Source organism: Poecilia reticulata, chromosome 20 (assembly GCF_904066995.2).
Source record: "Poecilia reticulata chromosome 20, P_reticulata-male-v2, whole genome shotgun sequence".
Lineage (NCBI taxonomy): Eukaryota > Metazoa > Chordata > Actinopteri > Cyprinodontiformes > Poeciliidae > Poecilia > Poecilia reticulata.
The window spans coordinates 7,053,307-7,125,395 of NC_088849.1; the positions used below are offsets into that span (position 1 = coordinate 7,053,307).

The following is a 72,089-nucleotide window of genomic DNA, read 5'->3' on the forward strand; positions in this document are numbered from 1 at the left end:
AGAGTTACTTCCCGATTAAATCAAAGATTTTCCAAGTGCCAAAAATATTACCGGCTGAACTGTGTTCCTCGAGTTCAGGATGACGCTCCGTTTCGTCTTCCAGGTAACGCCTGCGTGCTTCGTGTCTCCGCCGTATGATAACAGACGCGGCCTATTCATACACCGAGGCAAAACTGTTAGGCAGTTCTGTCTCTGAGGGACCAATGAATGGCTTGAGTGCTGACAGTATTTCTTTCTCACTGTCTTTTCTTTCTTCCAAGGCCTTCCAAATGTCCCACAGAACTGCCTAACCAATCTGTCAGCTGCCATGGTGAAGGTCCAGAGGAGAATTGTATGCATAATTGAGCGTCTAGGATAGAAGAACAAACCCTGAAAATCATTCATGTGATTTTTTTTTTCTTCTTGCCACAGGACGCTGCAGTCTGATGTGGTTGCTCCGTTTCCACATATACTCCAGCTTTACCTGACAGTAAACGGTTCTGTCTCTGTTGTCATCCCTTTGATCCCGATCACCCTTCAGAGCTTTGCAAAGAGTAGCTGGCTCCCACAGCCTAAACAAATATTGACGTTGAGGATTTGTGCTGTGCCGGTGGTGTTTGCTAGAGTGCAAAACCGACAGAGGTAATAGACGTAGGTACGTCGACCTTCCTTTAGGTGCACAAATTAGAGTTGCAGCGTTAAACAGTTGCATAATAATGTCAGTTCCAGCTGAAAGCTGCCTTCAAACTACTACCTGTGGGAACAACACAATGCAACAAGACCCTCTTGATTCATTTTAGAAACTCTAAAGGGCAGTACTGAAATTAACTGAGCTTTATATGTTATAAAGTTATTCCCTCATCAAAAACATACCTGGAGTGCTGCTGTGATTGAGAAATCATTTACTCTCCTGTGGAGACCCTTGGAGGGTACCTGAACACTTGCTCTAAGAAACCTCCTTCTTGGAGCTGCAGAGTCCAGCAAAGCTTCGCCTGCTCCACTCAGCTCCTCCAGACTAGGGGCAGCAGCAATTAGCTAACACCTGATGGAACTGCATCTGCTGAGCTTATCATACACCCTACTTTTCACGTGAATGCTCCCAAGAACAATGTTAAAGGCTTACTGGAGGAAGGTTCTTGTGTTGTCGTGCTGAAGCGGAGCGCCAGAGTTAGGAGCTTCTTAAGAAGACAGAGGCCAATTTCAATTGTGAAGTCAAATTTCTTTTAAGTCATGTTTGATACATACAGCATTTTTATCAAACTTGAAGGTAACAGCTGACTGTGATATAAAATGGCCCTATGCGCCGAAGATGCATCGTACTAACCATTAAAGCTTCACATATGCCCAACATGAGAGAGATATGTCTGTCTTCAATTCTGTGGATAAAGACGCTAACATGGAAGAACAAGCTTAAGTTATCAGATCATAATAAGGTAAGTAACTTATTTTATGAAAAGTTACTTGAAATTCATTTCAAAGCACATTTTCTCTTGACCTTTACACAAGTCTTGTTGGAAAGCGGTGCATTGCAGCATAATAATCCATCGTTAACATTAAATAAAAATTATATACACCAACTACTATTACTATTACTACTATTGAGCTGCACTGTAGATAAATCCCGAGAATAACTACAGGAAAAGGACGACGGCGACTTTCGTCCAGCCTCAGAGTAAAAACAGCCGTCACTTGTCTCCAGCTGCTCAGAGCCCATGAGTGACAGGAGATCTGCAGTGACGCGGTGGCGGCGTGTAAAGCTTTTATCTGCAGCCTACTGGGCATGTTCCTCCTTCACACATGGCTGAGTCCTGAAGGATGATGAAAGTGTGAGATACCTGACGGGGCGGACGGACGGGCACATCCGCAAGCGCGACCAACACAAGCGCGCAAGCGCTGGTATATGAAAACAAGTGTGGATGTCAGTCTTTCCGCTGGCCTCCAAGGGACACCTTTCATCAGAGAAAGCCTTCCTTCCCTCACACTGCACTGATGGAACTTCTCATTCCTGGAGCTTCCATTTTATGTGTGCTAGCTTGTAAACCGCCTCCAAGTGAGGAACTACGGCAGTGTGCAATATTTACAGTAAGGGCGCCTTTAACTGCTGCAGGACATATGCATTTTTTAATGCACACACTCTTTATGCATATTAACAGGGCCGTACATCTTGCATTGTCCTTTTTTGTGGCTTTATTGTGCAGCAGTCTCTGAGAGCAATAGTCTGCTTCAGGGGAAAAGGACAAAAAAAAAGGGATTTTTTTTTGTAGATTGTGTCTGTGCCACCTTGTACAGTATGGCGGCCCACAGCTACCACCCGGCAGAGGATGATTTATGAGGTACACAGCCACCAAATTACACTTAATGAATTGTATTGCTCCTCACTGAATTTAACACCCCTTTCATTCTGCTGCCTTTGTTAAACACGGGTCAACTGCCACAGGAATCGCAATCGATGCTGAAATGGTTAATGAGTAAACGGTGAGAAACAGAGAATATGAAGGATTGATCTGCTTTGGGGCCATAAAAGGAATTTACAGTGTGCGCTACCAAAAGGAGCCTTAAGTTAAGATAAACCCTGTGATCCTGGCAGCTGTTTTCCTGAAGGCCTGGAGTCTGTCTCACCGTGTCCAGACGTTCAGTTTGTGAACATTTAATAGTAGCAATTTAAAAAAAAGAAAAAAAAAAAAAGAAAAAGACTTAAAATGCATCTTTTGCGCTAATAGCATAATCTCACACTGGAAGAAAAGAAAACGCAAATTGGAGTACATTAATTCACTGGAAAATCTCCGGTTTAAAATGATTTTTTTTTTTAAACAAAATCGTTATTGGCAACTACCCTCTGAATCCTGAAAATTTAATTTAACCGGTGCATCTTGGTGTTCTATGTTTTACTTTTATGGGTTTATCAGTACTTTAATATGTAATTCATATCTTCTTGGATTAATGTTTCTTGGTGTCAGAATAACAGGAGACGGAGCGCCGTTACTCTTAGTCTTTCACATCAAAATGGGAAACGCTGGAGGACATAGTGATTGAAATTACGCAGACTTAGAGTTGGTATCAGGCACGTGCAGAGGGGAGGAGGGCTGGGGGGGCTTGAGCACCTGCCCCTTTTGCTCCTTGCCCCCAAGTGCCCTTTTGGTCATTTTTTTTTTGGTATTATTTTCTAAGCCCTCTTCTGACACATAATAACATGTACTAAAATGATTATTATTATTATTATTATACAACATAATAAGCCCTCTGGTCACCTTGTTACCTTTGACCTTTTGCCCGTAACGCATGACGCAGTTGCCTCTCACAGTGAGATAAGGCGGCTAACGGCGGAGCTCAACGTAGCGAATGTTCCAGATTACGGAACGGTTTTTGGTGAATTAAAAAAAACGTTTTTGGTGAATAAAGTGGAGTAGACTTGCTACTTGTCAGATTACGGAAAACGTTGAAATATCGTTTCTGCTTCAGCACGGAGTAGCGGTTTAAGCAGAGAGGTAATGAAATCGATTCAGTATTTTTATCATACAGACATTAGGATGTTGTTGATGTGCTATTAGCTAGCTGCTAGCGAACGACTTTTCTAGCAAAGCAAGACAACTAAAAAGTTTCTTCCCTGTGTACGAGGCACATTGCCCGTCCAAAACCGATCATCTCCATAATGGATACATGTCCGATCTTCTAATTTCCTTTGCTGCATAATGTACATAGCATTTATTCTGGCATTAGGTAAACATATCTTGAAAGAGAATAACACTTAAATAAAAATCCAACAAGGATATTCATGTAGAATTAAAAATAACTCACACTGAACTACGTGATAGATATAATGTATGTAATAAAAGTGTCATTAATGAAAGGGAAAAAACTCAACCCAGACTTTAAGTTTAGGGTCTGGTTTGCAGAGTATAAAGTTACATTTTTTCCCCCAATTATTCCATGGGGGGAAAAAAACTAACCTCAGTTAAGTAAAATAAAATTGTAATCAGAACTTTTGGAATTGTAATGATTTACTTTTTAAAACAAATCGTTTTGTTTAAAAAAGTTTTTTTTTTAAATTAAATAAATAACTAATTTTTGTCTCACAAACTTAAAAAGTTATTTGCCAAACAAACTTTTATTTGCACACATCAGAAATCTTTTGTTGTGATTTGGGCCCTGCCCACAATGTCATGTGAGAATCACAAGCAAAACTTTGAGTCAAACAAAAACTTGGAATATCAAGAAAAGATTTCTGATATGCACAAATAAGTTTGTTTTGCAAAAAAATCCACTTCAGGAGACAAATGTGTGATTTAAATGTTTAAAAAAGTTTTTTTAAGCAAAACTCAGTAGGCTTTTCTCATAGTGACATGCATTAACAATTCAATTTTTGCTTTTGTTTATTTCTTTTATCTGCAGTTCCACATTAAAGTTTGATGCAGCTCTGCTTTCCTGAATGGACTATCGTCATCTCCACTCCAAGTGCAGCAAACAGGCAGCTCTTTTTTATAGATTTCGGTCCACTAAAAGGTTGCATTGTGCCCTTGTTTATATTTTATTTTTAATAGTGTAATTCTGTAAAGACAAAATATGTCTGGTGGTCTAGCTCTGATTTACATATTTTGCTAAATTGCGGGTTTGAATATTGCAATACTTTCCTATAACAAAACAAACCTGCAGAAAGTAATTACTAATAAAATATCTTACATAGGCATAGCTATATGCTCTGAATAGAGATTTCCCTTAGCTTTGATTGTATATCTCACAATTTTGTAATTTATCATTGTTTATTAAACTCTGAAAGCTGTGTGGCTTTGTCAATATTCTGTCCTAGAATGTGGTAAGATGTGCCCTTTTCTTTTTTTTGAGCACCTGCCCCTTTAGTGGTCTCTGCACGGCCCTGGTTGGTATCCATAAATCTGAAACGGATACAAGAAAAATACCTATAGGCTAAGACCTACTCATATCTACAGTCAGAGTGTGGAAAATAGGCTGGACGAGAACGTAATCTGATTCTGTTCACCTACACTTCAAAACGACCACAAGACAAGACGGTATTATCCATTAATGTCAATGTTAGAGTTACTTGTACAGCACATTTACAACAGAAAAGACCTTATACAAATACATTCTACAGTAGCAAAAACAAATAATTTAAGAAAAAAAAAACAGCATTTAAAGAAAGCGTTCTCTGTAAGTTTGATTGTATTGTTTCAGTTGAAAGAATAAAAAATATAGCGGTATATTTCACGGTAGATGTACTTTAAATCATAATATCTCAATATCAACTGTTTGTTGGAAAGGTCCATCAATAAAGCCCTTTTCTGGTTATTAGTATCAAAATGAGTGTGATTTAAGCTTTTCTTCTGTACAATCTGTTTTGTTTGAATTTTCTTTGCTGCCATTTAGAATCTTAACCTGAGACATAGCTAAAGAAGTTCAGCAATCATATCCTAAAAGAAAGGTCTTGAGAAGACAGATGAGACTAAGAGAGTTTTTCCTCATACTAGGTTTGGAGTGAAGAGGATGAATGTGATGTACATTAAGATCTGAAGTTCTGGGAAGTTACAGTGGATGACAGCATTGTGAACAATTTGAAATATCAGATTTTAAAGTTTTCAAAAAGCACTGTATTTTTGTTTTTTTACAAACACCTGAAAGTGGGAAATTTGGTCTTTCAGTTGGTCAAATCAACACAACAATGGCTCAACAGACTCAAAGTTCACCTATTATACAAGGCAGTTTGCGGTCCCATTGTAAAGAGGGCTGTACAAAGCAGCATTGACTGCGGATTATTTCATCTCAATGTAAGATAAACTCACTTAAAAACTTTTGAAACATCTTTTAGCAGATATGCTAACATATTTGAGTTAGCATATATGAGTTAACACAACCTTCACTGATCAGAGGAAACACATTTACCTGGATTCAGCCACGCCGGAGGTCAGCGTTCCGTAAATATCCCGGCTCTCTGGTTACATGTCACGGCATTTAATTGGGTCGACAAACGGCCCACCTGGGACTCGTGGGAAAGGGAAGGGGGGCGCGTGATGAGCTCAAAAACAGGAACGAGGCCCCCTTTTTTGTCCTCGTCGTTATTTTTTCCTAAGTCTTTACGACTCAATTTAGCGAGTGGGAAATAAAACAAGCGGGGCGTTGGCGCTCCGGGGGCCTGAGATGAGTTAGTGGGGCTCCCCGAGCTGTCAGAGAGCTTGGCGTAGCGGCATGGGGGTTGCACATCAGAAGGTAGGCAAGGGTTGAGGAGGGGAGAGGGGGCGGCAGGCAGAGCCACCCTAATCAAGCAAGTTTATTCAGATCAATGTCAGTCTTTAGCTTCGCTTCAAATCCCAGCAACTTGAAACTTGAACTCTCGAGCTGTTAGCTTGTTTTTTCATTCTTCTTCTTCTTCTTCTCCTCCCTGGCTCTCACTCTGGCTCCTTTCAGCACGCTCTGATAGCGCCACGTGCTAATAGCCCCGTCTGCCTCCTCTTTCATTTTTCCTCTCCGTTTTATTCCCCCTACTGTTATTTTAGACCAAGTGGGAGCGTTCACGCCGGCAGAGGGAGGAGTGGGGCCTGTAATTAAAATTCTGTTCAGCATGACAACGCTGTTTCATGCCTCATTTTTCCGTGCGCGCGGGACGAATGCGGGATGAGCTCGCCTTTTAATAGGCGGGCGAACGGCGCTCCTGGAGCCCTGGGTTGGGCGCGCGCAGGTACGGAGGACGGGAGCCGATGCACGCGCACACGCGCACGCACACCGTCCCAGCCTATCAGCAGCAGCTGGTGGCGTGTGTTCGGGCTGCGGTGTTTTTCGTGTGTTTTAGGGGAGGAGAAAAAAAACTGCTGTGAATTTGTATCTGAGCACGCAGGCTTACTAGTGCAACACAGCTCTGCATGCTTGCTTGCATGTGCTGACTCTGTGATGTGTTTACTCAGTGGCGCAAAAAGTGGGTATGCAGGGTATGCAACGCATAGGGGCGCAGCACCAGAGGGGGCGCCAAAACCCCGTCTGGAGGGGGCGGCACGCCGATGTTCTCCCATACATTTCAGCGCGCCTTACCTCGCGCACATAACGAGGTAAATGTAGCGAGTTTTACCTTTCACGTATCGTCGCCTCGGGGGGGGGTGTTGAGTGAGCGTCGCTCCTTCACCCTGATGTTCCTTCCCTCTGGGGAAGGGGGGCGCCGATCTATGTTTTCGCATCCACCTGAATAATGTGTAGTTGCGCCACTGTGTTTACTCATTGAAAGGAGGATGTCGAGGGGAAGTATGGGGGGTGGGGGGGCAACCGAGAGCCTCCTGGGATTCCATCCATGGGGCTTGTCAGCTTCTGTCACTCAGTCATCAACCGGCAATATCCCATGCTACCCTGCTCTGTTGCCCTCTCTCTCTCTCTCTCTCCCTCCGACTGCAAAACAAAGACAGTGGCAGGGGCCACAGCTGCTGCATCCAAAGGGACCATCACTCGCCCAGTCTTTAACCTCTGCTCCCTCCTCTTCCTCCTCATCCTCTCTCCTGCTTCTCCTTCATCAAAGCATTTCTGGCTATTTTGTTTCGCAGCTCTGCCTAGAGTTATTGCTCATGACAACGATCACGGTCGTTTATTTTCTCTCCGCAGCTCGGGCCCCTGCATGCACGCCCGGCTAGTGTTACCCTATGATATTCAAGCGCTCTCTTATTAAATATGCATGAACCCTGGAGATGAAAATTAATTTTGGGAATGTCGCCTCCCCACACCCCCCCCCCCCCCCACCCCCGGTTTTCTCTCCCTCCGCTCTCCCGTCCTTTGAATGCTCAAAATATGCCTTCGTCTGCCTTTGTGTCGAACCGTGAATTCATTATTTCATTCGCCGGTGATGGTGTAACACAACACCATGTGCTCGGAGGTGGAGGGGTGGTGGCGGCGTTGTAGTAGTTGTACAGATGGATGTTGCGATACCGATCCCCGCTCAAGCAGGAGGCGACGACAGAAAAACAGGGCCCAGTTAAAAAACAAACACGAGAAAAGAAAGAAGCGGGGAGTTTTCACGGAATCTTCCAAGTTCGGGTAAAGTTTGCCCTGAGCTCTTATCGCTCATGAATATTTAGGGGCGGTAAAAATGGGAAAATATTACTTTGAATTATGCATGGAAGAAAACGATGGAAATCTGCAGTAGGACACTGCACAGCTTCTTTTCCCCGCCGTCTGCTTTTTCTCACTACGCGATCATCTGGGGCGAAGCCGGTCCTCCTCGCTCAACCCCAGCAACCTCCAGAATGTGGGCGCGCGATGGACCGATACCAGCCGAGCTACTCCATAAATGGCAGTATTCCTCTGTAAGGAGAGTGAGAACTTCAAACGACGCTGCAGACGCTGACAAACACTCGCGTTGAGCGGGGCTGTGTAGGAGGTGACGCCGACTCTAGGATGAAGGGTGAAACAAGAACTGCTTTAAGAAACTGCTGGGAGTGGAGGAACGGAGCTCGGGAAAGCTTTTGAGTTATAGACGTACTGCTGGAGTCAGACTGTCTCATCATTGTCGCAATCAAAAACAAAGAAACTTAGTTGTTGCTGTATTCTTCTGTATTTATTGACAGAAGATAGTTGACAAGTGAACGTTTTTAGGCCGCCTCAGCCTCCGTTGCTTTGTTGGAAAGGTCAGAAATACGTTTTCACAGTGCTGTGAAGAAGCAACATACTACACTAGTGTCAACCAGTAAATATATGGAATCTCTGAATGAAATGTCTTTTTGAAAACAAGGCAAGGTTATAAAACCAGCTGTGTTCTTTATAGTTGTTTTGTTTTACAGATGATTTTAGTGGCCACTTAGCTTGGTCATTGCCTTCCAATGCAATTCCACTCGATTCTAACCTGTGCTCCATCTGGGATTTCTCCCATTGAGCTGGATTTCTTCAGCAGAATTTTAATATATATGTACTTGCTGTAACAGTAATTGCCCATTGGGACCTCGAATCTGAACCCAAAGCAGGAAAATCAGCGAATTGAAGGAACAGTTGTGAACGATGACGTTTTTCTGTGCGGTTTTGGAATCGTAGTCTGCCTGTAGTTTTAGCAACTACAACAGAAAAAGAGAACGAAGCCGTTCAGTCCGTGTTGGCCACGCTTCCGAACATTGAATTGTCATTAACAGTCTCTTTGTTCGGATCTGCATTTGTCTCTATGCAGTGGGGGATAGTTGCTTACGGCGCAGACAATTTCCGGTAAGCTCATAGCCTCAAACTGGCGCATTACATATGTCATGGACAAATGCTAGCAACGGGCTAAAATTTCAAACTTACTGACTTTTATAACATTTTAATTGTATGTTTTTCCTCTTGGCCAGGTCTACCCTGAAAAAGAGATTTTATCTCATGAGATTCTCATAAAATAAAGGTAGAAAAAGACATGAGAACTATCTATTTGAATTGTGGGTATAATTTCTGTTGAACATTAAGTCAAATTATTTGCAGAAATTCTTGGTATTTTCTTATGGAGCATGTCTAAAATATTCAAAAGAAAATGCAGTTTCTGAAGCTGAAAGCAGAGACACAATGTTACGTGACATACTATTGGCTGCCGTTTCCAAAGGAGGCAATCCAAGAGTAGAATGTAGATATTAGCTTCTGCGGTAGTGCTACAATGCTTCAAACTGTACATATTAATTAAGGTATGTTAGGCACTTGAACTATTAAAATGGGCAGTTCTTTTAGTCACTCTTGTCACTCCCTAGTGCAAGAGTGACACATATTTGCAAGTACTGTAAGAATGCTAGTAGAGGCTAACGGTTAGCTGCTGAGAAACACCATCTGCTATATAGCTTCCTGTCAGTGCTGAAGGCCTTTTACAGTTTTGAGTGGATGAAATTGTATTCAATTATCCCATGTTCAAAAATTAAACACGCTGATCCAAATGGATCATTCCACACTGAACAAAAACTCTTTAAAATCGAATATGAGATGTGAGATCTTCCCCAAAAGTACAACTAAATTCTTAATCTCGTCTAACTAGGATAGTTGTACTGTCAAATCCTAACATTTCCCTCGTCTGCATTTTTAAAAAATATATTTGCTCATGATTTATCTTTTAAACAAGAGACTCATCAAAATCTAAATGCTAAACTGCCTCAAGGTGTTAAAATATTGCTCTACAGATATGAATGTTGAATAATGTAACTGTAAGGTGGGTGTCAAACACACTGGGTACAGTCACTGGCGTTTGATTGGCACACTCTCTGACTAACGCAATGAACTGCTGATGATTTAAGATCGTCTTGAGAAAACAGTTTTTATTTACATTGGTGTACTTAAAATCAGGACTTAAGGTAGTTCAAATTTCCGTGACAAACTAGCGACCTGTCCGAAGTGTACCAAACCTCTTGAAAAGATGGACAGCAAACAACAAAGTACCAATGGAGCGGTGCAAAGTTAAAGTGAAAGATGCTCACTTCAAACCCCTGACTAACTTTATCCACCGATTTAAAACTGTCCCCAGATACAGACATATCTCTAGAAGTGATTATCAAGAATCCAACTGGATTAACTCTGATTTCCTTCTGTAGTGTCCTCACAGCGGCTCTGCTGAACTGCAGTAATTTAGATTTTAGCTCAAAGATAGCCAAGATGATGAATCACTGAGCTTTTGGTTCATTAAAGCTGATTAGAAATTATTAGTTTTAAAATCCAATTTGAAACATTAGGTAATTATATTTATATGCAATGAATTGTAACCATTGTTTTCCCCGTAATGAAATAAGAATGCATAATTTCTTTTCCAGGTCTAAAACTGACACCTTTTAATAGTTTTAAACGCTTAAGCCAATAAAGGATTTGTAAGACATTTGTTGCCAACAGATGCATATCATGCAAGTACGGTGGCGTAGTGAGGCCATTGTAGAAAGAAGTAAACTTGAAATTTTGAGATCAATCTCAGAAATTTTCTAGAAAGAAAAAAAACATGGAAAGAAAGTTTGAAAATTTTCTGAAAAAAACTTGGAAGTTTCTAAAGCTGAAAATTTGACATGGATATTATCTCTGTTTCAACTGGCTTGAAACTCGGACATTTTTAGATAAATCTAAATTTTCTGGGATGTTTTTCTAGAAAAAACATTCTCAACATTTTTTGTTTTTAGGGAGGAATTTTCTATTTACAAAGAAGTTTTCTATCCTCAGTGGCCCTAATACACTGTTCTTTACCCCCCAACGTGAGTATGAATAGACTACAATGAAAAGATATTCCTAGGTACCATTAGTGTATGCCCTAGCAGTCGGGCTTACACAAATGGATCCGTCCACCAGCAAATCTCTACCTAGTTATTTCCTTTGTAGCAGTTATGCAAGAGTTCCCCCCCCCCATCAGATAGCCACCTGCAAGCGACTGAACAGCAGACAGTCATCTCCTTCTCTCAAAGTTCTTTTCTTTCTGGCAAATCTTTGCAATTTTCATCCCCAAAGGAACCCTGAGTTTTTTTAGTTCTTAGTTCTTACACATTTCTGAAATGTAGACTTCTTATTTGGGTTTCCAACTCATGTGCCACAGAAAGAGGGCAGAGATAGAAAAGCAACCGAGAGTTTCATTAACCTGAAACCATGTGGGCTGTTGACCCTGGACAGACCTATGGCTGCTCACGGAGGCCAAACGTAGAACACCCACATAGGTGTGAGTCAGGGCTGTAAAGTTAGACGACGGGTGTTAATCATTGGCAAGCCTTCCACATACAAGGAGCTTGTGATCCACAGGTTTTGAGCACATATTAATATTCTTAGAGGTTCTGTTGAATGCCCAGAGTTTCTTTCAGTTTACCCTTTTGTTTCCCAGGAGTCAGACTTCCTCATGTTTTAAATTGAGCTTCGTCGACAGTAACATCCAGAAACTTTGGCTGTTTTTCCACACATTTCATGGTAATATGAAGGCATTCTGTGAAGCATGACTTAAAAAAAAAAAAAAGAAGACTCATCAATTTATCAACACTAGCTTAAGAGATTACAAGATACACTCACTCTTTAGAAGCAAAGTGTTTCAAAGATGACGGATGATGCAGGATCTGGGCACAAAGGCAGAAAAATATGATTATGCACCAGAAAGGAGCCGCCCACTGAACTTAAGTTATGGTTTGAATAGCTTTAACTTTAAAATGGAAATAGGGCGTCAGCAGCACTGAACCATGATGGGGCCTTTCTCCTTGATTCCAAATGTATGGGGATTTTTCTTTTTTGGTGGAATATTTTCAAACAAAACTAGCACTGTGCATTATTGTATTTCTGTGACTTTGTGTGACACCAGAAGGTTTGTGTCGCCTGGAAGAGCTGCCTGTTCAGCAGAGGGGGAAGCTTTCAGCTGCCCCACTCCAGCCCCCTGTGGCCTTTATTCAGTCACCCCAAATCCATCTGCATAACTGCATCTTTCATGAGCGCTGGTCAATGCCCGATCCATACTGTATGGCACCGCGTATGTGTATGTGTTCCGCAAGAGTGTGTGAAAGGCCGCATTTTATTTTTCCTTTTTCTTTTTTTTTTTCTTTTTTAGCTCTGCTGCATCTCAGTGTTTTTTTTTTTTTTTTTTCGTGTGTAAGATGCTGCGCAACTGAGCACCAATCCGATGTTTGTCCTTTGTTTTGGATTACGGTGTTTTGAGTCCGTCGTAGACTAATTGCTCAGGTCAGCGGATGAATGGTCCCCGTTTCGATTTGCTACAAATTAGCACTCTCACCTGTATCTCTTCATCACGTTCATGGTTTCTACTAGTGGCACCTTGTTTAAGCCCAGTCAATATTAGCAAAGAGGAATGCGGGTGCCAGTGGCTGGAAGACGACCCCTGTAGTTCTTATCAGGTAAAGTGGTTTTTGATTAGTGTTAATGGCTCGGACTAAATAGCCTTCAGCTTTTCCACTGGCTACACTTATTATGTGTGCGTGTTGCTGCTCTGCTCAAGGGCATGCCAGCGATTCATCAAGCTGAAAAAGCTGTATCTGCTTTGCAAGGATGAGCGGGGGGCGGCGGGGGAAGGTGGAGGTGGGGGGTGATCTCGCCAGTGCTTTGAAAAAACTATCCGCACCAATTGAGCTTTCACATTTAGTCATTCCTCGACCAAAAACGTCCATGGTTTTGTCGACCAACGTCAAATAGTGTGTTTATTGTATAGTGGAAGAAAAATGATTCATAGTTTTCCCATTTTTCTAATAAATGTAGCTGCACTGCAGCTCTGGATGTATTTTTTAAAGTCCTGCTGGAACTTTAAACAGTGCTTTGACCCCTGTCAAAGCACTGTAAAAAATACCGTTATCAAGACAAGTCAAAAAACACAAAATTAAGAGTTGTTCTTCTGACAGATTCCTCACAATTACAATTGTTACAATTACAGCAACAGGCAAAAGTTTCATAGTCGCACCTGGGGTGAAACTCAATACATGGGATGCAATAGCAACAGCAGTGGCAGCAACAAAAGTTGATAGTTTTTCAACTTTCGTGTCGGTTCCCCAGCCTGTGTGTCGATGTGTACGTGTATTGGCTTCAACACACAATGAGCGACAGACGACAGTGACGGGTGAAAGTTTCCACCGCTTGGGCTCAACCCCAACACACGGGATATGATAGTGATGACAGTGGCCAAAGTTGTACATCTAAATGCACCTTCTCTTGGCTGGAGGATGGGAAACAATTGCTGCCTGATTCTCCATTCTCCAACTTTCTAGTGTTGCTTCGCAAGCCTGCATGTGCACGTCTACGTGTACTGGCTTTGACACGGGGAACGACGGACGATAGTGTCAAGCTAAACCTTACACCACCTGGAGTGAAACCGAACCCATAGATGCAATAGCAACGGCAGATATTTAGCATTTAAGTTAGCTGGAGATAGGCACCAGCAACCCTCCCGACCCCACTAAATGACAAGGGTGTAAAAATAATGGCTGGATGGATGGATGGATGGATGGATGGATGGATGGATGGATACTTTGTGTTGCGTCGCTAGCCCCCCTGTATTTACATCTATGTCTACGTCTACATGCATGAATTTCGCTCGTTGCTTGGCTAGCAGAGAGAAAGAAATTGTCCCCTCGTGGCCCAAGTTCCAAAGGAAATTTATGGAGAAGAATCGACGTTGCCTCCAGTTTGTCAAGCCCTCAACTCTACTCCTTCGACTTCAACCAAACCCCTACAGCCAGCGTCTTCTTGCCTTTCCCTCATTCAAGAAAGCTGTATGGTCTCCCCACAGCCACGACGACAGGGGATTCTTAGTGTCAGCAAGCACACAGACATTTGCAAAGAGGCTTTTCTTGCTCTGCATACATCCAACCATCATCTAGTTGTGGCCCAGAAAGACAGACTGCAGCACCCGCTCTCCAAAACGCTCGGCATCTGGTGCAACAGACAGCCTTGCATGTTAATGCCGAGTTAATATTATTCTTATGAACTGCGAGTGACTTCGCATGTTAGTGAGCGCTCTGTCAAATTAATGTCACTTCCATTAATGCTGCCGTCTATTTCGTGTCATGGGCACGCTCGCGCCCGGCACCACAGTGGATATACACACGCGCACACACACACACATAGTTGCACAAGCTCAGGCAGAGATTTACACCCCTGCATCTCAACAGTGGACAGACACAGTATTTACACGCGCACTTGCGCGCACGCCACTCCTCTACAGATGCAACAGAGGAGAGGAAAATGAATGTCCCGACTCATTTATCACATAGCCTCAAAAATACAGATGAATCCTGTGATGAAAATCTGTCCTGAGAAATGTCAGGAAGATATTAACTCCAATACATCAAAGTGGAGCTGCAGTCTCTAAGCTGACTGCCAGCCCCTACCGCCCGCCTTTGGTTAAAGAGGGGGAAGCACACCGGCGCCAATGTAATTTTTGCCAACTCTGACCATTTGTCACACAGAAACGAGTAAATAAAGACACAAGTCACTTCCATCCCAAGATTAACATCCGAAATGGTGCAGAGCGAATTTCATTAGTGCGCAAATGCCATTCTTTAGATCTGTCCGATCTCAGCGAAGTGTGAGGGAGCAAAGAGAAAGAAAGGAAGACGGGGATGGGGGGGAAATTGCCTTTTCATGTAGATTCCACTAATCGCTTCCCTAACAAAATATGGCAGACTTGTACTAATAAGTAAGTTAAGGCTCAGTGGACAGAGAGAGTGAATCAGCACAGAGGCTAATGAAACTGAGAGCTTTCCATGCCTCCATGGGTGTCTTAATTGTCGAAAGGAGATTCTCAGATGAGCGTTTCGGCGAGCTGCTCGGGCCGCTGGATTTCGGGAGGGCCTTAAATTGGGAGAGCGGACTCACTGGAGTTGTTTTAAGTCTAAGCCTCTCTCATGTGCGCGGGCGGCTGGATCAAATCCCTCAATCCCAAGTCTGCAAACAGGTCCTGTAATTAACGCTTGTTTGTGCGCGTCTTTCAGTGCAGCCGACGGGGGACTGCAGTCGGCTCGTATCAAAAATCCATAACTTCTGCTGTTCTGTGCTTTCTCATCCTGCGGTATATTCATCATGCGCTCGTTTATTCTTGCATTCGGCCCTAGCGCTAATTTTCATCACATATGCAAGTAATCTGAGCTTGTTTCTTTTTTTCCCCCCCAATCACAGTCAGTCTGGATTTATTGGCTCTCATTGCTATTGTTAACAGGCTACCTTTATGGTGATCTATGTTAGCACTGCTGGCTCCTAACTAGTTATTACGGCTCTAGGAATACCAACCAGCGCGGTTCATTAGGAGGGAAATTAGAGTGCAGCGGAGTCCATGAGAGATACAGAACGCGCTTTTAATCTAAAAAGGTCAATGTGCACAAGCCATTTTAGAGATTCACTGCGAGCTTGTAATTGGGGGGCCTTGTCTGAAGACGGCGAAGAATTAAATGAAGACAAAGTTACCGAGCATGGGGTTGGCCTTTGATGAGAATCAGGAGGTGAGGATGCTTCATTTGCAACCTTTAATCAGTCCAGCGAGATCCGATTCATGTGTGATTGTAGAAGAAGAGAAAGTGTGTGAGGCGGGTGTGGGGGGGGGGAGAAATGAAATGGTAATTAGTATTGATTACCTATGTGCATATGACCCCGTGCTCTCCCCTTGCATTCCTAAATCAACCCAAATTATTGAATTTTCTAATTTCATGCTCAGAGAGGTAGCCAGCAACACAAAACTGCCTACATGGAGAACCAAGTAGTCATGGAGGAGGAGCGGCAGTGGTGGGGGTCTCAAGAAATTCAAGTGAAGAGACCAGTCTCCTTTCCAGTGTGGAGCCGTGTGAGTGAACCTGCATTAACCATACAGGGTCTAAGTCGGGGATAATAATTATTCTTGGGTAGTCTGTAGGGAGCAAAGGTGATTCGGGTAGCTTTTTCTTCAAATTACATTTCACATCACTCCACTGTCGCTAAGCGATGGCCTCAGCACAGCCATATATGTATGTAATTACTCCCAGTTAACACAGGCAAAAAAGAAAAAAAAAGTCAATTTAAGGAGTTAAAAAAAGGGAGCCCAATTACATGTATACACAATTAATACACCCATGGGAAATTGAAATTTTCTTTCAAATGATCAGATTAATTCCTAATTATGGCACTACACACACACACACACACACACACGGTTAATCTACTTTAGTAATAAGCCACCATACAGTGGAATTCTGAGAAAAGGTGGACAGCCAGTGACGGAGGGAATCCGTGTCACAGTGGACCCGGTGAACCGGGGGACTGCTGCGGACCCGACGGCGCTCTGCCGCCATCTACTGGATCATCTGGTTCACAACTAACTCGGTTAATCGCTGCACTTCTCAGTCCTCCCATCACGACAGTCAGGATGGAGGGAGAGGGTGACCTTCTGTTTCGGGTGAAAATTTCCAAGGTTAGCACTAAAATGGCTGATTGATTATGTAAGATGAAATTAAGCCGATGTTGTTTGTGTAATGATCCAAAACGGCCTGGAGCATCTATCCTCACTGAAGGATTGTGAGACAGCAGAAATCTGGGCAGAGAGAGAGAGAGAGAGAGAGAGAGAGAGAGCTACCCCCCCTCCTCCCACCAACACCACCTCTTCTCAGTGGGAAAACAACTAAAAGACTCCCAGAACGATAACTACACACAGAGCAGCACGGTGCTTTCTCCTGTTAGTTGCAGCTGTTTGGTGTCTTTTCATATTGTTTTTGTTGTAACCATTTCCAACTTTACTGATCATTTTAAAATGTTGTTTTGCATATTTTTGGACGTCTACAATTTGTAAAGCTGCTAAAGAGATGCAATTTTGACTGTTTAGTAAAACTGCATCTCTTTGTCAGTGATTTTCTTGTTGTCTCAGATCTTTTTGTCATTTAAAATCCTTTTTAGTCTTCACTGACCATCATTGTACTTGTTTTCTTCTTGTTCATCTTATATTGTGTTTCAGTTTATTTTTGATTGAAACTTTTTTTAGTTTTCCCTTCCGTAGGTCCATCCTTTATTTTGTTCTCTTTTGTTTGTCACTTTAAAGACTGTATTTTAGATTTTCTACCTGCTTTATGAATATTTGTGACCCCTTTAATATGAAGCAGTTTTTGTTTGTAAATGTAACGACATATTTGACTTATTTCGCAGCAAATTAAAAATAATAAAGAAACAAAATAATAAAAAGAAGCAATCAATAGGTTACACTTGTCAAGTCTGATTTTATTTTGTGGTAAACCTTACTCTCGTACACATATAACTCGTTGGATCAATGACGGACAACTATTCATTACAGCATCGCTTACAGTACAATGATTAATATAACTATGCTTACAAGCAAAATAAACAATGTTAAATATATAAATATTAGTTCTCTGTGTAAAGCACAGCACACAGTTGACTTGCAGCATCAGTCATAAATATGCTGGACCCCCACGTTTGTGCTAGTCAGAAACACGCTCTGGTTTTTCCTTTTCTTTTCTTTTTTTTTTCCTACTGCAGATAAAGTGTCTACTCTGTCCTCCTGCAGCTCTGCAATCAGAGCCTGTCTACGCAACCGGAGTCAGAGAAAAGTGCAATTAAAAAAAAAACAAAGAAAAAAAAAAAACACAACAACGACGCTAAACAACCAGGGCAACGGGAACACGCATATGCATGGCAAGACTGTTGTTACGTAACATCGGGAGTACTGGAAGGCTCGGTTAAAATTCATCAGTTGTGATCTGAGGGGAGATGATGGTGACAAGTCAAACGAACACGACGTGCGGTCAAGCAGAAGTCAGCTGTTTCGCTGAGCGTCCGTTACGACATCTGGACCATCAGCTCCAGAACTTACTAGTCTCTGTCTCACACACACACACACGCACGCGCGCACACACACACACACACACACACACAGAGAGGCTGGACTTCACGGGACAGCGGACAGCGAAGTGCCTTCACATGGCGACCGAAGCGTCCGAGTCTTTGGGTCGGCTGTGTATGACGTGCTCCACCTGTCCAGAGTCAGATACGTCGTAGCTCGTCTTGTATTTGGCCAAGATCTTCATCAGGGGACGCAGCTTCAGCCACCACTGCTCTTTGGGGATCCTGTGGCTGAACAGAAGACCGCAAAAAAAATATTCACCCAGCTCGTCACTGGTGCGCTTTTAGATTGGTTTGTTGTCTTCACTTTTAATTGATTTAAGTGTCGATTAATGGTTAGATTAAAAGTAGTTTCAATCCATTGACTAATAACGTCTGCTTAGACCCGCTTTTGGTGTTGTAGTTTGCCTGCCATCCAGCAGAGGGCACAGCTGGTCATTCTTAAGCAGAGACAGTTGATACAGAAATAAAGATGACGAGACCATACTAGAGCGGAAAAAAGAACCGGTCCAAACAGAGTGCGGTGTGGGGTGCAAATTGAACTTTATGTAGTGCGGATTTTAAATATAAACAAGTTCCTTAAGTTTCACCTTAAAGCTGCAGTATGTAACTTTTATAAAGAATATGTTTTTACATACTTGTTAAAACTGTCACTGTGTTGTGACACTGTAATATCAGACAGATAATCTATGGGAAAAAAATATATCCTCTGCCTTTTCCTAGTGCTAACTAAAACCCACCAATCAGAGCCAGTAGGCGGGTTTTAGCACTGCCAATCATGCCTATATGTACGCCACAAACATCTCTCTGTTCATGAGGAATTTCTTTTTTCTCTTATTTTCCATCTTTCAATTCAGCTAAATAATGTTAAAATGTTTCGATTTTTTTTTACATATGAAAAAATGTGCCCTTTATGTCACAGAAAGACGGTTGACGCTCTTCATACAAAAAATAACTTCCGGTCTTTTAAGAGAACGGTTGCTTGTCAATCACCAAGCTCAATCACCTTTAGACTGACACATTAACTGATATCTTGCATCCCTGATACTCACACAAAGTCGGTGTGATCCTTGAGCTGCACGACGGGCTGGAAGACCAGAGCCCTGGCGTGCATCCCCAGCAGACAGCAGGTGTCCTCGGTGTTGGCAAACACTCGGCCTGCCGGGGAAAACATCACGGCAATTACAGGACGCACACGAAGGAGCTTTAGCTTCATCCACGGCATACGAGGTGTCTTAACGAGAAATGATGGCGTTTACTCTACCAGCAACTAAAACAAAACACTAGCGAAATCTAATCAAAAAGAGGGGATCACGCAGAAATTAGAACCAACTTAAAAGGCTACAGACAGACACGATAGGGAAGAAGATTAGGACCCGCTGGAAAATAGAAAAAAATCTCACTTTACTCTCTGAATTCTGACGTTTTTCTTATGACTCTGACTTTAATCTTCAGACATTAACAGTCAAAATTCTGAGATTAAAATCAGAATTCAGAGATTAAAGTCATAACTGATGTTAAACTCTGAATTCTGAGAAAAAGTCTGAATTTTACCAAAAAAAGTTGGAATTTTACAAAAGAAAATTTTTAAGTCAGAATTGTGATTTAAAAAAAAAAATCAGAATTCAGAGTTTAAAGTCAGAATTCTGAGAAAAAAGTTGTTTTTTTGCCAATGGCCCTAATCCTCTTCTGTAACAAGGAGAGGTAGGGGGTAGAGGAGAGAAATCCAGCCCATGGTTACACATTTCCAGCTCGCTTTCAGATGAGTCATAATCTGGAAATAGAACTGCATGGCAGCTGCTGATAAACATGAAAGACATGGACACAAATGTGTGTCTGCACAGGAAGTGTGAATTTCTAAGCTACATGGCCACTAAATGGCAACACAGGGACATGGAGATTGTCGCGGAGCCAGCATAAAAAGCAAGATTTACCTTCATCTTAAGTCATCCGTGTGTAAGAGGGAAACAAAACATAAAAAACACAAACAGGAGCTTTAATTTTAACGGTACTTTGTGATGATTCACTTCAAACATGTTTTGCCTCGATAAACGGCAGCAGTTAAAAGAATAAAACGACAGAGATTCCATGACAGATCTGCGTCACAGCGGTCACGTCTCTGTAGGGAGGGAGGATCCTCAAGGGGTCCGCAGCTCTGGTTTTTATCTACCAGCAAACACAGCGACTGGTAAGCCTTACCTTTTCTGTAAGACTCCACCAGCTTCTGGGAAAGCCACTTCATGGCCTTGGCGGAGATCTTGGTCCCAAAGTTGCGGTCGAACGGCGACGGCGCTCCTCCCTTTCAAAGGAATTCTCAAGTTTAAACACTTTTCTTTGTCCTTTTCCGTACATGTTTATTATTCATATTTGCTGATGCAATTGACTTTTTTGCATTTTGTCATACGATGAAGCACAACTCCCTATAAAGTATTATATAGGTTTTATGTGATAGGCCGACACAAAGTCTAGTAGAATGCTGATAAAGAAAGAAAATTAAACATTTTTAGAATTTTTGGGGTATATTTCTGTCATCTTTATACACTGGAATAATTTTGTCACATCGCTCTTTTCATTGAGTTTTTTTTTTTTTTTTTTTACTCAAATTAGTAGAGGAGTTTGATCAATAAAAATGTTGATTTATAATTTTAGGGCCAAGAAATCTCGGTTAAATTTAGGTCTGGGATTTGACTAGGGCATTCTAACAAAAAACTGAGCTTTAAACCAGGGCTGCGTCGATTGCGTTTTCTTAGCCAATCACAATCTCTCAAGAAACCTGACCTGCCTGCATTTTGGCCAATGCTGATTTTTTTTTTGTCTGAAAAGTCGCAAAACATTGTAACAGGGTTGCTGAAGCAGAGCAAAAGTGGTCAGTGGCTCATTTTCAGACATTTGTGGAGGAGGATAAGATCAGTTTCATATTTAAGTATTGGCCAATCACAGACCACAGAGTTTTGCATTTAGGTGAGACATTAAAAATAGACTTTTTCATAAGCTTTCCCTTGTTTTAATCTTAACCACATCTTTACCTCTGACCTGCCTGCTGTGTTTCTTGTTCTTAGTGATCCTGTTTGCTCACCAATGTTCTCTAGGAACAATTGGATCTTATATTGTTACTACATTACACATAGATGAAGTGTATTTATTAGGTAAAAGCAATTCATTCCACTTGTTTGTCTTTAGGGCTATCCAGCTTAGAGGGTCTAAATAAAAATGCAGTCCACACTTTACAGATAGTAATACTGCCATGCAGGCTTGCTCTTCATTCCCCTTAACAATTATGAGCTATTTTGTTTTGTCTCATTACAATACATTAAAGGTTGTAGCTTTAAGGTAATAAAATGCAAAAAAGTTCAAGAAAAATAACTAATTTCTTTGGTTTTGTTTGTTTCTGCATATTATTAATTCTCCTATTTAAAAGTTATGTTTGATCCTGTTTTATCGGTGCTAATCTCCAGACGCACACAAATCAAAAGACCTCATTTGCAAACAGGGGATATGAATGCTTCCAACACAAAAACAAATCTTATCACATCCTCCCCGGTCTGTTCTCCCCTCTCCCCCACTGACTCCTAGAATAATCCACTCTGCGGCAGCAGAGCACGCAGGACGGGCCCGGCGGTACCTGCTGCATGTGTCCCAGCACGTTCTTCCTGCAGTCGAACACTCCTCTGCCTTCTTCCGTGTACAGCTGGTAGATGAAGTCGGTCGTGTAGTTCACGTTGGAGTTCTCGTTCCTAAACGGACCGAAGGAGGTGTTGTTATGGGTGTTGCATAATGTGAGCTCATGAGCGGTGGACAGCAACACGCGCTCTGTTTAGTGTATAAGCAGCTTAAGAGTCAAAAACCGAGGGACAGAAATACAGATTTATTCTCTAGTGCCAGCGAACAACAAACAAAAGTCACAATGAAAATAAAACTAAACTATCAGAACCCTGGTTCTTACCTGAGCACCAGTCCTCTTTGGATGCTGGTCTTCATTTTCTCTGTCAGATGTTCAACGTTAGCCTAAAGGAAGAAACATTGACCAGAATTGACTCCGTTATAAAAGGGGTAAAACGACAAGGTGGCCAGTCGGCCTCATCTTTACCTGTAGATCTTTGATGTCGAACGGCTCCTCGTAGATGTAAGCGGCGTCGGCGCCCGCCGCCAGCCCCCCCACGGTGGCCAGGTAGCCGCAGTAGCCCCCCATGGTCTCGATGATGAACACGCGCCTCTTGGTCCCGCTGGCTGACTGCTTGATGCGGTCGCAAGTCTGACACATGCACACCAGGCTCGCAGAGTCAGTACGTTAAAACATGGACGCAGGCTAACACATTCGCTTTAGTTCACAAGCCTGATCCTCTGACTGATAAATGCATTAAAGAGGATTGTTTTTTTAAACTCAAACCAGCAAGTATAAAAGAGGCAGTAATTAGCCATCAAAACTGTTAGCATACTGGAAGACATTCCACATGAGAAACGCAACACCAAAACTGCATGCTGGTCATTTGAAATGTTTCACAATTTCATCAGGCTAGATGCTGTTTTTTACCAGACTGACTGGAGTCCTGCAAAGAATGAGAGAGCACATTACATGTAAAAACATCAGAGGGTGTTTATGTTTGTTTGTTTGTTTACCCTTAGCTGGTGTGAACTTCCTGTTTAATGGCCCAGTCCTGATAATCAAGTATCAATTCGCTCTGCAGTCAGGTAATGGGGCTGTTTGCACCAACATGCACAGTTTGAAAGATTTTTGGAAAACTCTGAATGTGGGGACATTATTTTACACATTTATCTTCTTCTTTCTTACGTTCTCTAAATGTTTCTGACTGAAAGAGTAAAACAGGTAAAAAAAAAAAAAAAGGATTCAAGTGTTTTGGAAGAATCTTTAGCCTAGCAATGCTTTAGTCGTGCTTACAATCTTTAAAATTTTTGTCATGTTGCAGACCCCGAACTTTAGAACTGTGTAGACAGCATTTTTAATTCAATTGTGCCACAAGCCTTAGAAGTTACAACAGTGGCAAAACAAATATTGATATTGTTCATAATTTCAGTTAGGGTTCACTTTTAACGCATAGATTAGAAATATTCACACATTTTACTTCCGCTAATCTTGCAACCTGATATTTTGCTAATTATTAGGACTGGACCATTAGTTCTACTAATGTCTCAGGTCTCCCCCGACCCCAACAAATCAACTGAAACAAAGTAATCAAAGCTTCATCGGCGGTGCTGGCGGCTCAAACTGCCTTACCTCCACAATAGCGTTCAGGGCCGTGTCTGCCCCAATAGATAGCTCTGTGCCCGGTACATTGTTACTTATGGTGGCAGGCAGCATACACATTGGGATGCAAAACTCCTCAAAGGTAGAACGGGCGTCACACAGCTGCAGTAGACACTCAAGCGCCTGAAGCGGCAGCATATAGAAAACTTGTTAGAGCCACTAAGAGAGGGTCGGCAATAAAACCCTCTCAGCCCAGTGAGAGCGTATCCTGCCATTCCGGCTTTTCCCGTGTGATAGCTGCGGTGGCTTCCCTTTGGCAGACAGAAGTGGGAGTGTAAACAGAGGAGTGTGGAAGGATAGCAGAGAAGGTAAAATGAAGAGGTATGGATGGAAGGGAAGGGAAAAAGAGAGGGATTCTAGGGGGGGTGGAGGGGTGAGAGGACAGAAAGAAGAGAAAGAATGACAGACCGGGAGTGTGTGTTTGGTGCGTCTCAGCGGTGATACGGTGCATAGCGACCATAAAACTGCCAAATTGACTCTGGAGGTTTTAAACACTGCAAGCCAAACAAGCAGCACTGGTCAAACCCACGAACACAGGGTGGTGGTGGGGGGTGTCGGGGGTGGGAGGGGGACCCGGGGGGATGACGACCAGCATCATTGTGTTTAAAATGCATGGAGCTTCTTTCACATCTAGCTCACTAGTTTGTACATTTAGAAGCCTAAATACGTGTTAAAACTATATGAAAAATGCAAACAAAAAAATAACTTGTTGCCATATTTTACTCTGACTTTCACTTATTTCTATACAATACGAATACAGCAGAATATGTGATTCATTGTCAACTATTGGAGTTAATCTCTGCCTCTCAAAGGCTTCTTGCAACTTAATGTCAGTTCATTAAGATCCTACATTAAAATATTTTAATACAAATTGGAAATGTCAAAAAGTTAGCTTCAGAATTAAGGCTTTGAGGCACAAAATAATAATTGGCTTAGTCACAAAATATTGTTGAAAACCCTTAAATATGGTTAAGCGACTTAAAAATCCTAATTACCAGTCATTGCAATAATTCACATCATTATTGTGAAAATTTACAGTAGAAATTTAATAAATTCCCATTACTGATACTTGAAAATCCTCAAAACTCACTATATTGTTGAAATTTATTACTTTTTTATTATAAGATTTTTCCACTGAAATTCGTAAATTTCAGTGATTCAATGCAGTTACTGTGGGAAGTTTTTTTTTTGGAAAAGAATCAAACAAGCACCTGGTGCCCTGAAGAAGCCAAATTCTTAAGAGCAGACTTGTAACTTTAATTGTTACCACAATAAATAAGACTTTTTAAGGTCCTACCTTACGAATGCATGAATATAAGACTTTTTAAGGATGCGATGAGATTCTTTTTTGAACTCTGCATGATGCAAAATGTCCAGCAAAAGCCGGAAGTACTGTATTTGCATATTGTAAGAAAAAAAAGCCATAAAAGCAAGCTTAAGAGACGAGCTTTCTTTTTTTATTTGCATTTCTCTGTCTGTCTAACAAGCCAGCAACGCTGCACTCTGTTCGCACTTCATCTTTATGCTAAGAAGAAGGGGGGGGGCACACACAGAGAAGGAGGCAGGCAGAGCAAACATGGCGGTCAAGACACTTGTGCACCTCAAAGCATGCCTCCATGTTCTCACTCACTCACTTACCTGTTAATGAAGGGAGGGATGCTGCTTTACACTGTAACTTTCACCAGTTTGGCCTCTCAGAGCGCGCACACACGCCGAGTGGCTGAATTTCCAGCGCTCCGAGTGGAGCGCCGCTGTAGGCCAGATGTGGCTTACAGACGCTGACCACGACAAGAATTTCTGCCAAATAATTCCCAGACGGGGAGGCAGGAATAAAAAGTCACTGGTGTAAAGACCGAGTGAGCGATCTCTCCCTTCTTGTAACAACTGGCTTTCACTGCGTCAGCATGTTTGTGGATTTCATGCTTGAGTGCATGTGGGTGTGGTGTTTTTTGTTGTTGTTTGTTTTCATCTGTTGGCGTGTTGCTGAGGTCATCTAAAAATCTTGTCGCCAGGCCCCCCCATCACTTACAGTAGTGATGGCGTTCAGAGCCGTGTCAGCGCCAATGCTGAGGTCTGAGCCAGGCACATTGTTGGACACCGTGGCCGGGACCATGACCATGGGCACACAGAACTCGTCATATTTCCCACGGGCCGCTGACAATTCCAGCAGTGACAGGAAGGCCTGCAGGGCAGAGCCAAGGGCTTTAGTAGTGCAAGGGTGGAACTGTGGCAGGTGGGTTTTGGTTTTGAGAGAGGTGCTACTCGCCACAAGGAAAAAAAAAAAAAAAAAAAAAGAGGAAGGAAAAGGACATAAGTGGACAGTGCCAAGGGGAGGAGCCAAGTCTATCACAACGGACAGCAGCGAAACAGACAGGTACCACTCCACATTCAGCCCCACGAAACACTCATATTCACAAAGGAAGACTCTTCTATTTCCATACATCACAGGAAAAGTTGAAGCTGGTGAGCGTCTAAACAGGATTTGCGTGAAATGACTGGAGAGAAGCAGATGTTCACTGTTCCCTAATCAAATCTGTCTCAGCAGGAGAATTATCTATTAAAAATATCCAAATGCTTCAAGTTATTCTCACAGAGCATCTGCATTTATAGTAAAAAGAAAAAAGAAAAAAAATGGGAAAAAAAGTAAGCTAATTTGTGCGTCTACTAAACTCATCAGCGCTCTATTTGCGGTTTTAGGCAGAGAAATGACTTTGAAGCATCGATATGAACACATGGAGCATATGGTGATGTGCTGGCATGAAAGGAATAGAGCTAATGGAATACATCAACACTAAACAAGATTCAGAACATAAGCACATCTGATATTAGGAGTAAAGAACAACAGCTGTCTGCTTTAATTTAATGAGGAATAACGCTGTAGCTGAAATCATAAATATACATTTCTAAAGAGCTTACGAGCTTGTAGCCAAAATGAAAGATAGACCTCAGGAGCAAAACGTAAGCTAATAAACAAGCAGCGACAGAAAGGATTTCAACGTACCTCAAATCCGCCAATTACCAGCAGAGCGTTTATATTGTACTTTCGCATCTGCTCCGCAATTTTGTCGACATGCTTCGCGGGAAGCGTCCTGAGGAGGAGAAAGGCAAGTAAAAAAAGATGGTTTTGTATTTATATTCATTCGATTAGATTTCTAAGAATATTGCTAAAAATCCTTGCAAAAAACGATAAATTCATCAGAATACTAGGAGGATATTCAGTCTCTTGTTTTACTTTGGAGCGAAGAGGATAAATTACAGATGTGACACGAAACCACTTCAGGTCACAGCCGAACATTGTCACTTTGTAAAACATACTTCAAAATAGTTCATTTTCAATGATGTAATGTAATTGATTAAATACCATCAAAAAACAAAACAAAAAATTCACCAAACAACCAATTAAAAAATATTTGTCAAACTGTCAAATTATAGCAAATACAAAATAACTATTTGATTCATAAATAAAACACAGACTAGTAAAAATTAATAGAAAAAAAAAACTAAATTGCAAAAAAAACCAACAACTAGGCAGTAAATTAAAAAAAACGTACCAATGTAAAAAATAAAAAAAAGCTAATGAATAAAAAATAGCCAACTAAAGAAACAACTGTCAAGCTAATTAATTTTAAAAATGTTAGGTCAAATAAAAAAATGGCATGAGTATGAGATGAAAAACGCAAATATTAAATATAAATGAAACAAATATCATACGTAGCCAACAGAAAAATTACATATGTAGCTGACTAACAAGCTAATTGTTTAATTAAACTAAACTAACTAAAAAAAGACTAATTTACTACATAAAAACTGAAAGTAAAAATAAACAACTAATAAAAACATGAACAAGCTGTCTAACTGAAAAGCTACAGACAAATAAAACTTTTTCCCTCCAGTCCATTACCACTTCTCTTTAGCTCAATAAGTGGAACCTTGCTTCTTTCTGAAAAGGTGTTCATGACTTTTTCTTCCTTATATAAATCACAATTTCTTCTTATAGTTCAGTCATTAACCTCCACTCCTCTTTCTGTCTGTTTTTAATCTTTGACTAGCTGTACGCCTCATTTTAACAGTCCGATTTCGTCTGAACTTGCTCCAGGCTTTAGTCGCGGCTGCCTAGCAACAAACACCTTTTCGCCTCACTCGGTGTTGATTTACTAACTACAAGGAGTTTTATAATCCTTCCTATTATTTCAACTGATCGCTCCCTCTTGTTGGAGCCATGTTTTTTTTTCAGCACATTAAGCTCAGAGTTCTCTTAACTTCACCATTGTTTGCATAATTAGACGTGTGCAGGCATTTGTTATAGAAATGTGAATTATGCTGGGATTCCATATTGTCCATCTTCTACTACTTGATCTATAAAAAATAATGCCCCATTTGTTACATGTAGCATGATTTTTTAAATAGGTGTGTTCTACAAAGCCAGAATAGTCAGCTTTTAGATGAAATAGATTTTTCATTAGAACATCAGATGTTTTTTCTTATTTTATGTTGCTTTACTTTCCACCTTTATAACCTCTAATCTGAACAACAATCATTACAAGAAAAAAAAACTTCTTAGATTTATAGATTTGAGCATTTTTGTTGATTTTCACCTTTTAGTTCCCAACAGGGAGCCACCCTGTCCAGTCCAGCCTCCAACATCTCCCCATTTAATCTCCTTAATCTGAAAAAAGGACAACAGACACACACGTCTTATCAAACACAGGAAAGTTTTACATTATAAAATCAAGTGATATTATCCAAGTCTGGCAAATGTCATAAGCAACTCAAGATGGTTTAAATTTCTCTACTTCTGTGGACGCCCATGTTTAAAATATGAATGGGTCAGTATTATAGTAATTTCCTGGCAAAAATCAAACGCATTCTGTAATACAGAGAGGATGAGTAATGAGTTCTCTGGATTCCAGGAAAAAAAAGAGAAAAAAACCCAGCAGTGTTCTGAACCAACTCACTCTCATGACCTGAAGCCCTTTAAGATTTTCTCAGTGGGGGAAAAGGACAAAACTAGATCAGTGGGAGGAGTGTGAAACCAGTTCTATCAGTAACAGAACAAAGAACGACAGTCTGGTCTTGTATCAGATTCCCCCCTGCGGGTTTCACAGGTATCTACGCTTCATTCACAACTAAATCCCTGTTTGTTTTGCTGAAAAACTAAAGTGGAAATCATCTGCAATTGTACAGAGACGACATTTTGAGTCAGATCTCCTGTTGCCATCTGGTGGTGTCCTGTGGTACTGCGTCGGCTCAGGCTGATGGGGGAAAGTCAATGCTGGAAATTGGTTTACATTAATCTGTGTGGATTATCCCGCCGATTATTCTTCAGTGAGAGGAGCAAGCAGTGAGAGTGCAATATCTGAGTCATCAAGTCAAAGCAGCACTCCAGATTTCATTCCGATAGGAAATCTTTTTTCACAGTTTATGGTTTTCTCCTTTCGGTCCAGGAGCTCACCTGCCCTTTGTAGAATCCTTCAAAGCCGTCGCTGACGGCAAACATCTTGTGTCCCTCGGAAATCCCCACCCTGACGGCCGACCGGACGGCGGCGTTCATGCCCGCCGCGGGCGCTCCCACATTCAGCACCGCCACGTTGAAGTTGCTCTGCGGGAGGAACGTGCAAAGCAACGGGTCAGCTCAAGTCCAGTTGAATCTTGTAACACATTGAAGCAACAAGACACTTCATGGTGCTTCAAACAAGCAATAATCATAGCATTTTGTCAAATCAAAATGATCAACTCGCATCAAATACGTTGATCGATATTCCACTGACTACTAATCAAAGGCAGCTCTAATCACTTAAACTTAGTGTCACCCGCTGGGTGATATTGCCAAAAATTATATTGTGACACATTTTTTTTAAATACCTCAATAACGATATCACAGGCAAACACCAACAAGAATAAAAATAAAAAAATACATAAATGAATACAAAAATCACGCAATGCATTTAGTGCGTCAAAGAAAATATAAAATAGATGAATAAATATAAATGCCAACTTAATTCGGTCAAGAACAGTCTGAAATCAGCAACCAAGTGCAAATAAAAATACTTTATGAAAGAAACGGTTGTGGTTCAACAGAACATTCGCTTTACAAGATGTTAAAATGTGTTTTAAGGACTCAAACATGATGTGCAACTAAAACAAGGAATCTTGTTTTAATATAGAAGGAAATCTTCCTTTTAAAAATGCTAAACACTAAAATGTAAAGTAAATGCCTGAGCTAATGACCTGGAGCTTTGTTCATTTTCATTCTGTTCCACTTCTCTTAGGTTCCACTGAAGAAATGACCGTCAGTGGTCTGCTTTGTAGCATTCTGGACACCATTGTATTAATCGACGCGATTAAAGATAAACACATGGGTAAGCTTCTCCAGATCTTTCTGCGACATTAGTCCTTTAATCCTGGAAATGTTCTTTGGGTGATAGAAGACTGACTTTGTAACTGTCTTTATGTGTCTCTGAAGGATCAGGTCTGGTTTCTAGCAGTAAGAACTGAAGCTGTGTGCTGACTCCGGGTCGCTTCTGTGCTGGAAACAAAGCAGCCGTCAACGCTCAGTCATTCACTCTGCAGCTTTGCTAAATGACACGCCGCACAACGGGAGGATATCTGTTGATGTTCCAAAAGAGGAAATCGATGCGTAGCTTCTGGCGTGCTCCCGGGAGCACGTCACAGCTGTCGTTACGGATGCAGAGCAAGTCGGGCCCTGAGGCGGGCTGCTGCCTCCGCGCCTAGCCCGGTGTGAGCCGCCGCGCCTCCTGACCGGGTTGACCAGGTCGGCTCTCAGAGGGAGGCCGAGGCGTCGACTTGTGTCACATCAACCCGGCTCTGAGCCTCCTGAAGGCCTATTATGCTCACTACAGTTAGAGCTGTTTAGCAAGCAGGTGGATCATAGCTGTTGGGATTACGTTATTTAATGAACGGCTGCTGAAAACCTGCATCATATGGGCCTAGGCCCGTCGTAACAAGCAGTAAATCAGTTAATCGCATGATTAATTAAAACGAGCTCAATAATTTCCATTTGCATTATTTATCGTCTGTCCTCATTTTGCTCTCTTTTTACCAAAATCTGAATGATAAAAGTCTTCAGTCTGGTGTTTTGGTCTCAACCAGCCCCCTTTTTATGAAGGGCAGTTTTGTTTACGGACTTCATAATTCGTTTTATTTGCTGTTTTTGTTGTTTTGTTTATTTATTTAGTGTGTTTAAAATGACACCCAGCTCCAGTGTTAAATGTTCAATAGAATTTCAAGTTTATATTTTGCAAATTTCAGACCAGATGGAGAGAAATGATAAACAGCGGGGATGTGAGCGCCTGTCGTCTTTCTTTTCCTTCTTTTAAAATTTTTATCAATATTTTCTTCTTTTTTTTTTTACAGTGAATTGTGTAAAGCCCATAGTATTTATGAATTTAAAAGTCTATACTGCCAGATCCCCATATTTTTGTTATTCAGCTCAACATGACAACCGTTGAGCACAGAGCTACAGCATGTAACTTTTATAAAAATAAAAAAGGCTTTTTAGCTATTTATTAAATCACTTTATCATGACATTATGGTATAAGATACATAATCTGTGAAAAAAAAATGGAGCTCCTCTGCCTTCTTCCATTCCTTCCAGTACTAACAGAAGTACACGGCTCAGTCAAAAACAACCAATCAGAACCAGGAGAAGGATCTTAATCCTATTGTGTACACGCTGCTCACATCCTCCCTCCTGCTCTCTGCTGTGCTGCGCATCTTCCAGACAGCAGATCCCATCATGAATGCTAAAGCTGGTTAGCATGGCCACCAATGACGGTGGATAAAAGTTTTTTCTGGAACGGTAAGTTGTTTCTCCACCATTAGTACATTTAGCAGTGCGTACATGAGCATGATTGACAGAGTTATTACACTCATCCTTTAATCCTTTAGTCCTTTGATTGGTTGTTTTTGAGTGGGAGGGGATCATTTCTGCAGATGACTGTAGTAGCTCAGGGAGGAGATGGAGGAAGTTCAGTTTTCTTGCATCTGATCCCTAAATGGCCAAAGCTACATATTTAGAGACTTGCTTTGCTTATTTATTGCTTCTTGCTTTGCCAAGAATGCAGCAGCAACAGTACAGTTTGAGGCCTGCAGTATCTGAGTCATTCTTTGTAGCTAAAACCTTAGGACAGTAATAAATAATTCAGCGTATCAGAGGGCTGGGCGAGGCCGTTTTGGCTCTCGGGAAGCAACCTGCTCCTTTGGTTGTGTGTGAAAGTTGTGTGTGAAAGTTGTGCGCTCTGCGTTTTCAACTCACAACTGGCAGCTCAGACTCAGGTTTGCGGTGAGCCAGCAGTTTGTACGTCCTCAGGTTGTTTTCGAAACTCCTGTAAAACACGGCCAAAAACAGTCAGCTCTCCTGTTCGATTCAAGGAACACATCAAGACATTTTTTGCTTCCATTTAAACTCTTCTTCTCATGCTTATGAGCTGTAGCAACACACAATAGCTATCCAGACTGATATTGACCAAACATATCACATCTTTCAACTAATGCTTTATTTGTAGCCGACATTTCTAGGTCAGCCATACCTGCCCCGAAGTTTGACGGCCTCCTCAAACCGTTTCTGGTCCATGGCTTTCTGGACCTCTTGAGTCTGACAAAAAGAGAGAAAATAATAATGCTTGCATTCAGTTTCATACATTTTAAGCATATGAAACAAAAATGAACCACAATCCATTTCTCTCTTGTGGCTGAGAGTCATCATGTGGGATTAAAATGCATTTTACTTGCATATAAACCTACTTTGGAGACACACCTTCTAATCTGGGAATTTATTTATTCCCATAAACTGATAATGAAGCACATATAAAGACCAAAACTTGAATCCCTGTTCTATAAAAAAAAACAAGGATGTTATTTTATTTACAATACCTTCCTAATAAGAAGGTCAAATGAATCTGAGGCCAATTACTGTGTATAGAAAACATGGGCTTCTCCTCACAGATCACAAATATTATGTCAGTTTTGTTATGGGGTAATCAAATAAGGAAGCAGACAAGGACACGGCACAGTTGACTTCAAGGCAACAATAGATAGTATCACAATCAGCAGCCAGGCAGTTGCAAGTGTCGTTTGTGAGCATAAAGTATTTTTCCTACTGCTACAACACATCCTTAATATTGATTTGAAAAAGTACTTGCTCCATTGCCGATTATTTTACTTATGACATGTGGAAAAATGTCATAAGTAAAATCTGCCAATGGAACTAGTACTTTTTCCATTAATATTAAGGAATTATTGACGTGAAACAAGAATCTATATCCTGCCGAAAAGTTACTTTCAAGTTAGTCTTTGTCTTATTTCAAGTGTGCTAAAACTAAACCAACGTTACTTGATAAGATTTTGTGTAATTTTGCAAAGTAGACAGAAACAAAAATACAATTAAGCCAAAACACAAAGGAAAGAAATGAAAGAACAATGATATTTGTCATACAATCTGACTGTGATCTATGAAAGAAATCACTTATGAAAGACATAATAAACGGAAAAGTAAGATTTTGCTGTTTTTTATTGAAATAAAAATATTCAGATAAGAGCAAAAATCTTCCCAGGGACATCTGCCAAATTCCAAACATGACTGGCCAACAGAACAACAAAGCTCTTTTCTGTTCCTGTGGAGATGATTAGCTGTTACATCATCGCTCTGGCAGTCATCGCCAACCCCTTCAAAACGCTTCAGAAGATCATTAGCCATTAACGACTCGTTCTCAGACAACATGGCTTTCTATTTGACGTTACAGCACTTCTGAGCCCAGTTGGCTCCTCTCAGCTCCTGTACGTTGCTTAAATGTGTGCACGAAAATTTAAAGGGTGTGTGGATGTCTTGGACCGTTTCCAGCTCAGCGCCACACTCACCGTCTGAACACACTCCATCAGAGGCACGCGCACCGACTGGTTCCCGCAGAGAGAGACCACACAGGCCGGCGTGTTGGCGGTGGTCTCCAGGAGAGCCAGGACGGCCTCCACTCCCATACGACTGGCCTTTACGGGTGGACAGGAACAGACAACAGTGAGTTATTATCGTTTTAGTTTTGCATGCATGTATTTATTAAGACATTCAAATCCTGTTCTGTTTGCTTTTTTCCAGTTCATTTTCACTTCTTGACCTATTTTTGGTAGGCTTGTAGTACGGGCGTGGAAACGTGTCTGCACGAGTCGTGTCCTCGGTCTCAAATCCCATCATGTGCTTAACTCAAATCCCTGACACCATTTCCTTTAAGACAAACACACTGAGGCTTTACCATGAAATACTCTACTGCTATTATTACAACTCCAAATGTTTACATGTTCCTGTCTAGACCTTCCATTTAAAATGTCACAGTTTCCTACAATGTCACCGATTGTTCTTAGTATTATTGTCAATATGGGAACGAAATTAAGGATGGGAATTTTTTTAAATGGGGCTGAACAACAAGGCTGAAAAATGTATCACGACATAAGCGTTTCATATCAGTTGATATCGATAATTGTTCATTTTTTGTTTTAAATATCTGAAATACAACCAAACTGGTGACTTTTTTCTGTTTTATCCAGTTTTCACTCCATTACATTATTTTTTTTTACTTTTAAGCAGTTATGAGGCACAGTTAGTCAACAGGTTGTTGCTAGGTAACCACAAAGTGAGTGAGTTAGTTGATGTTACCAAATTTGTTTAGCTGGCTGTGAGAGGTTGAGCGACTAAAATGTTTCCTTTGCCTCCATCTCCCAGAATGCCTTGCACTGCTGAATTGGGGTTCAGTTAAGGTATTGAAAAGTCTATCGAAGGTATTAGCTATTGATATTGATCACATGTACGTCACAATACATTTTATATTGATTTATTGTCCAGCCCTATTTAAAATCCATAAAAAAATAAAAATTTTACTTTTTGTTTTTTCCAGAATTATTGTTTGTAAAACGTGTCAGTTTATTTGACAAGCAAATCAAATTTGTAAAGCATATTGTCTGAAGATCTTTGGCTCTTTAATTGGTACACTCCAAACTAGAAGTAAAAAATTGAATGGTTAAGCAAGACCTTTTGTTTCTTAATCACAGCACTCCTGGTAAAGGTGTGTAAAGTTTCTTAAAACTTTGTGTAACCTCATTGGCATGACCATAAGAAAATAGCTGAATAACATCAACGTGCTCACATCAGTGAGCAGTCAGTGCAACAAATGAAGTTGAGTGAGGATGCATTTGAAAAAAGATCAGAACCAGAAAACTGCAGTAAACATTTTAGTATGCAATGATGCAACAGCAATTAAAGGTAAAACAGATCTACTTTATAAATACATTTTTACCGGGCATTCAAATAATCCTGCAATTGTCACTAGTGTAGTTTTAGGAAGGACTTTAAGGAAGAATGTGAAATAATTTATGCTTAGCCCTGCTTTCAGAGCTAGTTTTTAATAATCTTGGCATAAATAGAAATGTGGACTGGTTTGTTCTGGACCCTTAAGGCCATCATTGTTTATGCTTTCTTTTTTTTAATAAATTCGTTTTGTGTGGAACTATAAAGTGTAGTGTATAAAGTGTTTACAGCCATAAAAAATTTTTTTTATGGTAATGCACTATTTCAAACTGCAATAACTCAGCATGATTAACCTCAAACTCTCTATCTGTTCAGCCTGATGTCGAAGAAATAAAACACGAGTAACCATGGTGACAATGGATATCTTTCACATAATGTTCCAAATATTTTATTTGATTAACAATAACAAATGAAAGCAATGTGCTGCTATGTTTTTTTTTTCTCTCATTCCTCCTAGTGAACCTACCAAGATGCGGTCAAAAGCAGACGGCGTCCCTCCTCTCTGCACATGGCCCAAGATGGTGACCCGTGTGTCGAAGCCCAAGTTTTTGACAACAAGCTTTGATCACAACACACAAAAGGATTTAGCAGGAGGTATTGTTGAGGTGAAACATATCAAAAACCACTTTGTATATGCAGAAACATTCAAAAATAACTGGGCACATCACACACTAAAAACACAGGCACAATATAAAAGCTAAAGAGAAGGGGAAACTGCAAAGCACAAGCAAGCCATTCTAATTTTTCAGTCATGTTAGCAAAATAGCTTGTAGCCCATAGAGGAACCCAGGCAGGATGTGAACCATTAAAAAGAAAATAAAGAAAAGAAATACCCAGGTACTGATAAAACAATAAAACTTTAGACTTTAACACCAGTTAGTTTAATGAATGAGAGTGTGAAAACTAATGTGTGAAAGCAGGTATAAATAATAGAGATGCACCGAGAACGAGGACTTGATGGAAACAAAAATCAACAGCAACATGTTTGCGCTAACAACACTTGGTGGAGTGGAAGTTGTTACAGCAGGAAAAAGACTCAAAGATACCCGTCTTATATCAGATGGGATGTTTAAAATAAAGCCACAAGACAAACGCTAGCCTCGCTAATTACACAATATTTTACAAGCTTGAGGCAGTTTGCTAAATGCTAGATCCAGTTTAAAATGTCACCGCAAGGATAATTTTGTCTGTTTTCAAATAATATTAAATTACTGTTTTACAGATATTTCTGTTTAAAACTTGTCAACCCCCACGCCAACTGTACCGAGGGACAGATCTTAACTTTTTTTTTTTTACACTCATTACTTCACCTTCCCTCAGCTAAACATAGACATATTTGGTATTCATGAAGACATGAAGACTCTTGGCTAGAAGCTGCTACAAAGGATTTGGTCATTTGAGTTCAACAGGAAGCATTTGAGTTGGACAGATGTCAGGAACCTTCTGCAAAAAGACTTTGTATGGAGCTTTGGTACTGGCAAAAAGGTATATATTTTTGTGGTTTTAATTATTCATTTTTTCAATAAAAGGTTTACACAAGATTTCCAAAGAATACACTTGAATTAAAGTCAAATATAACAATTTGTTATTGTTTTATTATGTGATAAAAAATATATATATATCAAAACCAAAAAGATGTCTGCATGTAATATTAAGTTTAGTAAATTTAGTAAGTAAAAACGCAGAAAGTCCCACATTTTTTACTTGTTTATGTATTTTTCACTAAAACCTCTGTAAATATGCTTCAGTTTACCTCAGGTGAATCTGTCTTTGCACAGGTATGGTTTCCAAAAGTTCATAGCCTCATTTATGATACTTCTAAAAGGTTTTTATACTGTGTACTGCCAAAGAAATTCTGACAAGGGACAGAAAACGTCCAAATTATTATACTTTCCATCCTTATTTACATTGACAAAAAAAAATTAAATTCTGATCGGTGCATCTCTACTAAACAAGTGGCAGCTGGTTTGGGAACATGTGTGTTTGGTTTAATGAGTGTCCTACTGTCGTTAGAGTACAGAACCGTGAAAGCCTTCTTACCAAACTAGCAAGTGTGCCTGATAGAGCATTCCAGAAACACAGCAACAGAGTCAAAAGCCACATCGGGGCAGGGTCAGAGTCATACAGGAGGCTGGAGGCTCGCTGCACACAGCTCTGTACTTACATTCTTAATATAGTCAGTTGTAATGGGTTTGTTGTTACGGTCAATCGCCCCTTCGGCGACAATTATGATATTCAGCCTTTTCATCCCTGCACGGTTCTACACAAGGAGGGCGTGGTGGAGAGACAACATGACAGAAAAACTGAGTGTGTGGCTGATACGTGGGCTTTCAGAAGCACGGGAGCCAAAAACAGAGAGAGAAAGAACAGCTTCCTTCATAATATAATCAGCTGTATCTTGCTTCTATCGCTGCTTGTCAACACTTTCGCTGTGTGAGATTTAAACGCTGTTGCTAAACAGCAGCAGTGAACGTTCGGGTCTGATCTGGTGGCATCGGCCGGGTCGCCGTGCTTCTGGCTTCCCCTTCTTCTTTCCACACTCATGTACTCACATCCTTGACAAAACTAGAAGTTATAGACTTCCCGTGCCTGTCAATGGCTCCCTCTGCTACTATGATTATGTTCAGCCTTGTGCCCCTGGAACGGGTCTGGATTATAAAACATTGGGAGGTTTTCAAACAGGAAAAACACTGAAACATCAAATAACTTATGTACTAATTTTTTTTTTTTTTTGCAGAAAAACAAAACTAGTCATTGGCTGGTATAATGGTCACTAGGCTGGTATATTGGTTCAATTTTGCTGCTGTGGGAATGTGACGGAGTTACCGCAGATAGTTTCTGGCACATCTTCTCCTCCCAGCCGTCCTCCGGAGGCATTTCAGGGATCAGAACCCAGTCGGCGCCACAAGCCAGAGCGCTGACCAAGGCCAGGTAGCTGCCGTGTCCCACACAGATATGTTAGTTTCATGTGAGCACCGCTGACCACGCCCACTGAGTCTGTTGCTTATTTTTCTTACCCACAGTGTCTGCCCATGACCTCCAACACAAACGTCCTCTGGTGGCTGAAAAGGCCAGATGATGAAAGTGGAATCAGCACAGGATTGGTGTTGGAAACTAAAGCAATGTAGCTTTTTTTGGCCCTCACCTCTGTGCGGTTGTCATGATGGCGTCTACCACCTCGATGATTCTGTGCAGGGCCGAGTCGGTGCCGATCGTCATGTCGGTTCCACAGAAGTCGTTGTCGATGGAGCCCACCATCCCCACGATGTGCAGGGCCGAGTACTTCTGCACAGCGTCGGCTTCGATCAGACCTGAGGGGACGGGAGGGTCTTAGAAACTCGTTCAACTCATTGGTTTCATCACATGTTTCTTTCTGGTCCCATACAGCCAGAAACAAACTGTTTCAGCATTCCTTTAGGTGGCAGTATCATGTACTTTCCAGTAACACAGTGTCCTTTTATACCACAGTCATGTGTCTATGTTACCTTCAGATGTTATAAAAAATGCTACATAGAACAAATATATTTCAAAAGAAATTTGAGTTAGAAATTTAACGCTTTGAAATTGGGCCTCTGCCTCTTTAAATAGCTCCAGCTCTTCCTGTAATTCTGCCTTCAGCAAGTGATCACAAGCATGGCTCCACTATTAACCCTTTAACGTTTTTACCAGAGTTTTACCGAGAAGTACCTCCTATAACGAGCTCAGCTAATGCCCAGTTCCACCAGGTGTTTGCTAATTGCTGCTGACTGGTCTGCAGGAGCTGCCCTGGAGAATAAAACTTCTTATGGCTTTTTTATTGCCACTGTTCCATAAAGCCGACAAACTAGAGATTGTTGCCATGGAGAGGGATGTATCGGTTTCCCTGCTAGTCCTGTTACTTCACAGCTCAATGTCAGATAAGAGGAAGACAAAGTTTAAATGGATGGATGATATGTGGGAAACTTAACAGATCTGGTTGCAATTTATTTTGATGGATATCAGTGTAAAAGAGGTTACATACAAATGTGTGCTTCACCTTTGAGAATTGTTTTACACAAAAACATTTTAAAACGATGTGGACTTCTCAAATATCCAGTGTTTCCTTTTGGTGAAAATAGAAACGGCTGGTATTTTGGTTGCGTTCCACTACCTTGCTGCACCAGCTCAGAGAGCAGGCCGCTCCATTCCTCCCTGAATAGGTTGGCTCCCGTCAGACTGCCGTCGCCGCCGATCACGCACAGGTTGGTGATGCCGCGCTTCACCAGGTTGTGAGCTGCTTTCAGGCGACCCTCGTGGCTGCGGAAGTCTTTGCACCGAGCGCTGCCGATCACGGTCCCACCCTGAAGGCAGCGGAGAAGAAGGCAGGGGAAGCATTTCAGGTCTAAATCAAAAGGTGTTGACAGAGAACTCTGGTTTCTCTCAGGCCTACTAACAAACGATAAAAAAATGTTTTTTTTTTGTTTTCTCTTTGAAAATAGTTCATTCTAAGCAAATACATGTTTATTACCACTTGTAGCATGCTGGAGACGCTCTCCCAGGTGGCTTCTCTTATGTTGTCCCCTCCGTCCACCATCCCCTGATACCCCTGAGGGGAAAACATGACGGGAAATATGTCAGAACCTGTTTGCACAGCCTGCATTGTGCAACAGTGGCTGTACAAAAACTGCACGTTTCTCATTAATTAATGAAAAGACAAGATGCAAACCAGTTAGTGCAGGTGACAGGAAACAAACTGCAGTAATGGAAGAGTTGAGGGAATTTTTGGTAAATACTAGAGATGTGTCGATCAGGTTTTTTCCTGCCGATACCGATTCCGATCACCCATGAGGGCCGATCACCGATGCCGATCACATAATTATTTATTTTTTTAATCATAAGCAGTACCGGTTACATTATGTTGAAAAAGGAACCATAAATTCACCTTAATTTAGACAAAAACTTGTTTTTAATAACTTTTTCCAAGAAAAAAACAAAACAGGCATTGTGCAAATTGTACTGCTATCGGTAATACTATCTTTAACAAACTGAAAACATCTGAAGGCTCTGAAGCAGCTAAATAATGCAAAAAGTCAAAATAAAACCTCTCAACATTGCCAAAGAAATTCAAGTATAAAATTTAACATTCAAAGTTAAATACAGGATCCATTACAATAAACAATCCTGAGTTACTGAATGAAAACTTCCTGATAGCATGGCGGCTAGCTGATTACTGCTAGTTCTGATTGCCTGTTTCTGACTGAGCGGAGAAATTATGCAGAGCATGGAGGAGATCGATTATTTTTTCAGAGATTATTTGTCTCATGTTAGGACAGTGAAAGTTTTAATACGTATGTAAAATGTATTTTTTTAAGTTAGATGCTGCAGCTTTAAGCAGAGGTTCGATGTGAGAGTCACTACCAGGTGGAGCAGAAGTGGCGCTCCGTCTGTGAAATATTACTACCTGTAGGGCGTAGCAGTGGTTCAACAGCGAGAGCAGAACCAGCAGCTTTAAGACTTAAATAATTTTGCGGGTTATTTGTTTAGCTTTCTGACCGTCATCTCATGCTAATCCGGGTGAGTGTTTGTAGCTGTGCGCTGCTTTACCTGCTATCTGATCCTCCGTATGTCTTTTTTTACTGCAGTGAGCCTCAATGTAGCCAAACTCTGTCAAGTATGGCATTGTTTTGATGCCATATTAGATTCATTGTGTTGATGCATTTTGGCCTGCTTCACCCCATATGCTTCAATTTTCCGCCGCAACACGCAAACGTCCTCAATCACTCAGTGCGTTATAGTTACACATCGCTTAGGATTTGTTGCTGCGCGTTTGCTTAGTGTGAAGGAAAGAGGAGACCAGCTGCACAGGCAGGCTGCGAAATGAGATGCAGGTGATCAGTTTGTGTGATGGCAACAAGAGACCGTGATCGGCGATCACCAATCATACACTTTTTCACGGAAATCGGTCGATTATGATCTGTGGCCGATCGATCGGCACACTCACTGTAGAATACTGGTTGTCTTCTACAGTGAGGATATAGAACAGTGTTTCTGTCACATAAAAATCGTTTCAGAATGACTCAAATCTCCCAAAATCTTCTAAGTTACGCTCCAACTGAAAATGTTAAGTCAAAATCTTAAAATATATTTTCAGTACAGAAAGAATTGCACATTGTCATGCCAACGGTGAAGCATGGCAGTGTCAGCAGGTCTGCCACCATATTCTGGTCATACTAAGACGTTACTCAGGTTTGATACACGATGGAACTTTAGAGAACTCTTTTAAATAATTTTTGAAATTGTGACCCTAGAAAATCAGAATCAAATCCTTAAGACACTGAAAGATTTGCATCTCTACCGACCCTTATAGAGTTGGCCTGAATTCAAAGTCCAAATAAATAGGAAAAATAGAAAATAAAAATAAAAAAAGGGCTTGACAAACAAGGCCTTGAGCGTGCCGACATCACTGGGAACTATGGAAACCGAAGGAGTGCATTGGTGGAAAAAAACAACTGATTTTCCAATAATATGATTAATCAATTAAATCAATTCATCACCCAGCTCTACCATGATGTCATTTTTTTAACATCACAATGAACTAGAATTTTAACAGAGGTGTGTACACTTTCTAGATCCACCACTTTAGCGCTACTCTCTCTCATATTTAAGGTTTGTCATTTTGTGAGCTGCAGCAACAGTCAGGCATTCCCATCAGCCACCAGCTGAAGCCTTAAGTCTGTTATGTAACGGCATGCAGAGTGAGCCCAGGCAGGACAGATGAACGGGGATCACGGTACGAGCAGCAGAGCACGACTGTTGCTTCCTAAAGCTCCGCTTAAATCCTCTCCCTTTAGTACAGATCCGTACCTGCGCAAACGCTGATCACATTCATCTGGGATCAATACACTTCACACTTAAAAATCAACACCTTCTCATGAGTGAGAGCAGGCATAACTAATGTCACACGACAGCATTTTGTGCAGAGTCATGCTTTTGTCGGACCTGTGAAGCAGACGGGCTCACCTCATGAATAAAATAAACTTTAGCTCCCACGTACAGCCCCATTCGGACCACGGCGCGGACTGCCGCATTCATTCCTGCAGAGGAGGGGAAAGAAATTAAACAATGCTCATAATAATTAATGACAGAGGAGTTTTGCTGTAATGCAGTGCAGCTATAGTGTAGGAGAGGGAAAGCATGCTTAAGAGCAACCTCAGACAATTTATGTTTTGTAGACTTCTGTGGTTTAGGTCAGTCTGTTTCTTATTGCAGAGTTGAAAGCCTTTTATGGGCACAATGTCTTCCAGCTCGTCCTCGCCCCCTCTCTGTTACAGTGTGGTTTGTACAAAGTGCGCTCATTAACGAAGAAACTCTGCTATGCGATCTGAGAGTAAATGTAGGCTTAGGAGACCAGAACCGTTAACGCTTCGCTCGCTGGGGGACCCACAGAACCCGGCCGACTGGATCAGCTTTAAATCAACAAATTTCTCAAAAACCGGTGGGCTGCTGGAGGGTTGTTGCTTAGCAACGCAAAAGTTCAGGCTGTTGGACAGCAGGGGAGAACATTTACGAAAACAATCTGTGCATCTGTTGGGATTTTTTTTTTTTTTGTACTCAAAAGCTCTTTGGTATTTATTTGATAAATACTGCGTTTAACTTCAAAGGAGGTAAAGTTTTTGCAATGTCCTGGAAAACAAAAAATGTTAGAAAAAGGATTGTTCTGAAGGGTATTTGGAAGAACTCATTCACAGTCGAGTCAAACAACCTGTTGAGCGGTTACATAATGGTGCACACAAACGCCTATTGAGGAGTCTCTCCCACTCGTCTCCTCTGAGGTTTTCGAGGCCCGAAACGAAGCACCCGATCTCTCATTCTGCATGACTGGCACTGTCTCCGGCCCGCCGCACACAAAGCCTGGAGCAAAAAGCCCGAACAATGCCCCGACGACTCCTGTCATGCATATGCAACTTTACTTTGCTCTGGGGTCCGCTCAGGGTGGGCGTAAGATCAAAACCAACGCACAAAAAATCTATTTTCAGAGGTTTTTTTCTTTCTAATGAACTACTTTGACGTTTTTAAACACAATATTCAGAATTTAGGATAAATTTAACTTTTTTTTTCCCTTCAAAATTCATCATATGCACCAAAACAAAGAAAACATACTGTTTACACTATAAAAATGTGACCATTTTAATTTGATGCACCCGTTTTTTAATGTCTAAATGACTGAAATGCCTTCATTGTCTGTGGAATCCAAAACTAAAGATATTTTTAATTGAACACGCATCACATCCTTCGTCTTTTCTACTGCTGTTTATCACTAATAACGCCAACATTGGTTATATGGCATATTTCTATAGACGGTCTTTATTTTGAGACAAAAAGTAGTTCATATCACTTAGAAAAAAAAATAAAACAAACCATCGAGTAAAAAAGACAAACACATTAAGCAGGCAGTAATTAAAATATTTTAAAAAGCTCGAGTTATGTCAAATATGGCTATATGTTGCAGCTGACTGAGCTCCTACTCAGTCTGAAAAAAGTTTAATATTTAGAAATGGAAAGGGTGCATCTGAATAAACATATGCTGATGAACAGCGAGAGTTGGCTAGAGTAGAATTAATCAATTAGTCAAATTAATAAGTTCAAAATGCACTCATTAGCAGTTGAGCGCGTTTGCGTTTCGATAAATAAAAGATGAGCCGGTGGAGCACGTGACTAAGAGTTTCCTCTGTGACGTAGAACCGGCCGGGTGCCGCTCATCACGTACACAGGATGGAGGCTTCCCGCCGCTGGCACGCACTCTGCTGTTTGAACCTCAGCTCTCACCTCTCACAATATTAGCTCAGCCTTTCAAGACTGCTGGCAGTCGGTGAGCAAGCCGCTGCCGTGACGAGCAGCACGCCCGAGACTTTCACTTCCTAATTCAAATTAAATGCACCGTAAGATAATTGACGACCTTGCAGGACCGTGTGGAGAACGCAGCACATAACTCGACCTTGACATCTCTCTGAGCTGCTCAGTTTTAGAGAGTTTGAGGATGCGGATACCTGAGTAATCACATTGCGTCATGTTAGCATCTCAGCTAACCGCTGCCTCTTCCTGGATGATTCAACATCATGCTTTTAGTTTACTAGACTGAAGGGCCCACTGCGCAAAGCTTTACAGACATATTGTTGCATAAACATGGCTGTGTTTCTTATCACTAGCAACACAGCATCACTGCGGAGGGGGTGTATTTTCGCCCTCTACGGGCATGTCTGCATTCATGCAAAGAAACCTCGAAAAACCTGTGTCCGTGAATGCGACAAGTTACCTTGAGCATCTCCTCCGCTCGTGAGCACTGCGATGGCTTTCCCTGCTCCCGACAGGTTCTCAAAGAATATCTTCTTGCTGTCCGGCTGCGTCATTTTCTCGACTGGTTAATATTTATTTCTGGTCAGAGTAGTTAAAAGTCTCCCAACAGTTCTGTACAGGTTGTACCGAAATGTGATGAAGGGCAGCAGTCTTCACAGCCCCCTCTGCCGATAGTATGGCCGTTATGCTTCGTGTGTCTCGGTTCCGCGTCTAGCCGGCGAAGACGAGTTGTCGGGTTGATTGGCAGACCGACGCACTAATCAGGTTCTTAACTCTGTGGCCTCAGCTTGATGATAAACCAATAAGACGAAACGTAGCAGGCATGTGGGCGGGTTGAGCAGTGGAAGGTGCGTGATTCGATGTGACTGTGGCGGCTGCGGTGTAAACCCAACTTTAAAACGAGCTTTATGCTTCTTTGAGTCACCAGTTCTGAAACTCTTATGTCGTGAAAACTTCCCACACGTTTTTAGACGGATTTTATTACATTTTCTGTGAATACTATCCACTTTCTCTCAATTATCTAACCCTTTTTTTTTTTACATGAATGTTTCTTTTTTCGTTTTGTTTGTTTTATATGCCACTGCTCTGACCCAGGGTCCTACACGTGAAGATTTTAGGACCTTCCCACAACAATTGTTTACTACGGTTCAGCAGGTCCTCTTATGTAATCCATATGTGACTGTTCCTGCATTATACATCTAACTTGCATAGTTTACGACACAAAAACAAATAAAATGCAAAACACTAGTTTGCTGCACCAATAAATCTGCTCAGTTTAAATCCCACAACTCAAGTTATATATGTTTAATATACGGGAATGTGACATGTTCAAAAATGTACACTTTTTTCATTAAGACTAATGCTGGTATATTGTACAATTGTAAACCTAACTTCTAAAGTAATTCTAGAGCTCTTGGTCCCCCCCATGCTGGTGTGGGGAGGGGCCATAGCAGCTGCTTCGTTTGCTTTGTCTTTGGTCAGCTCTCCTGAAAAATGATTTAGTCAAAGTCTAGAGGCTAAAAAGTTTTCTAAATTTAAGGGATGAACCAGTATCTACATATAACAGATGGCAAAGCAGACAAATAACTCTTAAATTAGATATTGGAGCATTTGTTATTTGCAGACTTTAATAAAAACTATGTTCCAATTTCTTTAGGCAAATTAATTCAATAACAAATATAAAAGTCAACAGTTTAAGGGACAGAAAGTAGAATTTTGGTCGAAACATCGTAACTCCCAATGAGCCAAGTATAAAAACGTTATTAAATACACCTGTTGAATTTTTTTGTTAGCAAAAAAGGTGAATCGGCCCGTCACATACCAGCACACATGAATTTATAAATATAATAAACACATTGAACCTTGAAGCAGATGGACTACAGCAGCAGAGGAGCAGACCTGAACATAAAACTGAGACTACAGTTCGCACAGGCATAACAAAATTGGACAGTGACAGACTGCAGGAGTCGCAATTTCAGTCAGAAATGGCTGATTTAGCTTGAACAACAGATGTGGAGTCATTATAGCTGATCATATCCAACCCTTTTTGACCCCAGAGTACCAATTCTATCCTAGCTTCCAGCATGTTATTGCACTGTATATAACAAAGCTTAAATAATCTAAAACCGGTTTCTTGAACAGAACTCCAATGTTGCCTAAAGTCACTGAGGTTTTTTTTTTTTTTTCTTTGAACAGGAGATTCACATATGGGTATTCATTTGTCAAATCTAGCAAATGTGTGATGCTTTCTTGACAGTATAGACTCAAATTCCTCAGAAATGCTGCCATCAACTTTGCTGTTGAATCAATGTTGCAAAAAAAACAAGATAGTTCTCAGGGGAAAATGGGGTGGAAACCAGCAGCAAAGTGGCCGGTGAGGACATTGTAGGTTCAAAAACTCTAGAGGACCTGAAGCAGAGAGAAAATCACAAATGTAGACCACTTAAAAATAGACCAAGACATTTTCATTTACTGGAAGAGAAACAAAGGAGAAAATGTGGTTGCGCAACAGAATATCAACTGAAAACAGAAAGAAAATGGTTGAGCAGTTACAATGGGGTAATATGATTATTATTATTATTGGTGTTGTTGTTGCTATAGCATTCTAGTTAAGTGCTATTAGGCCATATGCGTTTGAATACCCACTTATCCCACTACGTACTAAAACTCCTTGAGCAGGAGAATTAGAGCTATTTTTTATCCACATATTGAACTGGTTCGTATGACTACACAACATTGATCACTTTTCAGATTTTCCTCTCTTTGGTTGTCTTCTCTTTCTTTTTACACATGACTCAGGTAACTCCTCCATAAACATGACTTATTCCCTATGAAATTCAAAGCAATTTTTTTCCAGACCTGCACCAAGTAGTAAAGTTTAGTTATTAGTGGTTCTTTTATGCTTCCTTTAACAATCCAATTTGATTTGTGCTTGGTGCAGAGAGTTATTTCATAGCAGACTCCCAGTGTGAGTCATGCACTTTGTTCTGTCATACTTACTGTAAAACACTCGATACTGAGTTTTCCAAGAAGTCCCCTCAGTTCAATATTAAAATGTGCAATTAGCGGCCTCGGATTGTGGCTCAGTGTCTCCATCGTGAGGCTGTTTGTGCAAACTACACGTATTGCGTTCCTCTGCCACATGATGGAAAACTAATTATTGCACTGATTCAGAAAAACTCACATAAAATTTGCTTCGCTTTCAAATTCATAGGGGGTGAACAAATGTGGGAGGCTGGGTCATTGTCGTAATCACCCACTAGAACAAGAGTCCAACGTCAGATCTGTGGGGGATTTTCAAGAAATACATCAATTATTGCACACACTTTCCATCTGAGACATTTTTTCTTACTTACGATAGATACTGTGTCCTTTTCTACTTTGTTTCAATAAAATATTCCATGTCTAATTTCTTGCAGGACAGCTGAAAAGAAAAATAATTCACAATTTAAAAAAACAAAAAGACTTTTGTTTACCTTTAGTGGGAGAGTGAAAACACGCCCAGACAAAGATATCACACAGTCATGAGCAAGTGTTCAATTTACAGAATCTTAACCTAGCAGAAAAACTTAACTTACAAAAAAAAAAAAAGAACTTATTTGACATGTAATTACTTAAATAAAATGTACTAAACATTGCCTTTTTGGGGCAGTTGTAGGAGCAGAGTGTGAGAATAAAGAATCTTTTTTAACTAAGTCTAATTTCACCAAAATGCCTTTTGTAAAGTCTTGCTCAGAATACAGACATTTTTACATTTGTAAAGAAAGAAATATGCTCAAGGTTTTAAAAAAAAGCAGCTTTTGTGCTTTTTTAAATTTTTTTATTTTTTGCAGTAGAGAGTTGACACCAAAAAAAAAACCCACATCCACAAAGTTTATTTCAATCAAAAACAGTGGTTAGAACAGCCTGATTTCACATGAAAGTGATGAGAGTTCTGGTACAATAGTCTACATTACTAAAAAAGTGTGACAGTAAAATGCAGCTGACACATCTACAAGTTATAAGTAATATGCTCTTCCAGCACATATGACAACGTGCCACAGTCATTTCCCCTGAAAGGCTGTGTGCCATTTCAGATATGGGCCACGACAGTTTGGGGAGGGGGAACGTCGCACGCACGTCACTACAGATTCTGTGTTCCTGCTTGAATACATCAGCCTTCATCTGCGTCTATAAATCCCGTGAAGGCAGCGATCTCTGCTGTCGCGATCGATTCAGACGTTTTGGTGTCTGGGGGAAAATTCCGTTTGAAAATGTCTCACACGACCAACCCCCTTTTAATCTATTTGCTGTACTCATACCCCTATGAAGTTTGTTTAGTTTTTGTCAGATGCATTCTGTTGGGGGTTTGAATGGTTAGATCTTGGCAAAAAAAAAATGTACGAATTGTGAGGTGGAAGGAAATGTTTTAATTTTTTTTTCTACCCCGAAAACATTTTGCAAAAAATAATTTTGAAAGACTAGCTTGCATTTTTATTTAGCCCCATGTACATTTAGATTGAAGCAGACAGATCTGTGTTTCAGCCACATTTTCACTAGAATAAAAACACATTTTCGCTCAGAATATAAACACATTTTCACTAGAATATAAACACATTTTCGCTCAGAATATAAAGCCACATAAATTGCACAAATTGGAATTACGAAAATAAACGTGCTTAATAGAAACACAGCAATTGTGAAAAGAAAAACAACATGTTTTCCGATAAAACTTTTTGCGCTTGGACGAGGTGGTTTGTTTGGGGTCTTGAAATGTGATCAACAACCAGATGTTACCACCGGCGGAAACGACAAAGAAGACGACCAGAATGCTAGAAGGATGATGTCACGGCAACCTTTTTTTTTTTTTGACTTATTGCGTGAACTAACTTATTCACGCGCGATCTTAATTGCATTTCTTATTTAATGGAACAAAACAATTACAGAATTATAAATAATGGAAACGCAAATTTGCACAAATGAGGTGGTCGAGGGCGGATAGCAGGAGCTGCAAATGGCGATCCGGACACAGTGGCACTTAGATTTACTGTTCCTCAGAACAATTTCCAGAATCCACAAAAAGTATTTTATACATGAGAAGTTCCTCTGTGTTTCAGAATAATACAAGGTGTTAAAATATTTGTGTTTACATACAAACCTGGTTGCATGTAGACATGTATTTAATACCAGACTGACATCTGAGAGAATATTCTGATAGTAACATTATCATAAAAAGATCTTTTTTGTACGTTTTCTTTTTTTTTTCCCCCCAGTTATCAAAGGGTGGGGGGGGGGGGGGTACAGTGTTTCCTTTACATTAGCTTGTCTCCGCTCCCTTCAGGCGTTTCCGGGGATCATATGCTCACACTCAACACGGCTGCTGAGAAGATGGCTTTGGTGGAATCTGCAGAGATGATGACGCTGGCAGCTGGAGACTTGACGCACGGCCTCTTCATCTGTCTGTTATCTGCACTCATCTGTCGTGTTTCTTCCCCTCCTTGGTGTGTTTTTTTTTCCCGCTTTGTACAACACTAAGCCGTCAAAAGATGTCATCTGCCAAAGTACATCATTTAGATCCAGTGGCAACACATCCGGCTGACAGAAAAGATTCTGTTCATGCTACAAATCAGTGTGTATTAAATACACGGCGAGTTTTAGTTTGTATTTTCACTGCATTGGCGTTCAGCATTTTAGGACTACAACATTATAGCTTACTGTAGCTAAGCATCCATTAAGACTTTTAAGTGGGTTTCTGAGCATCCAATTAAACTAATGACTTTCTGGAGCCTAAAACATACAGTAGTCTGTCAACTGGGGTCTTAAAGAGACAGGAACTCTGTATTTTATCCTGAAGCCTTGTGATAGAAATAACAAATGGAAAGGATGCTAAAATATAATAATAAAATCAAGGGGAAAATATATGTTGACATATTTGTAATGTTTGAGGTGATTTGCTGAATTTAAAGGAGCAGTATTATGTTTTTCCAGGCACATATAGTGCCATTTTATAACATAATCAGGTAACTATGCTAACTTCAGTAGTTCTAAGAATGCTTTTTATATCAAATATGACCTAAAAGAAATGTTAATTCCTAATTTAGTGCCATGAAATTGGGCCTATGTCTCCTTAAAAGCTCCTGCACTAAAAACTGCAGCTCCTAGGAGGAGCTGCATCTCAAAGGTGAAGCTTGGTCCACCCAGGCGTTTTTCACAGCTGAACGGTTGCCACGGGAGATTCAAGGGTTTCTCAAACATGCATGAAAGAATCAAGGCAGCACTCCAGGTATGTTTTTGATGAGGGAATAACATCATAACATAATATAAAGCTCCGCTACGTTATTTTAAAAATAAATGTGTGAAATCTTTGTTCAGTTACAGGGTTCACACTTGTTAAGCAGTTTCCTTTATAGCCTCTTCATGTGAAGCAAGTACATTTTCATAACCATATAGCACCTTCATATAAAAGTGGAAAAAACACTTCTAGTTCCCTAAAAAACATCAGGGGAATAGATTACTCTTCGACTGGCATCATAATATTCAAGATTTATGTGATAACTTCCCATTTCGCTACATAGCACAGGTCTGGGGTGGTTGAATTCAGAGTTTAGGTGGTTTAAAAATATTTGGACACGTAAGCTTTTTAATTTTCTGTAAGATGGAGATATGGTCAATTTAATTAGGTTAAATTGAGCAGCAGCTGGCTGCAATATTGTGCCTTTAATGCTGTCAATTAAAATGCTAAAAACCTGATTGTCAGTCATGTTTTCCACAATAATTAACATGCTGCAAACTTTATGGTTAGCAGTAAAATATCAAGTAAAAGATTCTGAAAACATCAAAACATGCATACCTGTGTGGCAGGTTTAAATATGCTAAGATTAGCAAAAACTGGTTGCAACATTGTGCCAATACGCTAACAACAGTCTGATTGTTGGCCACATTTACAGGTGTACTTACCAGTCCTGACGTAGGTTTTATAAAAGGACAGAGCTTAAGTATTTTATGACATAAATAAAAAAAACCTCAACAGCCCAGATGGGTCAAAATTAAGTTGAAGCTAACCAAAACAATCCTCCAACTGGAAGCTAGATATACTTTTAAGAAGCTAACATTAGCCGAGATTGTTTTGACTAAATTTCACTAAGTGTGGCAAAAAGTTGCATTGATGCCTCATGCCTGCAGCTTCATTTCATGTTGTCGATGTTGACAAATAAATAAATAAATAAATAAATAAATAAATAAATAAATAAATAAATAAATAAACGTCAGGATGTACTATCTTATTGAATGTCAGTCCCAGTGTAAAAAAAAAAAAGTGACATTCAGATTGCCATAATCTTAGGAATTTAAACAAACATCTGCTTAAATAGAAATCACTACGGTGGCGGCTAAATTTCTGCACACAGAACTAAAAAAAAATTTTAAAAAACGAGTTAGGAAACAATCATTTTATGAGCATTAGTGGCCCGGGCTGAGGCTGATTGTTACTATTAACTCCCCTTGGAGGTCACTCACGACGCAGCCTCACATCCCAGCAGCCATCTGTCCATTACGGAAAGGCTCTGCCTGTCAGATTACATTTCCTGTTCTTGGTCATTTTACACCTCACACCTCGCCCCTTATTGCATTGCTCATTGCTACTTTGTGTCCCGGGGGAAATCAGCTGCCAGTTTGAGCGGGTTTTAGGCTCGTATTGATTGGATGTTTATTGGCTGCATGTTGTCATTCAGATTGGTTGTTTTTGTCCAGATTAGGCTTCAGCAGATATTGTGACCCAAAGGGACGGAGCTCAATCTTATACGCTGCCTCTCTCATGGGAGGAACTAGGGCAAGTTATTGGAAAGCATTGTTTTCCTTTATACCCCCACAGGGAAACAACTGCAAAGTGTATGGAACAAGCATTTCTCTTGTTTCATTGGCTTGTTGTTGTTGTTTTTTGGCAGTGCTGGGATCACACACTATTTGTGATTGAGTTGAGTTGTAAAATTAAGAATCCAGAAGATAACTAATGCACTACAGGACGTATAGCCCTTCAGATTTTAAACCTACACCTATACAAACTTCAATTTCACACCTGTACCATGTAGGATCAACATGTTATTTCGAAGGGTTAGTTGACATTGTTTTTCTTGGAAAAACATTGTGACTTATCATGACTTTGAAAGTCGACGTTATGTGTATCTTAACATTATGACTTTTATTCTTATAATTATGACTTCCTGTTGGGCTTTTATTTTTTTTCTTTCGTGGCAGAAATGGGCTCCCATAGCCGTGAAGATTTAAGTTTTGATGTAATATATTTACAGACTATTTTGTTCAGTTATTCCAGTCGACAGTAGCTTTTTTGATTTCCTTCGGCATCCTCAGTTATTGATGTGATTTACCACCAAAATGCCAATTTGAAGTTGAAACATTGGCCTTTTAAACCACAGCAAAAAATGAAACACATTAAACTACACGTGAATAATTCAATGTTCCTTTTACTTTGGCGCCGAAGGGACTCAGTTCAGCTTTACGGACACGTGCAAAGCGATGCGATGTGTTTGTGCTCCTTATCCTCCTCGTCGCAGGAGCTCATTTCCTTTTTTTTTTTTTTTTTTTTTTTTTCTATTTTCCACATTAAGGAGGGATCAAGCGCCAGACGGACATTGTGAGCAAATGGTGTGTGAAAGGTGCAGAGTAGCACGCAATATCCTCCAAGAGCAGAGGATTATTGTGCTTTCCGTTCACGTCTGCTGACAGGACGCTTCGCTTAGGCTGACACCGGAGGGTTGCTTAAAGTAAGCAGAGAAAAATCTGTGTATTTTCGCATGCTGCATAGAAAAAAAAAAACCTGGACTTTATTAATAATAGGAGTAATTCTTTTTTTCTTTTAAAAAAAGAAAGAATTTCATTGAGGGTATTGTTAGTATCTGAGGTACAAAACCGGGACTAATGGAGGTCAGACCTGGCGTCGGGATTTAGCGGGAAAAAGAAAAAGGGGGGGGGAAAAAAGGAAACGCTGGGTGAAAAAGTAACAAAAGAACACAAAGAGATGGTTTATAACGCCAGGTAATAGCGTGAAGGTTGTGAACTGATTTCTTTTCCCGCGCGCTGATTGCCACGTGGGAACAAATGAGCGAGCTGCCAATCTGCTGAACTGATTTCTGGGGGGGCCTCAGGTTGCTGATTAATGAAATGTGGGAGGACAAAAAGACGATGGCAATCCCTCGCTGCTTTTTTTCTGATTGGGCTAATCGGGCTAATCACCCAATTCACATCTCTCTCCCCCCCACCACCACCACCACATCCAGTCTGGTATTCTTTAACACAGAGAAGAAAACTGCATTTCTCTCTTGCTCTCTTATTTATTTATTATCTTTAATTCAACCTCCCATCGTCTCCTGTTTTAAATCTTGCACCATTACCTCCAGTTTTTCCATAGCCCCTCATGTGTCATCTATCTGGCTCATTTTAATGGCAGCCTCATAATTATTTAGATGATTATGTGTTGCAAGCCATTTAGCATGCTCAATGACACATGTGGAGTTTATTTGCTGCCGCAGCTATACTTCCATAGGAACGGAGGCGAGAGGCTAAAGATGGCGGATGTTGGCCCCAACGCCGCTGCCGCCGCCATGGTGCTATCAGCAAGCACGTCCGAGCCAAAATTGTTTGATAAATTGCAGCTGTTTACGTAATATGCTATGCCACATCAAAGAGCTAATGCCATACAAATAAGGTACGCTTCCTGCCGCAGCACTGCGAGGCGACGTTTGGCCGGACTAATGGCGTGTGTCTCGGTTGACCACTGAACCCACATAACAAATCGCGCCATTGAACAAGCTATTAGGACGGGATAATGGGCAGAGCAGCCTGGTGCTGAATACAACCGCGCGTCTCCTTCCAGTCTTCCTGAAACAAAACGGGAAGACTGCAGATGAAATCCGGTTTGAGTTGTGATTTCAAGAAAAATATGAAAAGAAAAATGTATTTTAGAGCTCGTGTATATTTAAAAATGTACTTTCTATGTTCCGGGTAAATGTATTTTTAGGGAAGTATACGGTCGCGCGCATGAAGATAAAGTGACGGCCCTGGCTGGATTTAGTGGCTGCAATGATGTCAGACGACCACTAGAGGGAAGCACAGGCTCAGTAAAATGTGAACGGAGGCTCCGAGTCCCGCTAAACCCAGCAGTGTTTGTGTTTCAAAAGCTACAAAGCTGCATGTCAGACGGCTGTCATGTTGCTTGTCAGTGTATCTTTTTGCTACGAAGCTATTTACTCCTGAGAGGTTTTCGTTTTTCCTTTTACTTTCCATGAACATCAACAGGAATCTGTGGCAACTGCAACTATAAAAACACACATTTAGGTTTTACTCTGCTTCTAAAAGAAAGAAAACATTTGTGTTCAGTGTAACATCGGCTGGCTTTTTTTCTGTCTTTTTTGTTTGGTATCTTGTTCGGGTAGAAAACTGTATCTTCAAAGTATGCTTTGCAAGATTACTTATGCTCCTTGAACTTTTATGCATGTTGTCGGTTTACAACAAAGTACTTTATTAGGACTACATATGATAAATCATGATTGTTGAGGAATCATCCCACACTCTAACCCCTCCCCAAGCCACCTAAAAACAAATATTTTTAAAAAATCTCAAAAGTGTGGAGTGAATGTAAAATAGATACGGCCATGAAAATAAATGTTGTCATTATTGAGAATGGGACAGGTTTATGCAAGATTTCTTTTTCATCTTCCTACTCCCTTTTCAGAAGTACATGTTGCAAGAGAATGTGTTTGTGGAACATTTGAACTTTGTTGTTCTTCAACATTACAATTCAATGGCCTCAGTTCTGAAGGTTATCCTTTTAATGTGACAGATTATGGAAAAGCTCCATCTTAAATACTATGTAAGGCACTGTAATAACAAAAAAAAAAATAAAAAATTCCAATTGATAATTTACTGGTGCTGAAACTTCTTTTCTCTGCCGAGCCCAGATTGTTCCCTCGCCACACAGCTTGCAGAGGAGACGTCGGGCGCAGCGTGCTGCAGCTGGGTCTTGACGTGCGCCGAGAGTCTGTCACCGCGCTCGAGGACCCCTCTGTCATCTTGAGCATCTGCCGTGACTCCTCGGTTGGAGAAGCTTCTGGAACAATCACAGTTCTCTGCTCGTCAGCACCTGGCGCTCCTGCCTGCTTCCGCCCACAGCGTGTCAGCCTCTCGACAAACGCACGTTTAACCGCTTGTGTCCCGGCGGAGCAACGCTGTCCCCTTTCAGGGCCTCCCCTGCCATACAGCTCAAAGTCTCACGTAAAAAAAAAATATATATATATATATATATATATATATATATATATATATATATATATATATATATATATATGTGTATGTGTATATATATGGGCACTGATGCACGCTCATGTTTCAAAGCTCTTAGGTGTATTAAAAATTAGTCATGGAAAACGTTAAAAAACAAAAAGTCCTGTTTGTTAACATTTTCAGGGTGGGATTTCTCCCATGACCCAAATAAGAAATCATTATAGAAGAAAAAAGCTTTTCATTTTTTAACAAGCAGATCTGAAAAGTGTTGCATTTTCAACTCACTTAATTTTTTTTTTTTTTTTACATATTTGACTTTTAGTTATAGGTTGTCTTACTGAGATCCAGGATTTCATTTATAAGACAGACCTATTTTGGTCAAACAAAACCAACAAAACAAGTAATTAAGAAGTTTGATTCAGTTAAATAATCTAATAAAATACAAGCTAAAGCAAGACCAAGACAAAACATGTACAGCTTGATATATTCTGTTTCTACAGCAACATTTGCGCCATAATATATAACCGGACTTGGCAAATTTTTTCGAAGCCACTTTTCAAAATAGGAATACAGTAAAATATGGTATGTGTGTGTTTTTCCTTCTAAGTCTACAAACTGCTTCAAGAAATTAGCTGTTTGCTCAACCCTAACACCAAATCAGTTATTTTAACATTTAAAACTGTTGTAAACCCTGCAAAAAAAAAAAAAAAGTAATAAAAAAAGTCCGGATGAGGTTCTAAGTTTATCTTGCTGGATGATTAAAGGTGATGTGACTGGAGATCACACATGCTTAACAACGGTAGCAAGCTGGTGAGAGATCACATCCTGCAAGACTTGTCAAACCCACCGAATGCAAGAAACTCCTGTGCACAAGGGCGACAATTTAACTCAAAATGTAGCTGTTTCCTAACCGACAATAGAATTTGAAGAAGAAGAAGAACGAAGATGCGACTGTCAGCTTCCCCAAATTTGCTACTAACAAGGATTTTATGGAAGAGACTTCCCGAAAACGACCATCATACATTAAATAAAATGTTAAAAACCTTAAGATTTACAAATAATTTACTAGTATAACATTATGCAGATTTTACGTCATACCTTCCTTTTTAAAGGGGCAGTGTGATGCTTTTATCAGGCACATGGTGCCATTTCATAGCATAATCAAGCAACTATGTTGCCTTCAGTTGCTATAAAAATTCTATGTATATCAAATATGACTTAAAAGAATGGTACGTCATAATTTAACGCCTTAAAATTGGGCCTCTGTCTCTTTAAAAACTCCTGCTCTTTCTGAACCTCCTCCTTCAGGAAGTCATCGCAACATGGTTCCTCCTATTAACCCTTTAACAACATTTTTACTGGCGTTGCAATGAGAAGTAGCTCGTAAAATGAGCTCAGCAGATGTGAGGTTCTACCAGGTGTTTGCTAACTGCTGCTGGCTAGTCTGAAGGAGCTGAGTGGGAAAAATGTGGGAGAAGGGTGCTCTGTAATGCAGAAGCTTGGAAACTACTGCTCTGAGGAGGAACTTTGTTCTCGAAGGCGGAGCTAAGTCCATCCACACGTTTTGTACAGCTGAATGGTTGCCACGGAAGATTTAAGGATTTCTCAAACATGCATGAAAGAATCAAGGCAACACTCCAGGTATGATTTTGTTTAGGTAATAACATTATAACATGATGTAAATCTCAGAAAACGTCAATTTTACACAGTGCTACCCCTTTAAATTTATTTAACTGCCTGGTCATTTTCTGTACACTCCTAACTTGTGCCTTTGTTTTCATCTGTATCACTGTGTTTACCATGAATTTCTATTTATTTATTTTCTGCTGCATATTCAAATTCCCAAAATTTTTCTAAATGCAAAGAAAAAGTAGTTTTTTTAATTAAAAGGACACAATGGACTGCCTTTCATATTTCATTGGCTGTTGGCAACTCACATTTTCCAACTGTCCCTGTATAGTGCAGACTGACGCAAACTTTGTCTAAATGGGAACCATGGGTAAAATCAAGAATTAAAAAAAAAAAAATCCCTTACAGTGTGTCATCAGCTTTACGGGAGCAAATGGAGGCATCTTGGCGTCACTCGGTCTCCATAACAACCATTTATTTTGAGGTACACATCTTTAGGAGGAGTGATGCTCTACAATTCAGGTAAATTGAGTTATTGAATATTGTTCGTGCTAAAATGATTTATACGCACAGGATAGAGGTGGAGACTGAAGGTATGTAATGTTGGGAACAAGACAAATAACAACTCTTAACAGAGTAAGAACATAACGTGAGATTACAAACTAAGATTAAATAAAAGGGAATATTGGTGAAAAAGCCACTTTTACAAAAATATAGTATTACTCTAACGGCAGAGTCTTATTGTTGGAACAGGGTAAAGTGAAAACAAAAAATTTGGAGTCTTGCTGAAATGAAAGGATGTGAGAGCTGTAAAAGGGAGATATTGCTTTTTCTCTCTCTCTGTCTCTCTACACACCTGAGGCCGGGAGCAGGACCCTGACTGGAGCAGTGCTTTCTTCTGAGGAGGTAATTTACGTACAATATGTTGTCAATTTAAAATAGACTGAAGTTTCAGATGTATTCAGACAGGTAGCGAGTAACAGGAGCAAACTGAAAAACAGTTTATTATTAGACAAACGACATGTTCCTAATGAGCAGTGGTGGAGAAAGTACTCAAAAAATGTACTTAAGTAAAAGTACAAATACACAGACAAAAATGTACTCAAGTAAAAGTAAAACTACCACATTAGCATTTGTACTTAAGTAAAAGTAAAAAAGTACTGGCTTTTAAAAATACTTAAGTATTAAAAGTAAAAGTGCTTGCTGAATGGATTACCTAATTGCTAATATCATTAAGTGTACCGATCGTATTTAATTTTAATACATTGGAAAACAACCTGCTGAATACTATTAATCAATCATAAATCATTTTGTCTAGATTAATGTCAAGTTGTCAAAACAAAGACATTTTCAATAATGTCAACTTTGTATTAAAAGTGTCATGATTTACTGAATGACGCTTTATGACAACAGTCATAAATATTTATGAAGACTTATTCATGTCCATGACAGATGTTTATGACGGTGTCATGTCAGTCTTATTCACCTGCCTTCAGTAAAGTGTTACCGGCTGGGTTTATGTAGCATTTGATTTTTAACAAAATATTTATACCTGTATTTCATAAAAATAATGGTTGACTTTCGGCATTTATTTTGAAGTATGTTGATCCTGTTTACAACTATGATTTTCATGTTCAAAAGCAATTTTTTTATGTTCCATCTTATAGTAATAACTTAACAAAACTGTTTATTTGACTTCAAAGACTAGAGTCGAGATTGCTTTACATTTAATTTATACATTGAAAATTTGTATAGTAAAATGCAATAAATTAGTTGTGATGTACAGAAGATAAACATTAGCAAGCTCAAGAATATGTTTAGCTCTTAATATATAATAGTAAATGTTAGTTATAAAGACTAGATGACGTCAATTTATGGTCTTAAATTGCAAAATAAAGTCTGCAAATTGATTGTAGAATGGTTTCATTTTTACATCACTTTGCATGAGATACTTTCAAACTAAGTGTTTTGTGTTCTACAACTACATTTCCTGTGGACTTAGAATTTAATTTTGTTTCAAAATTATGTTAATAATATATTAAATACATTAACTGTAATATATTTTACACTATAATTAACATATTGTATAGAATACAGACTTCAATGGTATTTGGAAATGTCCAAGGTTTTTTAAAAAGTTTGTGAATGCATCACAAAAAACAGAGTAAAAAGAGAGAATTTCAGTTTTGGGTTAACAAAATATTGGTAAATTTGACATAAAAAAAACTGTTAAAATAAGGAAAATATTTTGATGGAAATTCTGAAAAAAAAAAAATACAGAAAATGTCCTGTTAATTCTCTGCCATGATATTTTCAGTGTTTTTTACAGAATTTCCATCAGAAGTTTCCCGTAATTTAACAGTATTTTATTTCAAAGTTTTCCATGAAAAAATAGGGAAATATCCTGGTAATTTCTGCCAGTACACTTTCTTGTTTTTTATGGAATTTCAGCAGAATTTTTCCATAATTTAACAGTTTTTTCCCCAATAATTTAACATGAACAAACTGTTAAATTATGGCCCACCACCACTTCAGGTGACATTTCCCATATTCTCAAACTCAAAGCTTGACATGTATGGGGCAACGTGATAGTTCATCTACTGACTGACTACATAAACTAAAAGCTGAATCATAGATATTTTTAATAAGCGTATTTGTGAGCCTGCCTCTTTTATTAAATTGAAATTAATTTTAGATTTTTGTATGACTTTTTCTCAGATTAACTTAGAAAACGAGTTGTTATTATTACAGGTTAGTTTTCTAAACAACAAAAAAGTAACTGCTAGGGAAGCTCAAAAATGAAAAATTGGACTGATATTGATATCCGATAGTAACACTGCTGTTATGCCAGATTAACCAAAACTTTATTTTGTCAATTTTTTTTTATATGATTACTCGATTAATTGTAAGAATAATCGATAGATTACGCGATTACTAAAATATTTGTTTACAATAGCCCTAATTATATAAATAAAATAGGATTTATAGGTGGATCAGGGGGATTAATTCTCTCCTTCGCCCCCTCCTTCTACAGCCAGACCTCCTCCCCCTTCTTGCAATTTGCTGTCCGGCCGCCCCCCCACCCAGCACTCAACGGTACGCTTGACCGGCCCCACCCTCTTTGACCCCTCACATCTACCTCTACATTGAAGGGGGGCTAGTGCACCTCTCATGGTACACTAGCCCCCCCAATGTCTCTCCTTCACCCCCCCCTTCTACAGCCAGACCTCCTCCCCCTTCTTGCAATTCGCCGTCCGGCCTTCCCCCCACCCCGCCTCCCCCCCCAGCACTCAATGGTATGCTTGACGGGCCCCACCCTCTTCGACTCCTCACATCTACCTCTGCATTGAGGGGGGGCTAGTGCACCTCTCATGGTACACTAGCCCCCCAATGTCTCTCCTTCGCCCCCTCCTTCTGCAGCCAAACCTCCTCCCCCTTCTTGCAATTCTCCGTCCGGCCGCCCCCCCAGCACTCAATGGTATGATAGACTGGCCCCACCCTCTACGACCCCTCACATCTACCTGTACATTGAAGGGGGGCTAGTGCACCTCTCATGGTACACTAGCCCCCCAATGTCTCTCCTTCGCCCCCTCCTTCTGCAGCCAAACCTCCTCCCCCTTCTTGCAATTCGCCGTCCATCCGCCCCCCCAGCACTCAACGGTACGCTAGACCGGCACCACCCTCTTTGACCACTCACATCTACCTCTACATTGAGGGGGGGCTAGTGTACCTCTCATCGTACACTAGCCCCCCCACAATGTCTCTCCTTCGTTCAATCCTTCGCTTCCCCCTCCTCTCTAACAATACGTCAGCCCTCCACCTTCTCTCCTTCTTCTTCGAACCCCTTCTAGCCTCCCAGTGGGCCATCGTTCCCTCGGCCTCCAATTCTGATTCTTCGGGTTAATCTACCCGTCTTTCTCTCACTGTAACAACAGATGACTAATGGTTTCCGGTATTCTCAGGTTGAAAACTTGTAAGCAATCTTTAAGGCCATAATCATCCGCTCTGGTAAGATGCGAAGTTCTTCTGAGGAACAGTTTTGATACTTCTGACAAGGTGTCACTAGGTTGGTGAGATTAGGCATGAGGACTCAGAGGTCTGTCGTGAGTCGGAGACAGGTCCTGACTCAGAGACAGGTCATAACTCTGTGGCAGGTCCCGACTCTGAGGCAGGTCCCGTCTCTGAGGCGGGTCCTGACTTGGGGACGGGTCCCGACTCTGAGGCAGGTCCCGTCTCAGAGGCAGGTCCCGTCTCAGAGGCAGGTCCCGTCTCAGAGGTAGGTCCCGTCTCAGAGGTCGGTCCCGTCTCAGAGGTCGGTCCCGTCTCAGAGGCAGGTCCCGTCTCAGAGGTCTGTCCCGTCTCAGAGGTCTGTCCTGACGCTGAGGCGGGTCCTGACTCTGAGGCGGATCCTGACTCGGAGACGGGTCCAGGGACGGGTCCTGACTCGGAGACGGGTCCCATCTCAGAGGCAGGTCCTGTCTCAGAGGTCGGTCCCGTCTCAGAGGTCGGTCCCGTCTCAGAGGTCGGTCCTGTCTCAGAGGTCGGTCCCGTCTCAGAGTTCTGTCCTGACTCGGTGACAGGCCACGACTCTGAGGCGGGTCCAGACTCTGAGGCGGGTCCAGACGCTGAGGCGGGTCCAGACTCTGAGGCGGGTCCAGACTCTGGGGCGGGTCCAGACTCTGGGGCGGGTCCTGACTCTGGGGCGGGTCTTGACTCTGAGGCAGGTCCTGACGCTGAGGCGGGTCCAGACGCTGAGGCGGGTCCAGACTCTGAGACAGATCCTAACTCGGAGATGGGGACGGGTCCTGACTCGGGGATGGGTCCTGACTCTGAGACGGGTCCCGTCTCAGACGTCTGTCCTGACTCGGTGACGGGATCTGACTCTGAGGCGGGCCCTGACTCTGAGTTCGGCCCTGACTCCTCCAAGTCAGTACCAACCTCTGAGTTGACCAAATTTAGAGGCCCAGCTAAGTGTGGACTAAACACAACATTTGATCCATTCTTGGTGGGCTCTTGCCTCTCTTCTTCATCTGGATTGTCTCCACAACCCGCAGCCTTTTTGATGAGGTCCCATGCCTTTTGGAGAAAGGTGTCTTTGAGATTGATTTTTCTCGGTCGTGCAAAGGTTCTTTTAAAGCATTCCACAACCTTGTGAATCACTATTGGGTTGTTGCTTTTAATCATTTTGAAGAGCAGTTCTCTAACTGCGTCTTCATTGCCCCACAGAAGTTGCAGGATGTCTCGGCAGGCTTTTTTTTCCATTTTGTCATAAAAGACAAAATCTATGTCCTTGACTTCTTTCCATATTTTTGGAGCAAGCTTTCTCTGAACCGGTTCGGTGTGCTTCCTTTTGTAATGCCCATAGCTAGATCTGTAACTGGACTTATAAATCAATCTCCATAGAATATTTTGAACCATAATTCTCCTTTCATCTTCTGTTCCACGTCTGAATCCCATCCTGTTTGCGTCCCTCAAAAATTGTTCAGCGTCCATGGTTGCCTGAGTATAATCTTCACTCAGGCAGTTTTCATCTGCGTACAAGTCTTCAGTTGGAAAAAAAGTCTTTCGGATCTTTCTTTTGGTAGATGTGAACATTTTCTCTTTAGGAACAGGATTCTCCAGATGCTTTTTGAATTTTTCCACGATGACTTGGTGTCCTTCTGGGTAATCCAGTAGTGCGATTAAATGCAGTCCACTGGCAAAGTGGAATGCATCTCTCGCAAGACTCTGGAAAATCCTTTCACCAAGTTCTTCTGAAATCTCCGAGAGTACGTTCACATTTATATCTCCAGTTTTTCTCAAAAGCAATTTCAAAATTTTGCTATGTTGTTCCTCAAAGACTTGTCGGACAAGATGCAGAGTTGGTCCATCTGCAGCCTTTTCTATCACTTCCCACAGAAGTTCACTGAGAAAGTTTCTCTTTTTGTAATCTGGGCTTCTTTGACCAGGATGAACTTTGCTGGACAATGTCTTTTTCACTTTCGTCCAAAAAGAAACCTTAGGTTTCACATCCATTTCTCTCTGTGGGCTTTCGTCGTTCATCTTTATTGTGCTGAGCTAAAACGTCCAAATGAATCTCGAGTTGACTGACTTGTTAACCGATTTGTGGTAACTGATCAGAGAATTAACTGATCAGTTGGTGATGTCATGGACTCTATGACATCATAAAGTCATCCTCAGAAGGGCCTCATGACACATACATCATTTGAAGTCATGCTGATGACGTCATTGTAAGCAGCATGGCAACTGTTGCTAAGGGTAAAAATAGCACGCAGTGAGCATGCGCTGTGAAAAAAAAACTTAATCTGTGGGCACTAGATGCATTATTCCCGCAAGTCTGAACTGGCAGTGATTTGTGCAGCTTAACAGGAGGGGCCAGGGAACCATTGGCCCCTCCACTTACCACCCACCCATTTTTATTTGTTATTTGGGTTCCATCTCCTAACAGGCATAGAGCAAATGTCAGTGGAACCACAACATGACCTGGGCCGGTCTATGAGTCAAACAAACCTCTTGTGATGCCCACTGGTGTGTGAAAAAAAAGTGAAAAAGGAGCATTTAAATGTCTATGGGATAATAATAATAATAATAATAATAATTTACTTGTTAAACAGGGGTTAAAGACGATGGGTGCAGTAACGGTGTTTCACCGGTATGTGGTGCATGGGAACTCTGAGCTGCCAGTTGCTCTTAATACATTAGAAATGTGCCATTTTAATGAACAATGCCACAGATAAAGCATATTTTTATTATGTTTACTCTCTGTAACATGGTTTAGACTTAGATATGTGATTCTATGCATCATAATTTCAGGGACGGAAACATCTTGTCTCCTGTCCTAACATAACATGAACTTCACTTTTTTTTGCTACTAGTAGCTTTTATTTTTTAAAGAAATCCAACAGAAAGTGGATGGAAAGAAGGTGGGTGGGAGAGGACAGGCAACCAAGGAGCCAGTAGCAGAGTTGTAGTCAAGGTCACCGACCCAAGACCAAGTCAAGACCAGCACCCCGCGCTACGTGACACAAAAAAATCAACTTTTACTTATCAAAATTGCTTCTCAAATTGATCTGAAAGATCCACTTTCCCATAAAAAACTAGTTATTAAATACGTAGAGCTTAAATAAATGCAATCAGTAAAGATCCGTCCAGAAGAATCGGATCGTTCCTGAATGTACCAGCGTTGTCCCATATGTGCGACACCTCAGTCAAAACCTCCACACAATAATTCAGGGCATGAGTGACAACTTTTTTTCATCGCAGATGCAACATGTGTGTCTACGTCAGTACAGCTAGCTTTGCTAGCATCACGTCCACAGATCTTACCTTTCTTTAAGCTTTCCTTCCAAGTGACAAAAGTTGGATGAAGTCCCCACCGTCTGTGAAAGCGAAGCGCTGCTGATTTTACATGTCGCCATATCTTATGATTTATGCAGCGTTATTATATTACTGATGATTAGACTCGCTCAGAGGAAACCACTGCGCATGTCTGGAGCTTCGCGTGCGAGTAAAGGTGGAGCCGATGGGTGACAACAGACACGTAAGTTACGATATTGCTCGGATTTTAAGGCGCCACCTTACGTCCCTGAACTTCACATTTTAACGGAAAAAAAGAGCAACGCGACTTGGATGTAACGAGTAACGCGACAGTTTTGTAGAAATGTAGTGAAGTAGAAAGTAGAGATACTTACTGTAAAATGTAGTGGAGTAAAAGTAGAAAGTCCCCATTATTAAATCTACTTAAGTAAAGTACAGATACACGAAAACTCTACTTAAGTACAGTAACAAAGTACTTGTACTTCGTTACTTCCCACCACTGCTAATGAGGATATGTAGCTAATTGCTAGCCAGCTGTGACACTGCATTGGTTACTTCGTTGAAGTTGTTCAAACTGGAAACTTGCTAACATTGCCTTGACGTAACCGCTGTGTATCCACACAAATTGGGTACTTTTTGACAATAAATAAAACTATTATAGTGTTTAATGCTTTATGTCTTCCGGCTTCTCCCCAACTTTGTTTCTAATGGGGTTTATTTTCCAGCCTCCACATGTCAGTTTTTTTGGGTTGCTTTTGCTGAGACACGAACTTTCCACCTTCGCCCCTGAATTACTTTTTTCCCCATCAACGTGAATTCACACTCGCCTCCATCTCAGCAGCTCACTTATTTACTAAACTCAGTATATTTTTTAGTTTCTTCAAAAGTTCACCCTTGTCTTGCGTCTTTTATTTTTATGAAGTATCTACGGCTCCACACTGTGGGACTGCATCTCTTCCTCGTCACTATTAATGATTAAATGATGATTGAAAGTTCCTTCACCTGACTGCTTATGGTTATGTATTTAGTCTGCTGATTGAAGCCTCTCAATCAGCAGCCAGGTCTGTAATCAAAACCCTGATTATAACCTATAAAAATACACCGTCTCCCCACTCAGCCAGCCTGAAACTCATCTCTCCATTTATTTCAATTAATTCCTTAATGATGTTCAAGTCAAGCTATATTTCCACTTTTTTCTCTCTCTCTTAACTAAATCAGTGCTTAAGTGCAGTAAAGGGTGATCTTCTCTGGCGTCTTGTTTTCTCTCAGATTGATTGTTGAGCCAGGAGTCACGACAACCTGTTTACAAAGCAGATGAACTGACGCAGCGTGAGAGAAAATCCTCTTAACGTTAACCTCAGTTATGACGTTTCCACGTATGACATGAAATCAGACCGTTTCAGTTCATAAATTATTCAAAAATATGGAGCAAAACTAGGATAAGCAAACGTGTTTTAAGTTGTCAATGAAAAACATCGAGACGTAGGCCTCAAAGGGTTTTTTTAAAAACCTGTTAGTCACTCAAGTGTGAATATAAAGTTGTTAAATCAACATGAGGAGCAGATGGACATTATTGGGGTCCTCCAAGGAACCAGTTTAGGACCTCTGTCACTTTGTAAAGTGTTATTAGTTGCATTTCCGTTGATCATATTATTTCGCAATTTGACATTTTGAAAATAAATGTTTTTAATTGAAACGTGACAATTAAAAAAAACAAACAAAAAGAAAAACCTCATGTTTTTTGTGCTCCAGTACGTCACTCATCAGCTCAGAATCTCTACCGATGCATCTTGACTCTGACAATCTGTGTGTTCAAGCAGAAGTGGTTGGATCAACGTGCGTGCAGCGATGGCAAACAAAGATCCCGGGCTGAGCTTTTCTCATAGGTGAACAAACATAATGTTGAACAGATCTGATGAATTGTCAGCACACAGTGTGGCAACTGCTGCTGCCAAGCCCAAGAATATAAAACTGGCAGCCATGTTAATGCCAAACGAATATCCTTATCAGTGTTGCGTCTTTATCATTAACAGGGAGGTGGATGAAAATTAAATTACTTGTTGTTTTAGTGAATTATGGTTTCTGCCTTGGAACTTTTGTGGCTTTCGGGATAATGCTGTACTGTTCTGTCTGCTGTCAGCTTTATTTTCGGATCCTGGTGGTAAATTAAAAGAAAAAATGATTTCCATTTATTCTTGAATGCAGATGACATCTTTATTAGCAGAGTGTCAAAGAACGTGATATAAAAAAAAAAAATCTAGTGGAACTCAAATAAAAATTGTAATAAAATGAATTGCAGCGTCTGTGATTAATTAATTGCGATTAATCACACATTAACTCACGATAATCAACATTTTCAATTCAAAGACCCTTTTTGTTGCTAAATTATTTATTACATAGCCATATGAGCTCAACAACAAAGATATTTATTGTTTCCGATCTGTTATTTAGGTTATTGAGCCATAAGATTGGTGAAAAGTGCTATTATACCATTCAGCTTTCAAGTGCTGAATGGTACTTACTTAAAAAAATACTTTTTGAAATGTGGACTCTGGACGCTGACATTAGCGTTAGGGAAGTTTGTGCTGATGCAACATGTTTAGCATTGACATGATATTTTAGACTTGATTAGCTACGCTGATAGGCCAACTCCTTTCTGCCCAACTTTAACGCAACAATAGTCGTTTCCAGTGTCCCTTCAGATCGTTTTTTTGAAGCCAAAATTAATCCCCAGTGAGCCAAAAGAGACGGCTTTGTTACACATGATTTTTGTTTGTGGATGTAGCATGTGCACAACATTTACGGGAGTATCAGAAACGCAGAATTACAAAGGTTTCGATCGGAACAGATTCGACCAGGAACTTTCGTATGGATAAATAGAATGTGATTAATTGTGTTATTGTTTCTGATGATGATACTTGGACATTTCCATGGTGTTGCATAAAATCGTCTGAACAGATAAACAATGCACCATTAGGCAACTGAAAATTTGAATTAAGGTCTCATGGAGATTAACAGCTCAAAAGCAGGAGGAGCCATGACTGCATCACCTGGGCTTCCTGAAGTTGACTAGAAGAATGGTTACCTTATCTTTTGACTTTGGAGTAAGTAGTAGTTTGGTCTCCTGATGCATGTTTTCTCCTGTAACAGGCAAAGAAATAAACAATTCTTCAGAAAAATATATTAGCGGTGTGTAATAAAATAGTTGATCTACGGCGCAATCAGTTTTTGCATATAAATCAGACTTCATTTTAATGAAGCAATGGTATGTTTTTTTTAATCATGGTGATGGCATGATTGCATGCATAATTTTATTGATTATTAATGTGCAGACACTGAAAGTCAGAGGAACCAACATTACCTGTTAAGTCTTGAGCAAATGTTGTACAGCGTTTGAAACTTTTGATTCACTAAACCCTCAGCAAACTGAGAATAATAGGAGAGTGACCTTAACTGATGTTCAGCGTATGTTGAAAAATAAACCCTGGCTCGAATCCTTAGAAAAACAAGAATGTATTCCTCCAAACCCGTTGATTATGATGGAAAGTCCTCTTTTTTTCTATGACAGACACATGGTCCAATTCTGAGACGAGGATTTAAACTTCTGTTTAACATAAACTTGGAGTTGGAGTATCTTTGGTTACCCTGAGGAATCTTTGCAGTCATATTGCTAAGTAGGGTGCTGAGGCTCCTGACCACTTTTTCCACTCTGGTTTCTCCTCATAATGTTCTTCTTTGTCCATCACTTGGTAATTATTTCTTCCATTAACTTTGTTCTCTCACTGTTTTTTTTAATTCCCCCATAGAAAAGATCCCTGAGCCAGTGAATATTTGGGTTTATTTCCTGGTTGGAGTCATTAACTCAGTTATTGCTGACTTAACTTCACACACTATCTTTGTTTTTCCTGCTCAGACACAGCACTGCGGGTTCATTCCTTACCTGTCTAGCTGCGCCTCTTTCTTGAGGCAAAAGTTGCTGACTGAACTGTTGTTGCCATTAATGTTGCCTTTTTTAAAAGTCGTAAATAAATGACAGCTAAATCTAATGGTATTGTGCCAAAACTGGGATTGAAATTGATTTGGTCGGTGGATCTTTACCTGTATACGTACCAAACCGGATTCTATTCATTTGTAAATTTGACCCGTTCGTCCCACCTAAGGTGCCCTGAGAGCACTGTTGAAATCTGCTGTTGGACTCAATCAATGATTGTGTCTTTTAAAGTTTTTTAAGCCTAGGTTGCTGGTCGTTAATAAATCTGATCAAGATTTATTAAATGCTTGCTACAGACAAACATTCAGATTTTTTTAAAGACTTGTTTTGGTTGTTTGAACAAGGCTGCATCTGCTTAAACCGATTATACGACATTGGAATACTCCTGAGGATTGCAAAGTCACCATAGAGCAAATATTTGGAGGTTTTTCAGACACCCTCGCTGGTCTTTCCGAGGTCGAAATTCCCATCTGGGGCTCTGAAACCGTGCACAAACCATTTCTGATTTGCTTCCTTAAATAGGCTTAAAGTGAGATACTGATTGCCTGACAGAGGGAAATGAGTCTACAGCCGGTGTTAGTGGGGGTTTTTTCAAATGTGAATTGACAGGGCGGAGGTGGGTGGTTAGGTTCAATCCACTATTGCTGATGAGCAGGTTGATTTCTATTAACCTGCAGCCTGCAGATCAAACACGCCGTTCCGTGCCGCTGCCGCCTCTGAGAGGGAGAGAGGAAGCAGAGACTCGGCCGCCAAACTTTTATGACAGAAAGTCTGCTTAATGGGCTGGAAGATTCTACCCATTTAGCCCTGAAATAAAAGGAATCTGGTTGGCGTTCAGGAAAAAATGGCTGCTTCCAGTTAAAGTCCCCTAGTGTATTGGAAATTAGGGAATTACAAGCACAGTGATCAATCTTTAAGGAGTGTGTGCTCTTGCATAAAACACTCCAGTGTTTCCCGAGATATGAGGAAGTAGAGCGAGGCGATGCCCCATCCACCGTCACATTGGATGCATCGCCACCGCTTCGACTTGCGTGACCAAACTGGATTTGTGGGCGAAACCTAAAAGCGTGCACAGACTTTTTTCACAAGCTGATACCGTTATATTAAAACTGTGAATCTTACACCGGAAAAAACAAAACAAAACAGAAGAATTTGAATTTGTACTGATTTTTTGACCTCCACACATCCAGGAAATCTTGGGACTACACAAAACACACAAACTCATCGTTTCAGAATGAGCTGTTTTGAGCCTAGTTCACACGGCAGGATTTTGGAACAGCTGGCCGATTTTCAAAACCTGAGAGACCACACACGTACCAATTAAAAAATCAGGTTAAAAAAAACAAATAAAAAAACAAGTTTGACCTTACAGCGTGTAGTGTACTGCTTCTGGGGTGTGGCTGGACACCAGATGCTGTTTCACTCACCAACATTCCAATTCCAGACAGGAAATCCCGTAAAAACCTGTGACCTGTGCTCCATCACTATCTGTATCATGTCTGCTTCTATCTACCAGTAAAGTAAGATGGTAGATAGATACATATAAATGATTTTGTAGTCGTATTGAGAGGCAGACAACAGAGCTACATACCTTGCTTTCGGTGGCAGGTGTTACACCGTGTTCTGTGACCACCGTATATTGTGACCTTAGGAGGCGCTGTTGCGTTTTAACACTGTGCTATTTCAACAAAAGAAAGCTTCACATGAGGGGAAACAAACGCAAAAGAAAAAATAAAGAAAAGGCCAAACAAAGGAAAAAAAACTAACTTTTGGCCACTAATATTATGACTGTTATGGAAATATGGAAATGGTTAACTCCCATTGGCAATCAGATTCATCAACACTAATAATCCCCCCACTAAGATTGTCTGAAAATGTTAAGTTATATGTACCTAACATATTATTATTTGTGTATTTATGTATTTACAGGTATGAACGAGCAATCGAACTCTGAAGCGGACCTAAAAGGCAAACTGCTGTACACCTACAGACCTCGGTTTTATGTGAATGCCACGCAGAAGCAGGAAGCGAAATGTATCAGAGGGAATTCTGGGTAAATGCATCCGAAAAAAAGTGTGTCTAGTGCTAGTAGGAGAAATGACTTGTCATCTTTTACAAAAGAGAAATACTACAACTGCTAAAATCTGACACTGCTCTATTTTTGTTTATAGTTCCCGACAAAGGAAGTTAAGCTCAGTGTCTTATTCTGAGGTTTCTGTGTCTTTTCCTTCAGTTGTTCTTGGTGCAGCGCCACCACAGGTGAGGAGGGGAACAGGTTTTTTCAAGTGTTTTGGTTCGTTTGACGCAGTGCATTATGAAAGAGAACCGCACCAGCTAAAAATGTAACAAACGTTGAAATTTGTTATCAGGCTATTAGGCATGAAAACGCCCTAAAAATCAAATACTACTGTGTGTTGTGCTACAAGAACTGCTCTTTAGTTTAGCGTTTTAATAGCATGCCAAGTGAAATGTATTCAAGTCGCATCCAAACAGTTTTCTGATCATGTCAGAAAATATGCTCTGCTTCTTTACCACCCATCCATGCTGCTTTTCTAAACAATTGTTGACATTTTTTTTTAGACATTTCCACTTACCTGGATTACTTTAGGAATGTCAGCTATAACCATTTTCCACTGATGTGTGAAACTCAATGCTTTTCACCCTTTCGAAGCCCTTCAGGGTAAAATAATGGTCAGTTCGTTACAGCCCCCCGCGAGTAACTGAGGTCAGGGTAAAATACGGCGTCCCCCCCCCCCTCCTGTCTTTGTGTTTGTTGTAAATCCTCAGTTCCATCCTCTGATGGATGACACACACGTAAATGGTTAATAAATTAATGTTTTCATGGTTTTTGGTAAGAAAGGAACAGTGGATTAATGTTGTGAAATAGGCCCTGTGATAAAAATAGGCTCTGTGATGAAAGGTGTAAGCAAGAAAATCTTTTTTATATATATAAATTGTCTGTATGGGGTGAAGATGAGAGGTGAGGAAGACACAGGGGGAGTAATAGCCAGAGAGCGGAAAGATGTCGGTGATAGTTATAGGATCAGAGAAAGGACTGTGTGTGTGTGTGCATGTGCATGCGTGTGTGCATTTGAGAGAGAGAGAAAGAGCGAGAGAGAGTGCATGTGTGTCTGTGCATGTGTGTGTGCTGCAGCCTGCACAGGGAGCTGCCTGTGTGCTGATCACTCATGATGGCACCTTAGAGGCCATCCTGTAAGGAAGAAAAATGAAAACTATTAAAGGCTCACTGGGCTATGTTGGCTTTGGTGTGTCAGCAATTATTAGCCAGGGACAGCAGTCTTTAGGTCCTCATATATGGAGGAGTGGGAGGGAAGGCCACTACACTGTGCTGCTTCAGACTGAAGAACTTTCCTCGCAGTGTGGAAACGGCAGTGCTGAGAGTTTCCTTTTACCTGCAGTTTGTGGCTGCAGCCACAACTCCACATGTTGGAGTGGTGGGTGATCTACTTTCCTCGGTGCGCTTCTCCGTCTTTAGCTCAGCGACCAAAGGTGTTGTGGTGTTTTCCCGCTCCGAGATCAGATGTCAGTCAAACTGGGTAGCTGGGAAATGAGACCTCTTTTCCCCATATGTCTCTTCATTCAGCTCGCTCTCCTTGTTGCATGATGAGCTTCCGATTAAAGGTTTCCAACCCAAATGACAGCTCTGTTTAAAGTTTTTGTCTCTGGTTTTTGTAAAATATTTATCTAACACTAGCCTGGTCATTTCCGTCCTGTGACATTCCACTCTAAAAAAATTCTCGCTTCCACCACAGCCCAGATTGTTGATTTTTGATCGGGCCACTCAGCAAGCAGAAGGAGAAGTTGTGAACGATAACGACGATTTTCTGCGCTCTTTTAGAATTGTAGTCTGCCTGAAGTTTTAGCAATGCTAGCGGTAGAAATTAACAAAGCTGTCAGTCTTTGAATTAACATGAACAGTGGCCTCGTTCAGCTCTCTTCACCAGACTATCAGATGCGTTTTTGGAAAACAAAGTCAATGATACCACACCCAGATATTATTTTTGTAGAGCAACAAAATGCCTAGCACATGTGGGCACCCAGCTTCTTCAGAATGTAAGCCTGTAATGCTGAGGCAGGACACCTGAAAACAAACAGAAGAAAATGTATATTGAGTTTTAGCGCTGTGAATGTGGAAGCCACACTAAACATCTGACAGAGCCAGTCAAACAGATGTCTAACCACTTAAAATTCCAAAAATACACAAGACACCTCAAAGTAGAGCAAATACTGGCATGAGAAGTAAA

The 72,089-nt window shown here is 40.7% G+C and overlaps 1 protein-coding gene across 6 annotated transcripts; it reads right to left on the reverse strand.

Moving 5' to 3' along the window:
- Positions 1-17,565: 17,565 nt before the first annotated feature.
- Positions 17,566-44,322, reverse strand: pfkpa (phosphofructokinase, platelet a). 6 transcript variants are annotated; one of them, XM_081601430.1, is made up of 23 exons: positions 44,074-44,322; positions 41,781-41,854; positions 39,289-39,366; positions 38,932-39,121; positions 37,948-38,113; positions 37,820-37,864; positions 37,629-37,737; positions 36,967-37,062; positions 35,269-35,361; positions 33,368-33,493; positions 32,041-32,105; positions 31,767-31,836; positions 28,944-29,090; positions 28,087-28,157; positions 26,493-26,580; positions 25,521-25,673; positions 23,462-23,614; positions 22,316-22,480; positions 22,172-22,233; positions 21,851-21,962; positions 20,428-20,527; positions 19,281-19,386; positions 17,566-18,459 (listed from the first exon to the last, which is right to left on the reverse strand). In XM_081601430.1, exons 1-23 carry the CDS (start codon positions 44,165-44,167, stop codon positions 18,303-18,305), a joined length of 2,520 nt encoding a protein of 839 aa, XP_081457556.1. In that variant the 5' UTR covers positions 44,168-44,322; the 3' UTR covers positions 17,566-18,302. The 6 variants fall into 6 exon arrangements, with proteins under 6 accessions (XP_081457556.1, XP_008436504.1, XP_008436512.1 ...); XM_008438282.3 differs by lacking the exon at positions 36,967-37,062 and adding an exon at positions 37,355-37,450 and having other exon boundaries at positions 44,074-44,321; XM_008438290.3 differs by lacking the exon at positions 25,521-25,673 and having other exon boundaries at positions 44,074-44,321.
- Between the last annotated feature and the right edge of the window lie 27,767 nt (positions 44,323-72,089).

Excerpts from the sequence above, each read along its gene's own strand:
- pfkpa (XM_081601430.1), bottom strand. The coding sequence starts at position 44,167 with ATGACGCAGCCGGACAGCAAGAAGATATTCTTTGAGAACCTGTCGGGA. Across the intron at positions 39,367-41,780 it reads AAGTTTATTTTATTCATGAG|GGGTATCAGGGGATGGTGGA; the intron begins GTGAGCCCGTCT and ends TTTTCCCCTCAG. Across the intron at positions 37,865-37,947 it reads ATCATGACAACCGCACAGAG|CCACCAGAGGACGTTTGTGT; the intron begins GTGAGGGCCAAA and ends TGGCCTTTTCAG.